At 43.7% G+C, this 61457-nt stretch overlaps 2 protein-coding genes across 2 annotated transcripts; one reads left to right on the plus strand and one right to left on the minus strand.

Annotated features, from left to right (window-relative positions):
• Positions 1 to 9399: 9399 nt before the first annotated feature.
• Positions 9400 to 33667, plus strand: appl2 (adaptor protein, phosphotyrosine interaction, PH domain and leucine zipper containing 2). The gene is given in 22 exon segments (XM_080001843.1): positions 9400 to 9509; positions 11345 to 11443; positions 12620 to 12679; positions 14937 to 15008; positions 16316 to 16403; positions 16914 to 16955; positions 17041 to 17099; positions 18401 to 18547; positions 20616 to 20698; positions 21279 to 21431; positions 22989 to 23177; positions 23648 to 23690; positions 23922 to 23978; positions 25963 to 26057; positions 26851 to 27006; positions 27218 to 27270; positions 28302 to 28485; positions 30258 to 30285; positions 30374 to 30407; positions 30410 to 30543; positions 30639 to 30686; positions 31880 to 33667. Coding segments are annotated over 22 exon segments (2013 nt in total). The 5' UTR covers positions 9400 to 9452; the 3' UTR covers positions 32012 to 33667.
• Positions 33668 to 33815: 148 nt separating this feature from the next.
• Positions 33816 to 60718, minus strand: tubgcp6 (tubulin gamma complex component 6). The gene is made up of 24 exons (XM_080001842.1): positions 60527 to 60718; positions 58439 to 59255; positions 58037 to 58200; positions 57105 to 57318; positions 56091 to 56249; positions 55810 to 55931; positions 55424 to 55487; positions 55223 to 55332; positions 54655 to 54746; positions 53197 to 53336; positions 52291 to 52440; positions 51299 to 51380; positions 50581 to 50669; positions 47541 to 47656; positions 47027 to 47165; positions 44900 to 46910; positions 44578 to 44715; positions 43919 to 44075; positions 42698 to 42839; positions 40397 to 40591; positions 37161 to 37293; positions 36243 to 36456; positions 35543 to 35736; positions 33816 to 34984 (listed from the first exon to the last, which is right to left on the minus strand). Exons 2-24 carry the CDS (start codon positions 59225 to 59227, stop codon positions 34893 to 34895), a joined length of 5706 nt encoding a protein of 1901 aa, XP_079857968.1. The 5' UTR covers positions 59228 to 59255; positions 60527 to 60718; the 3' UTR covers positions 33816 to 34892.
• Positions 60719 to 61457: the final 739 nt, after the last annotated feature.

A 61457-nucleotide genomic window follows, 5' to 3' on the forward strand; every position in this document is an offset into this window, starting at 1 on the left:
TCATTTCAGCACCAGGGACAGCGCCGCGTGGACCGATGCAAACAGCCTAAACCAACATCTCCGACATGCCAAACCAGCAGAAAGATAAAGCTGCTAAATTCAGTCCCACCTTCCCTCAGTAGAGTTGCAGACTCATTGCTCCCTCACTCCGAACACAGGATCCCCCCAGGGCTGCGTCCTCAACCCCCCTACTGTACGCTCTGTACACACATGGTGGCACGGTGGCGCAGTGCATTGCACTGCTGCCTCACAGCAAGAAGATCCTCACATGGGGTTTCCTCCACCTAACGTCAAGTAAGGACCCCCATCAAAAACATGCACACATGATCGTCTGAGCAGTGATGGACACTTGTTACCAGGTCCCCGGGCGGGTCGACGAATGCTGCCCACTGCTACTGGCTGCCCCCGCGGAGGAAGGACAAGCCAATGTGGGTTAAATGCAGAGGCCTCATTTCACCGGCCACCATCCAAAGCATATGCGTGTGTGCATGTGTTGTAGTGTGGTGTGTTGTGTGATAATTAAAGATTCTTCTTCTTCACATGACTGTGTGGCCAGGTCCAGCTCAAGCACCATCATCAAGTTTGCTAACGACACCGATGTGGTGGCCCTGATCAACAAAGACAATGAGAGGCCTAACACGAGGAGGTGACTGACCTGTCACTCTGGTGCCAGGACAACAGCCTCGTCCTGAACGTCAGCAAAACTAAGGAGCTGATTGTGGACTTTAGGCAAGGATTACAACCGATGACACATGCGCTAATGGGACTTTTGTCTACAGGGTGAGCAGTTTCAAGTACCTGGGAGTCCACATCACGGAGGATTTAACATGGACTTTACACACAGTCACTCTGGTGAGGAAGGCGAGGCAGCGTCTTTACCGCCTCAGGCAGCTGAAGAAATTCAGGGTCTTGTGAGGATCCTCAAGTCCTTCTACTCTGGAGCAGTGGAGAGCATCCTGACAGGCAACATCACTGCCTGGTTTGGGAACTGTACTGCTCAGGACAGGCAGGACCTGCAGAGGGTGGTGCAATCAGCTGAACGTAGCACTGGAACTACCCTCCCCTCCCTGCAGGACTTATACACCAGGAGCTGTAGTAGCAGAGCCCGTAGGATCATGAAGGATCCTCATCACCCCAAAAACACACTGTTCCAGCTGCTGCGGTCAGGCAAGCGCCTCCGCAATCACACAGCGAGACTGAGACTGAGTTTCTTCCAGCAAGCCATAAGAACTGTCTATGCTGAACTCACCAAGGCTCACTGAGTGACTCACATAGGCCCCACTGCCTTACTGTACTGTATGTAGCATACAGTACTGCATACTGTAATCACTGTACTGAGTAACTGCATACTGTGGTGTGTTGCTGTTCTGTTCAGTGTTATTATATTGCTGTGCCGTACTGTTGTATACTGTACTGTATATCTCCACACACACTACCTCACTTTGTTCACATGCCACTATAATGCACAGATCTGTATATACATAATAGCCTATCCCATATACATTTGTCTATTCCCTTTATTTCTATTTTGTACCCCCACTCTCCATTACTTTTTTGAGTCATTTTATTTTATTTTATTCTATATTATTCTATTAACTTACTGCATTACGTTTTAGGAATCAGTTAGCTAGTCAAGTAGAAATTAGGTAGCTATTGTGTTCAGTCTCTTCGTGTTCACCCTTCAGCAATGGATGAGAGCAATGGATCTGTCAAGGACTGAGCAGGTCCAAAAGGAAACCGCAAACACGAGTATAATGCAGTCTCTGGAGGAAATTGTTTTAGAGTGTGTGTGTGTGTGTGTGTGTGTGTGTGTGTGTGTGTGTGTGTGTGTGTGTGTGTGTGTGTGTTTTTCAGAACAGTCCTGGGAAGCTGTGATTAGCTTTAGCACGGCTGTGTGCTGCTGTCAGCTCTCGTGGGTCCTGGACTGAACTCTGAGGTTGATGAGATGTTTATCAAGCACACACACACACACACACACACACACACACACACACACACACACACACACACACACACACACACACACACACACACACACACACACACACACACACACACACACACACACACGTGCGCAGATTCTAGGAAATGTTTTGGAAAGGTCTCCCCTGCTCTGCACTCTAATTGGAGGACTGTCCATCCATCCATTCTGTGTCGCCGGGCGGAATAAGTGGAATGACTGATGGACCTGCATCTCTCACATCCTTCCCCAGAGTTAATCTTTTAATAAGAAATATAATCTTTCTTATGAATAGTTGTTTAATTCATATTTATATATTTTTTGCTTAAAGCAGGCAGGAATTCAAACAGGAATTTTGACTATTTTATGCCGGTGTGTGTTCATTGTAGTTTTTCTGTTTTGCACCCAAAGGGGGTTCAGTATCGGTTCAACATCCTTGATTTAAATTTCCCTCTCTCATTAACAATCCAGAACAAAACATGGTTGGTATTTCCTTTTCTTTTATTTATAACTTTTCCAAACACAAGTGAAAGCTGCATTCATGAATTAGTGAGAATCTTTTTTTTTTTTTTTTTTAACTTTAAATCCTGCATTTCCTGAAACTGCCTGTTCGTCAAATCACAATTTATGGATTTAGATTTCGTATCAAATGACATCCACGGGGATAACAATGAGGATAACAGGTAAGGATAAAGCTTTACACTAATTTCTCCTCTAAACGGGTCAGTTTATGCATCTTGGTGTACAGGATGTTGAAGAAAAATAAAAACATTTAAAAAAGCAAACCCTTTAAAGCAGGAATCTTTCATTTTTTTCATTTTCATTTCAAAACACCAATGGAACAAACGTTTAATTGTAGGCAATCACAGAATTTTGAGTTGGACGGACGTTTTTCCACTATTTTTGGCTCTTAAACGAATATGAATACATGGCACAACCTCAGTTTCTAGACTGACATGGCATTAAATATTTAGCATTTCTGCTATTATTTAATTATTGACTAATAGAGTGCCAGGGCCTGCTGCAAGTGCAGATGATAAAAAAAGGGGTTCATAATTGAATCATAGACTGTCAATCAATGCAGGGGCAGTTTTATATGTAAATATGAAATTTGGTAATGAGGTGACCAACAGGTGGAGGCATCTGAAGCCACAATGGGAGCTATCCTGAGAGAAGGTGAACAAACACTGATGGTTTACTTACAGGTCTTTGGAGGCGTCCGCTGGTCCTGAAAACAGGTGGAAAGAAAAGACAAAAATGAATTGAATTTTTCGTCAAAAGGTAAAGAACATTTCATAACGGCATTGGTTGAAATGAGACGTTTAGAGGCTGAGGCTCCTGATGGGAACGACAACAACGACAAACGACAACAAATTTGCGTATTTAATAATATCGATATTGCGATGTGAGACTAGATATCGTCTGGGATTTTTTTGTGTGTGTTGGCCCGGCTGAAGAGACTTTGATAGACCTCTTCTGATTCTCATCAGAGACTCGTGGGCGCACATTTGCTGGCAGGAAAGCACTTGTAAGGCAAGGTCAGTTATCATTCTCCGTCTGACCACAGAATTTCCTTTTCCGAGGATGAGCTCATTTGAGGTACAGTCGTAGGTTATCTAACAGCCTCTGGCCCCTCCCAGCCACGCCAAAAGCTTGATAAAAATGTGCCAAATGCGACCACATTTCTTGTTTTTGTGGAAAAGGACACAAAATGGATGTTAAAAATGTTATCTAGATAAAAAACACCTACAATAATTCAGAATAACCTGAAATGGGCATTTTAAACTCATGTGCATTTTAAGCCTCAGCCTGGGAGAAGGGCTGCACGCACTAAATGGTTGTGTCTGGTGACACGACACAGGGCCCTATTCAGCTGCTCCACAAAAGCTCATTCATATCCCAGGGTTCACATCTGGCCGCACAAGTCTTGGGATGAGCAGTTTGACACAGAACACGTCCAGGCACCGAGGCGAGGGCAATGGTAGGAATAAAAAATAAAATTAAATAAAAATAAAAAAAAAGGGCTCGCCTCGCGGTTCTGACTTTTTAATGAACACGAACCAATGGACCAATCGATAAGGTCAAGATTCTTTGTCGCAAAGATTCTTTGTTTTTTGCCGAGGGCCGAGCGTGGTCCGGGAGCGCAATGGCGCAAACCATTGAGCCAAGCCAGCGATTCACATTTGTCACAATGACAGGTCGCCACGCGTCCCCCCCCACCACCCCGAGCGCGACCTCCAAGGAGACACAGGAAAAGCAAACGTAAGGTCACGGACACGTGAACACGGCTGCCTCCAGCGCCCGTCTGCTCGGATGGCGTGTGTGCGTAATGGCACTTCAAACGCAAAGGACGACGCCACCTTCATGTAAGACGTCTGGTTGGCACTGATAAGCCACATCCCTGGGCAAGTGTGTATAGACACACACACACACACACACACACACACACACACACACACACACACACACACACACACACACACACACACACAGGGGAATGGAAACGGAAATTCAACAGTTCCTTTGCTGTACCTTAATTGAAAATTCGCAGCACCTACTGCAGATCTACTGCCCTGATAGAAGATGAATTCAAATGATGCATAAACACAGCGTGGCGAGCGTGAGCGGCGCGGGACCTTCACATGCGTATTTGCCATTGAAAGGTTGCCCTCGGCGGCCGTGACGGAAAGGAATCCAGTTAAGAGGCGGAGGCCTCTGCATCAGAGACCAAAACCGCAAATTAAATGTCATGGAAACTCTCGCTTTGTGTTTCATTCACAGAAATCCATGGAAACCAACGCTGAAAGCTGCTGGGATGGAGATGCACGCGCACATACAGTACATACGCACAGGCACATGCACACACAGGCACACGCACACGCACATGCACACACGCACACAAACGCTGGCATAGGTTTCATTTGAACATTGTGGGGGAAACATTAAGCAGGGCGTCTAGGGATCATCCACCTGTAAATTTTGACTTCATTTCACACACTTCATTTCCTGCATTCTGGTGAATCTTTATGCAACAATTTGTGCCTTTTCTGTATCAATTTATGGTGGATATGTCTTTATCTATTGAAAGGAAAACACAAAACAGTTTTATATTGGGGGGGGGGGGAAATGCATGTGTTATAAATATTGGGGGGTGTATGCCCTGCTTCCCCCCAAATATAGGCCTATACACACACACATGCATATACACACACATGTACACACACATGTACACACACACACACACACCCGCGCACACACACACACACACACACACACACATACAACTCGAGACACACTACTACGAGTGAGAGCGTCTTAATGGGCGACTCGTCTTTGCGTCGGCGTGATGTTGCTGGGGCTTCAGGTCAGTCAATGCCAGTGTCTCCCAGCAACTCGAAGTCAAAGTGTGAAACCTGCAGCACTATCAAAGCACTCGTGTGTGTGTGTGTGTGTGTGTGTGTGTGTGTGTGTGTGTGTGTGTGTGTGTGTGTGTGTGTGTGTGTGTGTGTGTGTCTTCTATAAACCCACTGACACACATTGTGAACACAGCAAACTACACAGGGGGAGGACAGTGTGCTGTGAATGTGTGTGTGGGGACTATGAAGGACAAAGATCTACACACACAAACACCCTTTCCTACACACATGGGGACATGCGAGCCCCAGGCTAACACTGACACATATCATTGACATGCATAGCACCCTCTCTCCCTGACGCACGCAGAGTGACAACATCAACACCTACACACATACACACACACCTACACACACACACACACGCACGCACGCACGCACACACGCATGCGCACACAGACACACACACACAAACGCACGCATGCACGCAAAAAAACATACCCACAACATCTTCTGCTATTCTATAAAACTCACCCCCTCCTGAGGTGCTGGTGCCTGAGGAATTGCCACAACCCATTCTGCATCAATGCAGCCACCGTCCTAGCAGAGCAGAGATGCTTCAAGAGAAGAAGAAGAGGAAGGAGGAGGAGAGGGAGATGAAGGTGAGCGGGAATCCCCACCCCCGGCAGCACGGCCACCAGACCGGACACTGTCAGTCAGCAGTTGAGCGAACGAAAGCAGGTGGAGAAGGTCACGGTGGGATGGATGGATGGATGGATGAAGGGAGGGATGGAGGGATGGAGGGAGGGAGGGGGGATGGAGGGATGGAGGGATGTCTCGTCCGTCACAGCGGGATCTCCTCCTCTGGACGAGTCTCCATCAGTGCTGTGTCTTTCCCCGCTGCGATGGAGAGCTGAGAGTGGAGTGTAAGCGTGGAGAGCTTGGTATATGTGTGTGTGGATGTGTGTGTGTGTGTGTGTGTGTGTGTGTGTGACAGAGAGAGAGAGAGAGGGATGCTCTGCCCTCACATGATTTCCTCTTTTTCTCCACCCCAACATGGTTGCCCGGGAAACGGGGCGGGGGGGGGGGGGGTGGAATCCAGCCAATAGGGAGCTCTTACTTTTTATGAGAGTGAAAATAAATATATAAATAAATAGAAATGAATTTTAAGCGGCATCAATACCAGCAGCGTTTTTTCTCTTATTTTCTTTTGTAAGTGTGCGACAAAAAAAAAATATATATATACAAAAACAAAAACAACAGTCACCACATCTGCCTCGTTCCAGCACAATATTTGCAGTGAGAAGGGCTGTGAACAAGCGGCCTCTTGATCGGCGCTCTGGGGTCATGCCTTCCATGGATATCAATGGAGTCCTTTGCTCTCGTCTCTCCTCTCGTCTAGTGGAGTCATATGATCCCTGCGCTATAACAGTCACTTACAAAACCGGAATCACACTCGGCTTGAGCAGCGATTGAACGTTGACCTGGAATTGAGATTTTTCAATGAGGTGCACTGAGAAAGCTTCAAAGTAGAAAATGACATCATCTTTTTCCTCCTTTGCCTCCTTTCTGGAGGACGCAGATATCAAATATCACAATGTTGTTGGACAAACACCTCGATATTGATCATTTTGAGGATATTTTGGGGGATGACTATTCTTGCTTTCATGAGATATTGACACACAAGGAATATTTGTGAAATAATCATTATTAATGTGGATATTATGAGCATTGATTAGAACATCAAGAACAGTCGCTGAAGTTCAGAGAACGGTGTTATTTTACTGAAACGCTGCTTAAAGACAACCTTTAACTACGTCACAATATTGTATTAGCCATGATCCGGGACGATATCTATTCTCATTTCACAATATCAATATTATAATAACAAATATGTTACCCAGCCCTAACTTCCTGTCTGAAATGGTAATGAAGGCTTTAACAGGTTTCTCCAAACACTTCAGTCCACATCATCAACATCAAAGATTAGATGCATGATAAGATTTTGTACCATTGTAGGAATGGAAAATCCAATTAATCAGTCTGCATGAAGATGGCACTGTGTGCCTCAACCACAGGAGCAGAGCAAATAAACCATTCAATATGAACCACACTGATTTTAAAGTGGTAATCCGTGACATTATTTGGTTGAACAAAAAAAATCCCATGTTTGATACTTTATCAATCTGACACTTTAAAAGAAACCACCATTCAATGTGTTTGCACGTGCCCCCTCTATATGCGGTATCCATTGTTGGTGGCAGGGTCCACCACGTTCAAGAGGTGAAAGGCAGCCGCACTGAATTTGATCAAGCGACATAGCTAGATGTGGTCGGTAAAATGTCGATAACAAAATAAATAACTGCGGAAGGTGGATGTTTGAAAAAAATAAAATAAAATTCAGTTTCGCAAGGAAACTGGGTTTTTGTCGTGTAATACAGTAAACAGACGATCGCATGGTTATTATCCGCTATTCTGCTCTCTTCTTAAACTGCCAGAATGCTGTTTATGGATCAATTCACTATAGAATTGTCTCTGCAGCATTACCTCACTGCTCGAGATCCACAGGAGCACTATTGTCATCCCCTGTCCTACTCTTTATCGTCTATCCTGCTCTTTATCGTCTATCCTACTCTTTATCGTCTATCCTACTCTTTATTCTCTGTCCTGCTCTTTATCCTCTGTCCTGCTCCTTATTCTCCCCCATCCATCGTTCTGCCTCTATTCTCTGGTGTCGTCATGACTCTGTGACGCTATATTATTGAATCCCATTTGACCAATGTTCCACATTCAATGGATCCACATTGTCTGTCTGCACGGTTGCTTGGGATAAGTGAATTGACTTGAATTATTGTTTATATACTTGGGAATTTGAATGGATTTGGAAGTCATCCATGAGATGTTCCTTATTTTTCAATGTTTGACAGTAAAACAGTAATGTAGACGGGTTTTCTCACTGAGAGGGTCTCCAGTGACAGGTGGAAGGCAGGAGAGGCTGAGCTGTGTGACATTTACTCATTTTCAGATCGGAACATCATGCTGACCGGTACCTTTTGTCATCTGGCCTGGGATCAGCTGAGGAACATCCCTGGGAAGTAATTAGAGTCGTAATGACTCGTTTTAACACAACACAAGGAAATATGGTTCAGCCTTAATTTAGCAAACAATACACAGCAATAACAGCAAAGCAAAGTCGAGAGTATTTCACAAGTACAGCAACAATGAATTGAAAAGCCACATGAAAATGATCATCCATGCCATGAAGGTTCATTTGTTTGTTTGTTTTTATTGGGGTTTTTTTTTGGTCCAAAACTCTTCAAAATATATTTTGACCAAGAGAAAATAAAGAAGAAATTCCTAAAATGTAATTATTTTAAAACCACAGATTTGTGTGTACAAGAGTGGCTCACATATTTTGTTACCGAAACACTGAGTAAGATTTCGTTTAATTTTAAGTTTTATAAAGTTAACAATCAAATCTAAACTGAAGGTAAACTGACTTCATTCAAAGCTGAGGGGGTGTATGTATTTATTATGACCTTAACCGTGATTCCACCTGTGGTCGGAGGGGGGCGCTGCCGTCACTGTAATCAATGCCGACTGCGGCCGATCGATGCCGCTCAACAAGTTCTACTACTCGAGAGTTGTGACTTTATTTTTATTTTTAATGCAAATCTCGACATGTCTGAGACAAAAGGTGAATTATAAAAAAAAAAACCCAATCTGGTACTGCTGAAACCCGTTATTTTTTGTATATGCGCTCAATAATATGCGCCATCGCGTTGATCTATCGGACAAAAACAGCTTCTAATGAAACAACCGCAACGGAACGGCCACTCAAGTCGGGAATCCGTCCCGCGGTTACCGAGATCCCATCACATCGCATTGACAGCAGACGTCCACGTTTTCCCCGAACGGGGGGGGGGGGGGCGAACGGAAGGCGTTCGGCGCGGGGGGCGGGCGCGGTCGCCGACTCGAACGCACCGACTTCCGAGCCCCCGTCGAAGGCGGCGTCACTCGCGCCGGGACGCCGCCCCCCCCCCCCCCGCCGGGTCGGCTTGTCTGGCGCGCAGAGCATTGTGGGAAAGAGAGTCCGCCCGCGGCAGTAAGCTCTCGCTCTCCCCTCCTCTGGTGACAAGATGCCGGCCGTGCACCACAAGCTGCTGTTGGAGGACGCCCTGCAGGACAGCCCCCAGGTAGGCCACCGCGGCGGGGTTCGGGTTTGTTTTGTTTTTCCTAACCGCACGGCCTGGAAGGGCCAAAGGTTTTCGCGGCGTCGGGCTGCTCCGTCCGGCTAACTCCACTAGCCGATGACAGCCCCGGATAGCCCCGTCGTTGTTGTGCGACCGGGACCAGGCTCCTGTAAACGACCCGCGGGTTCTAGTTCTCACCGCGGCTCACAAGGCGTTTTTAATTTATCCCCACGGGGGTTGAGAATGTCCGAGAGACGCGTTTCCCCCATCCGGCCCGAGTGACACGCCTCCAGTTCCCGGGCTGTTGTCCATCTAAACCGGGGTGCATCAGTCCTAACGTGGGCCGTGTAACACACACACACACACACACGCGTCATACCTGCGTGGATCCTGGGTGTATTACATCCGTGAAACCCTGTACCCTGTTCCCGTGACCCAGACATTCATTTCATATCTCCTCTCATCGAGGTAGATTTCACGCGGACCTTACCTGTGAAACCACGGACCTTCGTTCTTTGGCCGTGGGAGGGTTTTTTTTTCTTTCTCCACCCCATTGGTATTACATGATGGTCCAGTGGGAGCGAATTGCATGCACAGTCAACATTGAAATCAACTTTGCAAAACGCACAGTGGAATCTTGCGTTTAGCTTTAGCTCCGTCGCCCGTGTATGCAAATGTAGGGCTCAAAGTCAAAATTGAATAATCTCCTGTTTGCATCTCTTGCACCAGGATACGTCAGTATAGGAATTCAAACGCTAAGAAGAGGTTTGACTTTGCATTTTAGCATGGACACAAATGGGATTACTGGATTTTCGATTTCATTTGAACTGTAAAGTTCAATGCGAGGCTGCATTCTAATTTCGCAAATTACATTACAATTTTGCAATATGCTTCATTAGAGAACAGCGTGGTTGTCCAAAAAGTCTGACGCGTATTGCCTGTATCTATAACAGGGTGTCTGCAGGCCCTTAAAAAGTCCTACAATGTCTTAGATTAACTTTTAAAAATATTAGGCCCAAATCATTAAATAGCTTGTCTTTGTCTTAATTGTCTTTTAAATGATTACATTTAACAATCTGATACCCACAGACGTACAGTATAATATACAGTATAACGTACAGTAATGATTACAGGTGTTGTAGGTGGGTCTCTATGATGGACTACTGCATACATTTATTATAGGTTTATCTTATAAGCCTCCGTTTTTATATTTACTGACCAAATCCATCCATCCAAGCTAAATCCATATTGCAAACATACATTGCATGCTTATCCTTCAAAGCAGATGCACCTCTAATGAAACATGGGCTGAAATAGGTTATTCACGCCACAGAAATGCAAACGCCACGTGAATTGAGTTGAAAGGCATGAACTCAGATTACACGTGTCTCCGCATATCATTTCCTTTCATGTGTCTCTCCGCATTCTGCAGCCAAAGCGGAGTGTAAACAGTCGATAGCTGCTGGGCGTGTGCCTCTCTGGTATCTGCCCCATGTGCCTGCCAAAGCTGTCAGGGAAAATTAAAACACTCTTAGTGGGAGTGCTCTCTATTTCTACTCCTAACGTAGTAGCCCTCTAAAATCAGTTGGTCAAATATAATACCTCTAATCTGTAATAACAGTACTGGCAGCTCTCTGATATCGCGCTGGTCCATTTCTGTACCAATTCCTGCTTTTCAGTTAGTATGACTGATAACTTACCAGAGGCTCGGTTTAATATGAGACTAGCTGAGATACATTTTGAAACTCCTATTGGCCCAAAGCCTGTCCCATACTGTCATCTAGTCTTTCCTTGTTGATCCTCTTAAACTAGGGAGTGTCCTCGTGTTTGTCCCACAGACTCGCTCCCTGCTGAGTGTGTTTGAGGAGGATGCTGCCACGCTCACAGACTACACGAACCAGCTGCTCCAGTCCATGCAGCGGGTGTTCGGGGCCCAGGTACATCTGCCAAGATAGACACACCCGTACAAATATACTGATTAGTGAAAAAATTACTCTTAAGGACTCATCTTCAATGGTTACCTTAAGGGTGGAGCCTTCATGCACATCGAAAAGTGTATCCTGATCTGATATCTGTGTGGTTACGTTAATACGACACAGAGAACTCTAAGGGCACACACAGCATTCCCCACAGTTGCTTCACATTTCTTTAATGCACATCACAAAGTTTCCACCATGAGGTGCATAAGTAGGTAAAGAACAACAAACTTAGGTGATTACTCTATGAAGTACGTAAAATAAAAAGGGAAGTAAAAAAAGGTAAACTCAAACTCCAAGTAGTATTTAGTCATAATATCTCTGAGGTTTTTGTTCTTCTGTTGCAGTGTGTTGTAATGTTATGGAGAGCTGACCTTTTATTTATAGAGAATATATTCAGGATAAAATGCGCCCACAATCATCCCCATCTCAGGGTTTACAGATATAGTCCTTTTAATTCTGTGCGTGCTCCAGCTACCTGTTGCTATTCCTCACACAGCGGGAGTTGCAAATGAATTCCTGCCACTGCAATAGTTATCTGCAGATTACTTTGGCCAAGCACAATGGGGGAGGCTTAATCAGTGATGTCTCATTCTGTTAACAATACATCTTAAAGGGTGTGTTTGCATTTTTTGATGATGGCAATTGAATAAAATAACAAACTTATCCTTAAAGGACACCCACTTCTGGGAGAGATAGTTTTCGGTTTGTCAGAGAAGCCGCTTCCCAGATCCTTACCTTACCTGACCCCACACAACAGTGGGGGAAAAACAATGATGTGTAAGTAGTGTTGTTGGACTCTGACCTGGTGAGCGTCCAAACATAATTATTACAGCTTTCAAAATGTATTGTGTGTGTGTGTGTGTGAACAGTACTCCTCTCTCCATTACTGCCTGAATTACTTGGAAGAGCATTAGCGTAATAACACGGTATCATGATCCAGAGGACTGGCCTTTAATCATCAATTAAAAAATGTTCTTTCTGTATTAAATGACAAACTTTAAAGGCAGACCTAAGGCGGCGGCTGTAGGCTTTTATTAGGTTCTCTTATTATTCATGCATCATCTTGGGTTTTGGAGGTTTTCAAAGCATTTGGCTCCTCCAGCTCCTCACCCTCCTCCCTCTCCCCTCCCCCAGAGTGAGATGGGACTGGCCACCGAGCAGCTCTCCCAGCAGCTCCTAGAATACGAGAAGAAAGTGAGTAGAAAACACTCTGCTAGGAAACAACATTGATTAGATACTGTATACTCTTGATAGGTTCTGTATATGGTTGAGAAATAAATTGAATGTTACTGCGGACGCAAAAAAAAGTTTGCGAGTGTGTGCATCATGTTTTTCATGTATTTTCTGAATTGTAAGCTATTTTGAGCTACTCCAAAAGTAGATAATACTGTTGCTCACAGGATTTTAAAAAGTATTTATATATATTTTTTAATCATATATAGTGTCGAATTGTGAAATGTTGACTTAAAGCAGACCTGCTAACCTGCACGCATTTTGCGTACCAACCACGTAAATCTTGGTCAAGGGGAAAAAAATGATTTATATATATATATATATATATATATTTATTTATTTATTTTTTGTTATTAATTACAGAAAACAGTCAATACAAAACAATACTGTACATTTATTCGGTATTTAAACTACATTACTCGAATTGGACCAGATGCTACGACCTTGTGCTTTTGGTTCTGTAACCCCTCCCTCTCCTCTCACTCACTCACTCAACATCCGCTGACATGCAGCTGTACTTTACTCTCCACCGACGCGTAACGATGCATTACTGAGGTAAAATGTTAGGGGGAGTAATAATCAAGCACAGAAATTAGACTGTAATGTTAACATATAGAGCGTGAGATGCATCGATAGGCCAGTGACTGGAATTGGTCGGTTTTCAGCTGGATCGGCCATGACCGGTGACCGGCCGATCAGTGTCAGATATATCAGATTCTTTGCCGGTCAAAATTACACGCCCGATACTGTGCTAATCTACTCGTAAAGATGTTCCAATGCTGAAACCCGATACCAAAATACTGAACTTTGTTGCGTAGTTGACGCTCAAAAAAAAGAGCGAAAGAGGTAATTTGGAGGTACTTCAAGTTAAATGAAGAAGGTTATATTTAATTATTTATCTATCGCCTGACAATATTCCAAAATTGTGCAGACTACGTGCGTTTCTATGGCTGTCACTACAGCGGAGCATCTGCTCTGGTTGTTCGTGGCGTAGTGCACGAGCTCCACTTGTGATGAAAGGTTTGACTCTTTCTTTCTCCAATCACGGATATATACTCAAAACGATCGGATGACAATGTAAAATATATTTTATTTATTTTGAAGGAATATTTATTATATTAGTAATTATTATTAGTAATATTTGTTTTCGGGAAGAAAAAAAAAAACATTCCGAAAAATGGGGACAGGGAGAGGGGGAACGGGTGGAGAAAGTTCCTTCTCCGGAGGCAGAGAGTGGAGGACAGGTTGAAAACGATCACACTGATTTAATAACATTGGGTTAGTGTTGTTGCGTCCGGGAATGGGGGCTCAGTCCCCGCTCCGTCAGTGGAGGGAACCGAGTCCGTCCGGGAGGGGCGGGGAGAAGGAGAGGTGGAAACCAAAGCGGAAGCGCTGGTCTGAGAGCCAGGAAAAGAAAACAAAAACGAAACCGATTCGGATTGTACGCCCGTTGCCAACAGACTGTTCAAACGATTGCATCTACACTGGACATAAAGTACTACCCCTAACCCATTATCTACTGTATCCCAGACAGTCATCTTACGTGGGAACAGAATCCATTCAGAGAGCCCGTAAGCTAGGCCAATGTGTGAATGACTACCTGCTGCCTACTACTGCACAGGGCTGATGATACAGTCCATAGCGAGATTTGTATTTTGTATTGAGTCCTATGAGTGTTGATTTTCTGTCTATGTTCTTCATACTCGACACATTTTGTGGACTACTGACGTTGCTAAGGTCGATAATATGTCACAAAGACATCTGTGCCTTGAGGTAAAAAGGAAAGATGGATGATTAATTTGAGGAGCAAATACATCATTCCTCTTATCCAGCAGCGGTCCTGTGTCTGCTCGCACTGGAGTGTACCTGAAACCCTGCAGGGAAATGTGTGCATTCTGACTCATAACCCCCCCCCCCCCATGCAGAGATCTGCCCGGTGAAGGAGAAATATAAGAAACAAATCGAAACAAAATTTGGACTTCAATAAATGAAATCAAACAAATACGCAAGATAAATGAACAAAATCCCCTTTATGCTGTTTTACATTTTACTTGTGAGCAGTTTTCATCCAGCTGCTCAGAACAGGGTTTCTTGGCACCTTCAGCCTGGTTCTGCCAGATGAAGAATTTTGTGTTTTTATTTAATTTTTTTACTTCCTCACTCCCTGAGTTAAAATCTGAGTGTTGAACTGATCTTGACATTTTGTTTATCTGTCCAGAATTTTGCCCTGGGAAAAGGTGATGAGGAGGTAATCACCACACTGCAGCATTTTGCCAAAACTGTGGGCGAGGTAAGTGCCCCCTTGCATTTGCATTTTTATTATAATTATTTTTTTTACACATGTAAATCAGAGCATTTGCATGTTTCCGTGCGTGAGGCGGAGTAAGGACGGCGTGGTTTTCTGGAAGTGTCCAAAGGAAAAATAACCAACTTGAATAAGCAGAAGCGACTGTATTCCTCTCAGAACTCGTTGCTCATATTGCAGATAAATGATCATTATAATTATAAAGTTGTTGTTTTTTTATGTGCTATTGTAAGATCCTGAAATTAAGTTATAGTCATACTAGGTCAATCCTGTGGTCATCTTAGATATAACCAGAGATTTTTCACAATATGAGGCTTGGAATATTAGTTTATATAGAGAGTTTATTTTGTCATTGGAAATCCTTGAGTCGGGGCTGATATCACTCTAATAAAATAGGTTGTGATGAACTTCACTTGAATTTTTTTCAAGGTCACCAATATGGAAGAATTCACTTTTTCAGTGCTTGTTCACATACATTAGGGTCTCTGATGGGCCTACTAACATAAACTGTGAACTAAGACAAGACAATACAGTCAGTTTTTTTGTGGGCTGCCTAGGTCAGAAAACATGATTCAACAAGCCATTCAGATTTGCCTCCCCCACCTACGTCAAGTGGGTGCTCATTAGAATGAAACTGCTCCCATCCCACGGCTTGAGAACTACCTTTGCGAAGGTGCTGCATTTTTTTCTTGCAAGCGCCGGACCCGCATTATGTCGAAGCTCATCACTAAGCATGGCCACAAAACTTTTCCTGAAAGAGGAATCAATACCAATTGTCCCAGGGCTCAACACTAACTTTCAAAAGTGGATGCCAGGCTGGCAACCAGGCATCGGCTTTTGGTTGCCAGTTGAAAAAATGGTTGCCATTTTTTGTCATTTTATATTTTGAGTAATAAACATACTATACAGGTATACGTCAGCTTAATAACGAAAATGTGACATAAAAATAATGTTCAAAAGCTTTAATACAGTAATCGAACAAAGTTCTTTGTAGTTAGTGCTTTCTCATACTTCACTGAATTGGAATCTTCAGAGGGGAAGGAAGTCAAGTCAGACAAGAGCTGTAATAACACTTACTCCCTTACGTTTCCAATAGAACATTCTACGATGTGGCCGAAGCACATTTTCTTTGAATTGCCTTCCACTGAAAATAGTCGTGGGCGGTTTGTTTTATCATAGCGTGTTACAGTAATGGAGACATTCAGTGTATCGGGATATGAACACCCAAGGCAGCTCATCGGTGTCCTAAAACAGTCATAATACAACTTGTCTAATATTGTTGCCTGGTGCAGCTGAACAGCCTCCACACGGAGCTCGCCAACCAGATGGCGGACAGCATGGTGTTCCCTTTGATCCAATTCCGTGAAAAAGACCTCACAGGTAGTCACACACACACACACACACACACACACACACACACACACACACACACACACACACACACACACTCACACTCACACTCACACTCTCACACACATTCACACACAGCTCTGTTCTTTCTAATATCATCACTCTAGTTTAGTCTATTTATTATGTTTACTTATTATGTTTCATGCTTTACATTTTTTAAATTGTTTTCAAAATGCTACTCAAATACAATAATTGTCATATTATTTTATATATATTGTTATATATGATTGTGATGTGGTTTGGACTTTTTTTTAATAGAAAATATTATTTTCAATTCAAAGAAACCAACATATAACAAATGTAATGAACGATCACTAAAAAATGATCCAGTTTGTCATTTAACATTTAAAAAAATATAAAACATTACATCTAAAAAAACATGTTATTTGAACATATAAAGTCTGAAGACATCAATGGGGAAAAAAAAAAACGAATCAGTAATTTTTTTTAAATTATTTTTATCAATATTAAATGTTTCAGAGATCAGCACGCTGAGGGAGATATTTGGCATCGCCACCGATGGTACGTACCGATTTGGAGGTTAGAACTGAAGTGAGTTTAGTTTAGTTTTCAGCTGATTCTCACACGACCCTCCTCTCCTCCGCAGAGCACGAGGCCGCCATGGTCAAGTACAGCCGCCTGCCCAAGAAGAAGGAGAACGAGAAGGTGGAGTGACTGAAAAGGTTCTTTCTCTTGTGTGGGACGACGGGACGTTGGGGGATGCAGTAGATCAGTGGTCAGAGCAGTTAGGTCCTGAGCTTGGACCGGACCGGGAGGAGCAGTTCTGTGTTGCTGTGTGTGCTCGGATTTCAGTCTTTCATGATTTCTAGGACGCCGTATAATTATGTCTATTAAGTTTAAAGTTGACTCCTTTTTTTTTTTTTTTTTTTAATATATTTTTCACTTAATTTATTAAAAATGTCAGCCAGTAGAATCGTAAAAAGCCTCGTCTGCCTTTTTCACTGTCTAACACACGGTTGCACCACCTGACTCTTTTTGACTTTTAAGCCACAAAACTCCCAAAATGAATGAACTTTTTTAAAGTGGTTTCAAATTGAGTGTTCTTTATGGAGATTTCTTTCTGTTTTACATGTCTTCCTATCTTGTTTATTTTAATAATAATTGATTCGGACAAAAAAAAAGAGCTTCATGTCATTGACCCATACGCACTTCTGTCATTGGTGTAAATATTATATAACAGTATAATACAACAGTCAAATATTGGTTCTATAGTCAATGTCTGTTCAATATAAATCCCCTTATGCGCCCTAAAAACCTTGCTCTCTCTGCTATGAAAATAGAAGCATTTCAGACAAAAAAAGACGGTAAATAAATACATGGGGGAAAGAAAAAAGGTGCACATCTTTTAAATCGCGCATCTCAGATTGAATTAGGTTTTCATTTGGGGGGGATTAGGAACCTCTGGTCGAGAAAAATACAAGTCTGCTCAACGACTTTTAAACCAATGAACATTTTAATGGGAACTATCCACATGACCAAGGTGCTGGCTCTAGAACTGCAGTTGTCCCTGGGTGGTGTAACTAATGGCTAGTATGGGTTAAATGCAAGATTAATTACCATAATATATAGATGTGATTGGCAAATAATTGAAGTCTCTCTTTCTGAAAGTTTTTATTTTTTATTTTTTTATTATAATCAAATGCTGTACAATATCTTGGTGTCAAGCAATGCACTGACAGACTTTACCGGCATTCTGATAACGTCCCCATAAAGGGTTAAGTCAACTAACACCACTTGAAAGAAGTAGCTGTCTGTCGTCTGGCAGTGCGCTACACCAGGATTTGAAGGTTGTGTGTGTGTGTGTGTGTGTGTGTGTGGGATTGCATTCATGAGAGGAGCATGCTGCTATATTATATTTGCATGTGTGAAGGCGTAGTGGTGTTTGTGCCAGACCTGTGGACGCTCTCTTTGCATATGCTAACTGAACCCGCTCCTTTCTGTGGCAGCTGAAGGCAGACTTGGTGAAGGAGGTGGCATATTCTCGTAGGAAGCAGCACCAGGCCTCCATGCAGTACTACTGCGCCCTCAACGCCCTGCAGTACCGCAAGAGGGTGGCCATGCTGGAGCCCATGTTGGGCTACACACAAGCACAGGTACTGAAGCGCACAGGGGTTGTGAAATGGTTTGGAGGTTAAGTGAAGCGCAACGTGAAGAGCTCAAACCACTTTCAAGTTTATGTTCAAACCGTTTTGTTCTTTGTCGACGTTATCAAAATGTGTCACCCGACCAAATCCATCAAGTGAGTCCGTGAAGACAGTTTCTGTCCATTATAAGGACATGATGGGTCAGAATAACTTTGCTCAATGAATGATTTTCCTTTCTTTGTTCACTTTACGTCACTATCATAACAAAAGCCCAATGATGTATCTATGGAGAAGAGCCATTTCTCGGCACAAAAATTCTGGTCGACTCGGCAAATTGGCCTTCTATTTGTTGCCACATTTCTTAACTTGGCCTAAAATCGGCGCTTGGATGACAACATATACACTACTCACAAAAAGTTAGGGATATTGAACCTGAAATGCACTATAACCTTTACAGGTGAACTCAATTTCACCTTCTTTAAACTTTTGAATGCACATGTCCAACTGTTCAGTGTTTCAGTACTTTTTGCACAACTTGCTGTTCTCTAACAAGGAGCTGAACGGCAAAATTCACAACAGTCGTTTGATCCACGAATCGACCAATACATTTCCTGGTTCAATTAGAATTGGTATTTAAACAGTCCTCTTCATCATGCTGTTCACATTTTGACATCATGAGACCAAGACGACACCTAACAATTGATCAACAGTACCTCGCCATTGTGAGGCTTCAAACAGGATGTTCTCAGAGGGAAGTGGCCACTGAGCTTAGAGTGTCACAGAGTGTCATCAGCAGGCTGCAACAGAGATACAGAGACTGGAGGAGTCACAGAAAGGCATAGAAGTGGACGTTCTTTGGCCACATCCCACACTGATGACCGCTTCATTGTAAACAGTGCCCTGCGGAAGCGGATGATGATGCCACTCAACTCCAGGCACATTTAAGGGAGGTGAGAGGCACCCAAGTGTCACGTAAGACCATTCCAAACCGTTTCCGTCTGCGTGGTAGATGACCTGCAAGGGTACCTTACCACACCACCAGGCACAGGCATCATTGTCTTGCATGGGCCAGGGAGCATTTATGCTGGACGAGGGACCAGTGGGCCTCAGTGCTGTTCTCTGATGAAAGTCAATTCGGGTTGAGCCGAAATGATGGCCGCCAACGATGTTGGAGACGTCAAGGAGAGTGCTATGCATCAGCCACTGTTGTCACCAGACGAGCCTTTGGTGGTGGTGGTGTTACAGTGTGGGCAGGTGTGTCTAGTCAATACAGAACTGCCCTACACTTTGTGAATGGTACAGTGACAAGCCCATACTACCTGAATAACATCATTAATCCAGACATTGTGCCCCTGCATGAACAACACAGGCCTCATTTCATCTTCATGGACGACAATGCTCCAGCTCATCGAGGTCGCACCATTAGGGAACGGCTGCTGGAGACTGGGGCACCTCAAATGGAGTGGCCTGCACTTTCTCCAGACCTGAATCTCATAGAAAACCTATGGGATCAGCTGAGTCGCTGTGTAGAGGCTCATAACTCTGTACCCCAGAACCTCATTGACCTGAGGGCCGCCCTTCAAGAAGAGTGGGGTGCCAGGCCTCAGCAGACAATAAGTCGACTTGTGAACCTGTAATTGTAATTGATGCTCAAGGGCACATGACAAGTTATTGAGACATTGACATTTTTTGTTGTGGTAAACCCACCACTGTTGTTGGCTTTTGTTTCAATAAATTGTTTGAGATGAGGAAATTACCATTGCACGCTTCTACTTAAATGCCCTACTTTCATGATATAATATCATTGTAGCATAAACTTTTTACATTTTCCATAAATTTCACCCGAAAGCCAAATATCCCTAACTTTTTGTGAGTAGTGTAATTATGGAATCTAACAACTTTGCAAAACAATCACGTTCCGCTCAAATAGTTGCGACCGGGTGATTTTGTAACATCTGTGTCAGCTCTAGTCAGATGGTTCGCAGGTAATGCAGAGCTCCAACATTTTTTTTGCCAGTGGCCGTTGAGATGAGCTGTGGTGTCCGACAGACCCTCTCATACTTTGTCCTTTTCTCAGAACGGCTTCTTCAAGAAAGGCATGGAGCTGGTCTCTAAGAAGATGGAAAACTTCCTCTCATCCGTTTCCAACATGACACAGAAGTAAGGAGCTCGTCTGCTTTGATGAGCATGTGACATTGATGAACCTTTAGCCTCTACAGGGAATTTTGTCCTCAAAGTTTCAATATAGTTGGATCCTAATTCAGGGGTGGGCACTAAATGGATGTTATGATACAGTATCATATCTTGATTGGGGAATGTTTCAGTCAATATTTGGTTTATTTTTTAATTTCAAAAAATGATCATTAGATGAGTCATTGTTATTTAAAACCGACTGGCAGAAACATTTCTGAGGAAACAAACTAACAAATCATGATTTACTGTATATCAAATAGTAATTGGTAATAACTAAGTAATAATTAATATAAAATTAAATCCTATCATATAGAAGCTGTTAGTTGCAAATTTACAGAATTAATAATTACTTACATTTAATTTCATCAGAATTCTACCTTATCTACCCACTAAATTTAGATTGTCTAACCTCAACCCTATAATTTTTTTTAAAGCGTATTAAGAATTCAGAAATACAAAATGCCTCCAAATCCGTTTATAATATATATCATCTAATAATAAAGTCCCAACGAAGTCTCCCTTTGGTTATAATTCCCCTCTTCTGCAGCATCCAGGCCCACCTGGACAGCGAGGCTGAGTCCATGCGTCTGTCTCAGAGAGAGCTTCTATCCGTGGACGACTGCGTCTACATGCCAGACAAAGACGAGGACCCTGTGAATCGCACGCTCATCCAGAAGGCTGGCTTCCTCAACATCAGGAAGTAAGAGCAATTACACAGACGGCCACCTTAAATCTTTGTCCGCTTCCTGTTCATACTGTACCTCTTTGAAGTCTTCCATTAAAGTGGTGATCCGTAAGATTGTTTTCTTAAAAAATCCTGTGTTGGATATTCATCCCATGTTCATTTAGCTGGCACTTTATACGGTAAGAAACAGCCATGCAATGTGTCTGCACCATGCATGTGCTCCTCTATAAGCTGTTTCCAATGTGGGTCCGCCCCCCCCCTCCCCCCTCCCCCAAGAATACACTAAATCTGATAAACCAGCGTAGCTAGTTAAGGTCAATAAATGTTGATATTGATGAACATTCACCAAAAAAGAACAGACAACAAATCAGCTGACGGGAGAAGGCAAATTTTGGAGGAAATAATTTGACCATCTTGTAGTGGAGACTAGGCGTTGACAGAAGTGACTGGGACTTGTAATGTAATCCACCCAACACATACTTCTTATGGATTTGCATTTTCATTAAGAAGTTGTCAAATTACTTCAAAAATAGGTTAAATTATGTCAAATTCATCCAGTGGCTTTGTCATGCTATCTCGTTTTGGACAAAAAAATAATAATAATCCCATTGTCATAATTTGTCTTTGGAAATGTAATAAAAAAAAAAAAAAAAAAGTTGTTCAATGCAATTGACGGGCGGTTAAACAAAACAAAAATTCTGCCATGCCTGCTTAAACCACTTGAAATAAGTGTGACGGCGGTGAAGGAACGGCGAGGTGGCTCCGGTGACGTGTTGACAGGCTGCGCTGTCGGCTTATTGCCGCGTGGATGTACGAGCGGAGAGTCTTCCTTGATGTCTGCAAGAGGGAAGAACTGCCGCGTAGCCCGCCATTTGATTTAGTGAAATGTCAGAGCTGTCGCACTCCCTCTCCCTCATATACGTCCAGAGTCTCTGATAAATGTGTGTGACACCACAGAAAAGGTTTTTGTAGGATGCCATTTTGTTTAATGGCACACCCTGCCGCCAGCCCCGAGTGCCTGTCAGGGGACGCTGGCTCCATTGGCCATTTTTACACTTTCATGTTGTTTTCCCACCGCGAGGGTCTGAGTCAACGACAGGAAGCAGACAAGGACTTTTTCATGTTAATTGACGGGAATATATATACGTATATATATATTTGAGAGTACATTTCAGAAAGACGGAACAGGATGAAGGGTTGCAGCGTATTAGATGAGTCATAAACAAGCCTGCTCCTAATGGACATTGGGCTGCATTGGTTGGGTGGACACTTATTGAGATTTTTAGTCTTCTTCTTCTTCTTCTTCTTCAAAGACTAAACATCTGAAAAATCTCTTGGAGTTTAATTATCAGCACACCTGGAGAAAGGTTTTCTATCTTTTTCCATCTATCTTTGTGTCCCTCACTCTTGAACCAGTGCTATTAATAGTGTCATAATGGCTCTAATAGTCTCGAAACAAAAATGTACCTGGTGGGTGGATGGCATCCACCCTAAATTTTAACCTGTGCCAACATCTGCCCGGTGTTCCTTGTTTCAAACTCTCCATCTATTCTGTTCTTCTCCCTGCTCCAGCAAGACAGGCCTGGTGACCACAGCCTGGGACCGGCTGTACTTCTTCACCCAGGGAGGGAACCTCATGTGCCAGCCTCGCGGGGCGGTGGCGGGGGGCATGGTGCTGGACCTGGACAACAGCTCCGTCATGGCCGTGGAGTGTGAGGACCGACGCTACTGCTTTCAGATCACCTCTCCCACAGGGAAAACGTAAGGAAGGTTCCCACTAAATATTCTTTGGTTTGATCGATGTTGAATGGACATGTACAGGTCTAGACCCGGCGTTTCTCTCCCTCAGAGACCCCCTAAATCAAACCTGATTCAATATGAGACCCCCCTATTTAAAAGACTCAATACTTCGGTTGTTTTTGTCTGAAGATTTTTATACTTAAACTAACACTCGTGGATTTTTCAACCAATATTTGACTTTTGGAAATCCATGCCCCAAATTGCTCTCTCTCTCTGCCATGCGAATGGAACCAATTCAGACAAAAAATACGGTCCATCACTAATAAATACAGTAAATTAAATTAGTTATTTTTTTATTTAAATAGACGCGTCTCTGATTGAATCAGGTTGGATTGCAATGCAATGATATGAAATTCCCACTTTTGTTTTTTGGATGTTTATCCTCACATTTTTCATTCTCTTTTTCCCCCCATTTCCCTCTTCAATTGCAGGTCAATGATTCTCCAAGCCGAGAGCAAAAAGGAGTACGAGGAGGTAGGAATCAAAGGAGCAATTACAGCCATGGCACTCTGCCCAACACCGTACACCTGAGATTTCAAAGGAACTCTTTGTCGCACGTGACCAAAGAAGGATCTGTCGAGATGAATCTGTGCAGCCCTTCAGATTCTGAGTTAGCGCACACCTGACTCGCCCGTCACAACGGGAAGCGGCAAAGCGTTTTGAAGCGGCTTGCTGACTTTGCCGTCGCGTCTGTTTCTTCCTCAGTGGATCTGCACGGTGAACAACATCTCCAGACAGATCTACCTGACGGACAACCCAGAGGTAAAACATGTGCAAATGGCCCAAAACGCATGGCTCCTTTTTTTTTTTTTTTTAATAATTTATTTATCAACAGTCCAAACAGACGCGCACTTTGCGGAGGAACACCCTGGGGTTTTAACTAAGATACAACCTCTGGGTAATATGAAAGAATCTATTGTCAAGGAATTTATTACAGAATTGTATTAAAGATGCATTATTATCTGTGCTTATATAATATTTAAATTCCCATACTCTAGAATCCAGCAGGGGTTGATCCCGTTGAACTATTTGGTTATATAAAGTACTGTATATCCAGTGATGAAAGAAGTACTACAAATACGCACACACAAAAGTGAAAGTACCATGTTGACGTTTCTATTTAAGTAATAGTAGATAAGTATTCTTATTTAAGTATAAGTATAAGTATTTCAAGTATAGTCATCTTCAGTCTGAAACTGCATAAAGTACGACTGTAGCTTTTTCTGCAGATGAGTGCTCAGCTTCCTCATGTGTCTTGCTTTTGATCAATATAAATCCTGATTTAAAGAATGTACATGGATATAAATCCATATTTTGAAAACAAAATGTATATGAATCCAGATAAAGTAAATAAAATAACACAACTGTATTAGAAATGTAGTAGAGTAAAAAGTATAAATATTTGCTTTGAAACACAGTGGAGCGAAAGTCGAAAGTCTTTGAAACCGGGTATACTTAATCCCAGTGTGTATGTCAGACCAAAACTTAAAGGATAGGTTCTCTTTTATGAATCCAGTCCTCCAAATTAAAATCTCAGTTCCCATCATTGTATAACTGTACACAGTTCACTTCAACACTTGATTTCAGGGAATGAGGATTTAAAAAAAACGTTAAATCTCCTTTTGAAAACAGGAGGCTGACACTATAGTCACACGTGTCTTATTTGTCTTACGTGTTTTTTTAAATGTTTTGAATTACGGCTAACAGTAATATCACATTTTATTTAAAACTACTCTTGACAAGACAGTGAGTATTTTATAGAAACTGATCGGATTGATGACAAGAATCCAAAATATAATTTCATCACAATACTGAACCTCTGAAATACTACGAAGGAAAATACGACAAAAAACTGGGATTTTGCTGCAATTAACTGACACCAGGATTTCCATGTTTGTAGCCGTGCTGATTCTGATAAGAAAAAGATTATCCACAAGAGATAAGGCAGAATGACTGGGGTGTGTTTGCTGTAACGCCGTGTCTAGTTTCTGGGACAAGGCTGTTATCCGGAGGCAGAGGTGACCTTTGCCACTTCCTCATTTGTATACAAACAAATGAGCTGTTTGTGAACTGCAAAAGAGTTCTCTGCTCTGTGTCGAGTTCAATTAGGTTTAATTGAAATAATTCTTGTCGAGCTGGATGACCAACAAATAGAAAATTATAAATCAGGAAATTGGAACCGTTCTTCTCACATGGATAGATTTAAGTTTTAATTTCTGCCAGAGAATTTCTCTCTCTGTCGTACGAGCTGTGGTTCTGTAATGTGCGACTGAATTGTGTTATTTTGTGGTGGTTTTATGTGTGCAATTTGTTCTCAGGGCCTCTTAAAGAGATTTGAGACAAAACAAAGCTTTCACATCTTAACGTGGCATAGAAAGGTATATTTATTGGCTTTTTTTTCTCGCACATTTCCCTACTAAATTCAGGGTGTATTGTTCCGTACCATTATTCATTTTTTAATGGGGTTGGGAAACCTTTTTCCTGTTTAGAGCTAGATTAATAATTACATATACAGAAGTGGGCCATAGACCACTATGAACTATTAAAGGAAGTAGGCTACTGAATAAGGTAATGTCAAAACTCAACACCCAGTCGCCCGTGTGAGTTGATTCATAACGACATGAATGATTTATAACAAGAAAGCTAGTGTCGAGAACGAAAGTTCTCCCTCTAGTGGTGCATCCCATGACCTGCATGTCAGCGCAGTAGCCTAACATTGTTCACCACGTTTGTTGTCGTGGTTCAGGCTGTGGCCATCCGGCTGAACCAGACGGCCATCCAGGCTGTGACGCCCATCACCAGCTTCGAGAAGAGACAGGAGGGTTCACCCAACCCCGACAGGTCAGACATGGTGCTTTTATGAAGAGTCATTTCATTGAGTGTCCTTTTTCTGTCCCTCATAGTAAAAAGGTTGCATCGATTTCAGTAGTAATATCTTATTTCTTTGAAATGTAATGATTATAATAATATTAACCACCTTTATTTGCATAGCACAGCTTTATATGCAGCTGAAAGTGTTTTTATTAAAGGCATATTGTTAATATAAAAGTAAACAAACAAAATCCATTTAATTGGGGATTTTATTTTTAATAATTTGATATAATAATAATAATAATGATGAAAGCTAACTTATAACAATTGCTTTAAAAAGTACCATCACATATTTATATTATTTTATATATTATTTATTATTTGCATATCATATTTTAGTCCTATAAAAGTGTCACAAAAAAAAGGACTATTGACGATCTGCTGTCGGATGCCATCCACCATTGTAACAGTATTTACAGTACGGCGAGGTACATTATGAAACCTCTGTGTCCTTCTGCCTGTTCAAATCGCTGCATGTTCGTGGTGCTGAGCCATAAATTGATAAAACGCTTGACGCTGAACTGCATGAATGCTTTCTTCAGGCCCTTGAAAATGTTGGCATGTGAAGTATATTCATAATTCTCTAAGTAAAACCAAGGTGTTCCATTTAAATGTAATATCACATTATTACATTTAATATACAAGGGCATGTGGAGCTTTTATTTTATTTATTTCTCCCCCGGATCTTAACCAGTGTTTTCATCGCTGTTGCTCAGATTGAATTGCACTATATTCGTCCCCTCTCTCCCTCTGTTTACCACAGGGCTAAGCCCGGAGGCGTGAACCCCAGCAGGGCCGGATCCCAGAACCCTGGGGCGGCTCCAGAACCGGAGGACCTGATTGCCCCTGGGACGCCCATCCAGTTTGACATCATGCTGCCGGCCTCTGAGTTCCAGGACCAGAACAGGACCGGGGGAAGGTGTGGTGGTGGTGGTGGTGGTGGTGGGGGGGGGGGCCCTCTCTGAAAGGCTTTTCATGAAAGCCTCTCATAATGATTACCATTAAGTAATTTCCTGGAAGAGAGATTCCTCCTAATAGGCTGACATGGGGGGGCTTAATTGGTTCCTTTTTTTTGTTTGTTTTTCCCTTTTTTTTCCCCACCAATTTGTCGTTTGTTTCCTTCTCGACAGGCGTACAAACCCGTTTGGAGAGACCGATGATGAATGCTCCCCTGAAAGCGACGGTAACTATTCCTCCAGTCCCAGTTTTTAAAGCAGCCCGCTATCGCTCTCGCGAGTACAGTTTCATTACAGCTGTCCTCTTTGTCACATAAACACTGCCCTTCATCTGCTTCTTTTTTTTCTTTTGCCCTACAAAATGTGATTTTTGAACTTTATTGCCCCCATGAGGGAAATTGTCTCGGGCGCTGCAGCATCTTTAACGGGGCTCAAAACGCTTCGGCACGCATAGAACATTACACACTGGGAGACGTTAATCTGAAGAGCTGCTGTGTCTGGTGTTTAGAGCTCGAGTGATGGCCTGTCAGTTCCATCTGCACCGCGGGACTGACAGCCGGCTTCCTGCGGATTAGAGATGCAAACTACCTAAGATTTCAAGGACTTGAAAAGAATAATACAAACGGAAAAACAAAGCGTCATACCCTAACCAACAGAGCTGACAGGAAACTGGGTTGTCTCCGTCTTGTCACATTTGTTTGTCGCCTTTTGCTTCCCGCCGTGCTGCCTGCTTCACTTCAATTAGAGCCATCATAACAATCTAGCCCCTAAAAAGAATCCCAAATTGAACCTCCTCCTGTGATTTATAGCCAGACAACAAACCACAAACACATATGCTGCTTTTGCTCTGCAGAAATGAATGTTGCTGGAAAATCAAGCCCTGTATGATGCTAACTATTCCGTCAATCTAGAAACTGCAAATAAAGAATTTTCTATTGGAGCCATGTCAAGTTGTTGCTTAGCTATAATTAAATATTTAAAATGATATTCATAGAAATTTAAATACCATTGCCATATAGGATATGTGTCAAATTGGTGTGATTACAGTCTCTCTCTCTCTCTCTCTCTCTCTCTCTCTCTCTCTCTCTCTCTCTCTCTCTCTCTCTCTCTCTCTCTCTCTCTCTCTCTCTCTCTCTCTCTCTCTCTCTCTCTCCTCTCTCTCCTCTCTCTCTCTCTCTCTCTCTCTCTCTCTCTCTCTCCTCTCTCTCTCTCTCTCATCTCTCTCTCTCTCTCTCTCTCTCTCTCTCTCTCTCTCCAGACTCCCTCCTTCAGCAGGTTTTTGCAGTGCGCTTCCTGGGCTCCATGGCGGTTCGCTGTGGAAACAACCAGGAGGTGATTTACGAGGCGATGCGGCAGGTCCTGGCCGCCCGCGCCATCCACAACATCTTCAGGACGACGGAGTCACACCTCATGGTCACCAGCAGCTGCCTCAGGTTGGACATGTGGTCCTATAGTTTATAGTGACATCGCCTTCGGTAATGCCAATCTGGGGGCCGTTATACGGCCATATTTACCATACTATAATGACATTTCCTACATAACTATGACGCCCGGAAAACCAGGGGTACTTTAACTTTTTGTAGTAGAAGGTCCACTATGAACCGTGCGATGGCTTTAATCAATTAAATGGGAGACATGGCACATGCAAAATCCTTTGAACCTGTGGACAAACCCGATGCGCAATCAAGTGACTGAGAGTTCCATACAGAGCGATACGTGGCCTAAAAGCGACACATCCTCGCTAATGAGACCAACAACAAAGGAAGCTTGAGCTTTTTAAAAAAAATCTTCTCAGCTATAATTACAATGTGAGTTTCCTCTCACTGGCATCAACTGGGCTCACTCCCATGAGGAGGATGCAAGAAGGAAACATTTTCCTCCATTTAATCAACGTCTTGTTTGATTGATCTGCATTTCGGTCTGGATCAGGAGTAGCGTGGTTCTAAGCCCTTCGACCGACACGCATTCCCACAAATGTCTGTGATTTTCAAGGCCATAACACCGTATGGTGACGGTGGGTTATGCTCTTCAGGGTTTCATGGCAAAATACCGCATATAGAACCGGGCAAAATGTTTGATCTTTTGTTCCCTGTTCACGAGATGTTCCGGCGATTCTGAAGCCCCTCGGGCGCCGTCCTTCAGTATCGGCCTTAGTTTTCCTTTGCATCGCAGCCCGAGAGCGAAAATATTCCAGATCAAAGCGCCAATTTAGACGATGGTTTATGACAAACAGTGCCTTTGTTCCCAAGCAAGAAAGCTGCCCATCCAGAGCCCTGGGGGCAAAGTAAAAAAAAAAAAAAAAAAAAAGGTTTTCTTTATATTCTGTTTCTTTGGTTTTTATTCCAGCATTAGTTTTCAGTTTTGTAAGATCTCTTGTGCGAGCCGCTGTCCTTGGTGACACAACCAGGTGGATGAGATGTTATTTGCTTAGAAATCACTCAAAGCACAAGTCATAGAGCAACCATTCCAGGAAAAGATGCACACCGGACCCAACAACATGAGCGAGGAACAGAAACGCTGTTTAGCTGGCTGAACAAGTCCACCTCACGAGAGACAGAGAGAGACAGAGAGAGACAGAGAGAGAGAGAGAGAGAGAGAGAGCTCTCTAGCCCAGGCTTCCTCCTTTGTACAGTTTATCTCTTGGGATAGTTCACAGAGTTTCCGAGCTTCGATGTGTGAGAGCGAGCGATCACAACAGCAGAAGCTTGATTATACAGGGAACAAAAAACAGTAGAGGACCTTATTATGTTTAGGTTTTTTCTCAGCATCGGAACTGGACCACAGAGCAATGAAAGAAGGTGGCCTGGTCTGATGAATCGCATGTTCCTCTACCTCATGTGGATGGCTATGGTTCGGTTCTGATCCGACGGAGCATCCGTGGGATGTGCTGGAACAACAAGCCCGACCCAGGGGGTCCCCACTTCACAACTTCCAGGACTTAAAGGATCTGCTGCTAACGTCTTGGTGCCAGATACCACAGGACACCTTCAGAGTCTTGTGGAGTCCAGGCCTCCACGGGTCACAGCTGTTTTGGCGGCATGGGGAGGGTCCTACACAATATTAGTGGTTATTAGTGGTGGTTTCAACGTTGTGGCTGATTGGTGTATATGCAAATGTAAAATGAGGGTAATAAGGTAATCATTCCTTGACTGCCAGTGATCTCTCAACTTTTAATTGTCTCTCACCGTGTCACATCTTTACCAGGCTGATCGTATCCCCAGACACAAGTCACTCGAATAAATGTAAGTGTGGAAAAAAAAAAAAAAATTCCTAAATCACTTTCTCTCCCCTTTTTTACAGCCGTCATTGCTCACCCCCTGGTTCTCTCAGTTTCAGCTGGCGGAGGTGTGTCAGTTTGCAGCCCACAGGAGAACGGGCGGCTGATGGGTTTCGTGGTGGAGGACAGGGACTGGGGCGGCGGTGGCGGCGACGACGACGGCGAGGAGGGGGAACCGTCCTTCAGCGCCTTCGTCTTTGAGAGCAACACGGAAGGAGAGAAGGTCGGTCCACTTGCCGCTGTCACACTTTGGAGCCGCGATCAAACGTCTCCACAACCAAAGATGGATTTGACTCGTGTTCTGTCCTTCACTTGCAGATATGTTACACGATAAGCTTGGCGAAGGATATTGTAGAAGCAAAGAAGTACCTTTTGGTCACTTAAATTGTATTTTTTTTTTTTCCCCCTCTTTTTTTCTAAATTTCCCATTGAATTTAGATACAAAACATATCTCAAGATTTCCAATTTATGTATAAATTCATGAAGAAAAATCATGACAATCGCTGATATCAAACTGATAAATTATGAAGGTACTTGCAGTGTTGGAAGAAACCTATACCCTCCAAGTACCACATTGGCATTTTGACTTCAGTAAAAGTATTTGCTCTTAAATGTTCTTAAAGGTCACATTTCCCCAAATATAAACCGGTAGTCAAATAAAAAACTGGCCTCTAATAAATTCCGGGCGTGTGGTCTACACAAACAGATAAAAGCCTGCCTCAAATACAGACCGGGAGAAAAACTGATCGGAGCTGTTACCGGTGTTTTTATTGTAGGTGTATTAAATTTACTTCATTTCCTACGGCTGCGTAGCAGATGGCAGATGACTTCTTGGGACAAATACCCCGCTCTGAGTGCTCCACCAGCGTCGCAAGCATTAAGTGGTGCGCTCAAGGCAAACATTGAAAACTGTAAATCCCCCGTCGGCTACCACAAGTGCGACTTTAAGGGTAGCTACCAGCTCTCTCTATTTTCACCGCACATGTGTTTGCATGGCATGGCACCCAGACGGAAGTTTGATTTAAAACCCATACTAAAATACAATCAAATATACTTATTAAACAGAGGGAATTAGATATAAAAGCCTGCCTTTATAAACCCGCTTCCAGCAAGGCCCGGTACCCCCCTGCAGTTCAAGTAAACAAAGGTCCCGGTCACTATTTCAGGAAATGGTACTCGTCTTATCCGGTGTAACAGTCTAATACAGCATAAAGTGCTACTGTACCCTTTTTCTGCAGATTTATTTCCAAAAAATAGTGTAGGTAATATTTTATAAAGGATGCAGAGCTAACGAAGCATTGATGAGAAATCCTAAATCAGTAGTTTGATAGGTCCAGTCCCTGATTTAATAAATAAGTACATAATAATAATGTGAATGTGCTAGAAATTAAGTACAGAGTGTAGATATTTGCTTTGAAATGTAGTGAAGTAGAAGTCCAAAGTCCCTTACATTGAATATACCGGTGTAAGAACAAATACTTAAGTACAGCAGAAAAGTACTTAGTTCCTTTCCCCCACTAAACTGAACCCGAACCAACTGACTGTTGCTTGGTAACCAGGACCCCGAGGCTCTGGCTCAGCTGATGAAGTCCATGCCGTTAACCAACGACGGCAAGTTCCTGCTGCTGGAGCCTGACACGGGGGACACCGCCAACGGGGACGGGCAGGAGGACCTAGAGTCGGAGGCGTAGCTCCACCCGGGGACCACACCACCACCATGATGGACTTTTAACATCTGGTGAGCTGAAGGTGACCACGCCCTTCGGCCCCATGCTACGGTATCACCTGTTGTAGTTAAAAAAAATGTAAGCATGGCACAACTCCATTAACCCTTGGTTACGCCATCTACAGCCGTTCCTTAACCTGCACATGAACATGAAGCTTTGCTGAGTTTAGTGGAATTCGGTTTCGGCTTCTGGGGCCAAAAGAACTTCCAATAGACATTCCATTGTTTGTTTTTGTTTTTGTTTTTTATTTTACATACCACTTGCAAAGGTACTGACGGCTAAGGAACACTAGTAAACATTTATTTTCTCTCTTCCAAATCTCTTATGGCAGCAGTTAACATAACTTGTAGGCTTTAGGTTTTTGGGGGGTTTTTTTGTTTGTTTTTTAACCGTCACTCCCCCGAACTTCGTGTGGCAGCCTACTGTACATATAGAACGCTCCCATTAACTTCTGTTGTTTACTTCTTGAATATTTCCAGAGGAACATGTTGCACTACGAGCCTCTAATGGCAGTTTGGGTACGATAAAAACGCACTAATTAATTGGGGCGGTGATTCGGTCTCGATGACTATGAAGGATAAACGTAAATGTATTCAGGACTCCACCAGCCGGGGATTAACCACAATGCTCTCCAATAATATTTACAGAGTGCGTGTGGAAGCAGCAGTCACATTAAACGGGCATGTTCTATCCATCCCTATCAAATCCCAATTATGAAGGTGCTCAGAGTGTGGCCCGGTTAAAACAGTATTCCTAATTTCGCTTTTTATTTTTTTCCTTTTGTGTATCCCTGCTCTGCCGTATTGATTTAATTACTGCATGATCCTCTGCTTCCTATTGGAACAACTCCTGAGTTCAACTTTTGTCAAGCTGGGATATCCTGGAGTTAAAAAAAAGAATAAAATTAACTGCATTTCCTGAAGCGGAAGTCTATGTACATAATCTAATTCCGTGTCTATATAGTGTTTGATCAGAGTAGAGTGCATAAGCGTCAAAGGCTTTTTCCAGGAATCTGTATGCTAGGAGCGATGCAATGCACTGCATGATTACCATTGTGCCCTGAGTGTTCACTAATTTCTCTGCGCCGGGCGCCGAAGTGTAGCCAATATTGCAGGAAAAAGGCAAAAAAAAAAAATGAAATCCCCTGAATTATTCCAATAAAAGCATGTAAACAGACGACAATAGGGGATTATGTGGTGATTGGAAAGCAATACACTCTTCGCTCATCCATGTGAAGCCTAATACAAACAGAAGTGTTTGGGGGGGAAATACCGCAGGGAGAAGCAGTGATCTGTAAAATTCCCCTTTTCCCACTGAATTTCAATAGGTTTTCATTTCATTACAGTGTGCTCGAGCCAAACCTCGCCCGATTCGCTTTGTGTGAACGAGTCACGTTTTCCTAGCCCGAAAAAACACTAAGATCACCTTGATTGTGAAGTTTTATTGTGTTTGACCGGTGAATTTGCCTATTCCCGCTCCTTTTGTCTACAATCAGCTCTCTGGAACAGAAAAGTGATTATTTCAGTGTGAGACTTGCGAGTGCCCTTGTGTTAATGAGTTTTTAAGTCATGGTGGATCCTTAATGACTCTCCCCACCGCGATTAAAGAAACTAAACTCAACAGTTTCAAATTCTTCTCTTCTCTCTCCACCGCCTATGGTAACTTTTTAATCTTGGTTTGTTTGTTTGAATGCCTTTTATAATGGATCCGTTACTTCATTTACAAGCTCTCCCAAATGAAATGGTGTGTGTGTGTGTGTGTGTGTGTGTGTGTGTGTGTGCGTGTGCGTGTGCGTGCGTGTGCGTGTGCGTGTGCACGTGCACGTGCGTGTGCGTGTGTGCGTGCGCGCACTGCTGGTTGTCGGGGGGGCAGGCCAGTTCAAAGCCAAATTCAACAAACTACTATTGAAAGGGATACGGGAAGGAAATTGGCAAAAACCTTCTCGTCTGAATCTGTGTAAGACTGGCACATCCCTTTAAACCACAATAAACATGGTCATTACTGATGGCATCGAGGCACAACTTATTGTTTAATGTGGCGCAAAACTATTAAAAAACCTTTAGCTAAGCGGGTCAGTGGGTTTCCCCTCGTTTTATTGAAGACAGAAGTAAAGTAAATTTGCATGAACTCATTAACTCCTACCAATGTTTGAGGGACCATTTTTCTGCTTCATAAGCATAATGCACATGGGGGGGGGGGGGGGACGGGGACGTGGATACCTGCAGACAAAATAAAATTCAAGTCATAATGGACGGACTGGATTTTGTTCTGCTCACTCCAGAAACTCTTGTAAATATTGACAGTGTTCATTTAATATACTGCTTTGCACTCATTGTCTGACCTAGTTTTCTACAACAATGTCAACCTGCAATCTTTAATAAACATACATGACTTCTTCCTACTCGTTGAAATTACGCATCTTATTTACAAATATCAAAGCGTTTTAAGCACCAATGAGCAACGATGCTTTTCATGAAATAAAAACAGGGCACTTCTATTTTATTTACATACCTTGACACATCTTTTGGCTTAAACCCTGTGCAGGAGGTCGCTCCCCTCAGTGATGGATTGACTACATTTGACACATCACAAATATTAACGGCATTTTACAGTCAGATGTTTCGCTTAATCCTACCGTTGACTCAAACTGATTACCTAGAATTACTCTGTCATAAAATCCATGCTACAGATGTCACTGAAAAGCCTTTTGCAGTACCGAAGGTTATACACACAAAGCGGTCGGATTTCAATGAGGCGCGCACACACGGTAAGAACGGCCAGAAATGTGGTATTCTATCAGAGCGAGCGAGATCTGGCTACAGCAGGACATACATACAGACATAACTCAGGAATCCTTGTAGTAGTTGTTGAAATTAATGCGGAGAAGGAAATCTTCCAAGTGAGGCTGGTAGCCTCTGTTCACCAACTTGGTCACCACTGGGGGGGGGGGGGGGAACAAAAAATATTTCAGTGATATGCTTTTGTTCACTGTGCAGACAGAAAGCGTTGCTCATCGCGGCAGACAATCAATGACATTAACTTTTAAGTGGAGCCCTCATTTGTCCAGGGCTGCCACACCGATGCTGACAGCAACAGAGAAAAAGCTGAAAACTGAAGCCAGAGCTGTCACAATCATTCCATAATCCACTGATTGCAATTATTTGAGTTCATCGCAATCGTTTTGTAAAATCGTCAGAATCCACAATTATGGCCTCATCCAAATCTCAGGGAATTATTAGCCTCCATTAGAAATGTGCCAATGAGTCATGTTTCCATCGGTTGGGTTGAGATAAATCAACCGTCTACCTGAATGTTTTGTTTGGATGTCACTAAATGTCTCTTCTTCGTAAGGTGTTTGTATTATTACGCTAATATAGGTCTAAACTATGACCGTTAAAAGAAAAAAATGACATGAAATTTGTGACAATTCATCATCGTGACAACCTCGACCCAAGCCTTCGTCGGATCGCTGACGAGTGGGCGTGGCGTCCGTACCTTTGAACAGGAAGTGCGAGTAGTACTTGAAGGTGTTGTAGGACTGTTGCATGGCGATGAAGCTGGGGTGCACCGCCTCGCCATGCTGGCTGTCCCACGGCTGCGCGATCAGCTGGGCGCGGAACTTGAGGATCAGACTGAAGATGCTGTGGATGATGTTCATGACGGGGGCGGCCTTCTCCGTCAGCAGACCCCTGGGAGCGGTGGAAAGACGAGTCGGAGGTTCACAAATGAGCGGTGGTAACTCAGGAGGAATGGCGGCCGTCTGGCAATTAAAAAGAGGTGTCCTTGAGCGAGGCCCTGCGCGTCTAACTGAAATGTTCTCGACCTCGGGGTCACTTTTTAAGCACACAGGGTCACAGGATATTTCTGATATATTGATATTTCATTGATATATTTTTAAGAAAAAAAAAATTGGTTTTAAATCTCATTATACAACTATATAGAACTATATAATCCACTGGGTTGCACAGAATATGAATTAGGTACCATAGGTTTCCCGTCAGTTGGCTTCAGGAAACATTCATGTTCTAAAGTCATGAGACCGCTCTTCTGCAACAAGCATCGTATTACAGTATAAGCTTGTACTATCATAGTACCATGAAAGGGAACAAATAATTTTTATAACAGTCCAAAAATGTCATGATCGTGACAGCCTTGCGTGTTATTGCGCTGTTGCACCTGCAGTACCGGCGCTCACCTGAAGATGGCCCTGTTGAGGTAGTCTGCGTGTGTGCGGTGTATGGCGTCCAGGTCGCTGGCGGCGGCCAGCTTGGCAGTGAACTCGCTCCACGAGACCTGCAGGATCTGGTTGGCGATGTAGCCCTGGATCACCTTCACAAAGTGCTGCATCTCGTGCCTGAAGAGCTGCAGCTGCCGGAACTGCACCGAGCGGCCGGCGCCTTTCACCAGCGCTGAGGGGAAAATTATCAAAAGTTTGGTGGATGATACACAGAGAAGATGTAAACATAGGAAAATAATAGGGTTTACTCCGTTAGGGTGACAGATGTGTTGATTCAAGGAAAATCTAACTGAATTAAACACACAATCTGCAAAATACTTTAGCCCTTACTGCTTAATTATTTGGCAAAGTCTGTAGGCATCAGAGTTCAATTCAACTATATATTTGGTCAAGGGCAGGTTAAGAACTAGATAATTCTAGATTGCAAGGTAAGAGATTTTTTCAACAGAACTATACACTGGTAAATACGAGGATTTTCTCTCCCTACAGATAAGTATAAAGTGAACAGAACAGGTAAGTACTATCAGTAAGTGGTAGGTTATAAGGGGTATAAAACAAAATAAATGGTGACGAATATTGAAGAACTATTGATACAAAATGGATAAATAGTATCCCTTTAGTACACTATTATTTTCCCACAGGTCAAAGGTCAAGACCGTCCGTCCCTGTCTCTCTCCGTGTCTGAATTTCATAAGCCAGGACGGAAGTTCTTCAATCAATATCGCCATTCTGACTCAGTGAAGCGTTCGGTGGAAATCCGCGGCGCGCTAGATTTGGCATGCTCCCAAAATGCTTGTGCCCTGAATATTTTATCGACACTTCAAGAAGCCCGCTCTCTGCGGGAAAGGCGCGGTCCGAGGCGCGGCTCCTTCTCACCGGTTCTCTTGAGGTGAAACCAGACGTCGCGGAGGCTCCACACCATGTGTTTGAGCTGCAGCAGGAAGGAGAACAGACGGTTGTACTTGTTCATGCAGCTGTCGGTGATAATAATGTTCAGCGGCCAGTCCACCTGGGAAACGACAAGAGGAGGGTGGGAGGAGGGAAAGGGGGAGAGAGGTGTGGAGTCGGAGTGTGAAAGGGAGGGTTTGAGAAGAGAGTGAGAAAGCGGGGCGCAGCAGACGAAGTGGTGTCGAGCGGAAAACAAATGTCGGCATATAGTCGGAACGGATGGGAGGAGAAGGTGTAGGGAAAAGAGGTGGTGAGAGAATGCAGGTAAGGGAGTCGTAGGAGAGCAGAGAGGGAACAGTAAAGTGATAGAAACAGAAGGGGTGGCCAGAGGAGAGGGAGAGAGGAGGAGGAAAGGGAAGAGATCCAAGCGAGGACAACAAAAAAGGGAGATCCGGAGTGAAGCCCGTGGAGAGGGAAAAGGTCAGGGTGACAGATTTAGAGGTGTGAAGACGGGGAGAGAGGAGAGAGAGAGTATTATTCTCCCCCCCCGGATTACAAATCCCATCTAACACATTTGAAACACAAATAGAAAAGAAAATCTCCCTTCAGAAAAGTTATTTTGCTGCTCTCCTAACGAGCAGTAAAAAAAAACACCAAACAATCTGTCTCCAATCTGTTGGTTTTCTAAATGTGTTGCTCATTAGAGAGAGAGAGAGAGAGAGAGAGAGAGAGAGGAGAGAGAGAGAGAGAGAAGAGAGAGAGAGAGAGAGAGAGAGAGAGAGAGAGAGAGAGAGAGAGAGAGAGAGAGAGAGAGAGAGAGAGAGAGAGAGAGAGAGAGAGAGAGAGAGAATTATTGCAATAAACCATGGGATGCTGAAATAGGACACTAGTTCAAGTACAACAGCAGATGGCCTAGTACAAGGAAATGCACTATTTCTCCCTATACAGACGTGGACAAATTTGCTGGTACCCTTACAGCTCATTAAAACAATGCTTCATTCCTCCTGAAAAGTGATTAAATTAAAAGCAATTTTCTCATGTATACCTGCATGCCTTTGGTATGTCAGAGTAAAGCAAAGAAACTGTGAAAAGATAAATTATTGCTAAAGAGATCAATTATGTTCTAAAATGGCCTGGACAGATTTGTTGTTACCCCGTAGAAAAGATTATAAATAATTGGATTATGGAGATATTTCAAACTAACTGTTTTCTACAATTAGTTTCACATGTCTTCAATGTTATAATCAGTCATTCAGCCTATTTAAATGAAGAAAACTAGTCACTCTGCTGTTTGGTATCATCTTGTGCACCACACTGAAAATGGTCAGAGACAGCAAAGTAGAGCGTTGTCCAAGATCAGAAAGAAAATTATAGGCAAGCATGTTAAAGGTAAAGGCTATAAGACCATCTCCAAGCAGCTTGATGTTCGTGTGACAACAGTTGCAAATATTAAGAAGTTTAAGGTCCATGGGACTGTAGCCAACCTCCCTGGATGCGGCCGCAAGAGGAAAATCGACCCCAGATTGAACAAAGGGATAGTGCAAATGGTAGAAAAAGAGCCAAGGACAACTTCCAAAGAGGTACAAGCTGAACTCCAAGGTCAAGATACAGCAGTGTCTCATCGCACCATCTGTCGTTTTTTGAGTGACAGTGGGCTCCATGGAAGAAGACCCAGGAGGACTCCACTTTTGAAAGAAAAAAATAAAAAACCCACACTGGAATTTGCTTAAATGCATATTGACAAGCCACAATGCTTCTGGGAGAATGTCCATTAGACAGATGAGTCAAAACTGGAGCTTTTTGGCAAGTCACGTCGGCTTTATGTTCACAGACGAAAAAATTAAGCTTTCAAAGAAAAGAACACCACACTCACTGTGAAACATGGAGGAGGCTCGGTTATGTTTTGGGGCTGCTTTGCTGCGTCTGGCACGGGGTGCCTTGAATCTGTGCAGGGCACAATGAAATCTAAAAACTATCAATGCATTCTGGAGCGAAACATACTGCCCACTGTCAGAAAGCTCTGTCTCAGTCGAAGGTCATCGGTCCTCCAACAGGATAATGACCCAAAATACACAGCTAAAAGCACCCAACAATGGAGAAGAACAAAACATTGGACTATTCTGAAGTGGCCTTCTACGAGCCCTGATCTGAATCGTATCGAACATCTATGGAAAGAGCTGAAACATGCAGTCTGGAGAAGGCGGCCTTTAAACCTGAGACAGCTGGAGCAGTTTGCTCAGCAAGAGTGGGCCAAACTACCTGTTGACAGGTGCAGAAGTCTCATTGAGAGCTACAGAAATCGCTTGATTGCAATGATTGCCTCTAAAGGTTGTGCAACAATATTAGGACAGGGGTCCCATCATTTTTGTCCATGCCATTTTCATTTGTTTAATGTAAAATATTCTGTTGAATCAAAAGCAATGTCTGATTTATATTAAATATGGAATAAACAATGATGGATGCCAATTACTTTTGTGAGTTTCAAGTTAGAGAAAATTGTGGGCTCTATTTTTATCGAGGGGTACCAATAAATTTGTCCAGGCCATTGTAGAATATAATTGATCTCTTTAGCAATAATTTAACTCTTTTCATAGTTTCTTTGCTGTAACTCTATGACATGAGAAAATTGCTTTAATTTCATCACTTTTCGGGAGGAATTGTAGCATTGTTTCAATGAGCTGTAGGGGTACCAACAAATTTGTCAGTGACAATTTGATGTGTGTGTATATGCGTGCGTGTATTTTCTCTTTTTTAATTATATCTGTATTTTTAAGTTGACACTTTTCTGCGTTTATTTTAGTTTGTCATTTTTGTATTTAATATTCTCCACATTTTGCTTTCCAGTTGCTGTGGCAAAAAGCGTTTGTTTCCCATGTTAATAAATCCCTTTGAATAGAAATAGAGTTGAGAGAGAGAGAGAGAGAAAGAGAAAGAGAGAGAGAGAGAAACAATGTGTGGGGCACTGTTCACTAAGCCCCCCGCCCATCAATTTACAGGTTCAGCTGCTTAAACGTGTGACAGGCTCATTTTCGTCACCCACAGCGCTTTGTCAAAACATGACAGCCCGTCACATTCAAGCTGCCACTCGCAGCGAGACGGGCACGCGCGTAGATTCATCATCAAACGTCTTATCACCCGCCGTGGCCAGATGCGGCCTAAAACCCCCCCTGCCAAAAAACACACATTGTCTCCGTGTCCCCGGGTGAGGGGCGGCCCCGCCTTGCCTTGTAACGCAGCTCCAGGCAGCTGAGCGAGTCGGGGGCATGGGGGTGGAAGGTGTCCGGCAGGAAGCGCAGGGTGAAGGTGAAGTTGGGGGCCAGCGCGCTGTCGCCGTGCAGGCTGTACTGCAGCGCCTTGCTGAGGATGGAGTTCAGCACCAGGGGGGTCAGCAGCTCGCCGGGGGTCTGGCCGCTGCCCAGCTGAGCGACAGGGGGGTTGACCAGGTTAAATAAATCTTTAAAAGGGGCTCAGTGCCAGGGGTTAAATAGGGCTTTGCATTGGATAACATCACAGACACAGAACTAATGTCACAACAACTAAAAATTTCACCTTTGTCTTTTTTTAGACACAGATGCTTAGGGCTGGGTGATATTGACAAAATCAAATATTGTGACTTTTTTGGCAAATCACTCAACTTCGATAATTTGATATTTGTGGGAAGACTATTGCATGCTTTCATAAAGTTATACACACTCGAGAAAGATTTGAGAAAATCATTATTAATGTGGATATCATGACCAATCCATTAGAACAGTCTATGAAGTTTGGTAAATTGAAAACATTAACTGCAGTTCGGCCTTAAAAACAACATTTAAAGTATCAATCAATCATGTTGGTTCATGAATCATAAATCATCGGTGCATTTCAAAAAATTTAAAGCAGTTTTTTGACCAGATATTTTTGTGCCTAGGTGCGCCTCCACCGAGCAGCTGTATTTAGTCTGCACTGGGTTGCTGGTTGCACGCTCACTGAGTTAACAAGGTCCTCTCCGAGGTGGAGTATCGACCAGAAACCCAAAATGATACTACATGAGAGAGAGAGAAACTGGAAAACAAAACAAAAGTGTGTGTCCCTTATTTTTAAATGTATTGCATTCATGGGAATATAAGGACACTTGGCCGTTGTATGCTCCAACGCGTCCCTTTTTGTAAGCATCAGCCACCTATCCCACATGTAGCAGCCATCAATCAGAGCGCCAAAAAATAGTCCATGTATAATATGTACTGAGGACAGATATGAGGTGGCGACGAAGAAGGATGTTTGTAGCCACGAGGCTTTTCAAGTTTCTGTCCAACGTGTTTCAGGTTGATGAGTTTAGTCGGCAATGGAACGCTAACTACTCGAGCCTTAAGAGAAGTGCAATAAGTAGAGGACTGTGGCGGACAAAGGGCCGTGGTCAAGCACCGGTCAAGCACCGCCAGCACGGTTCCATTTCCCGCGGCCACCAAGCCGCCTCGAATCGTCGCTGATTGGGCCGATTCGAGGCCGGGGAGTTTTCTTAATGTTTGTCCGTCTTACAGATGGAATCGCAGCCCGAGAGGATCATTATTATCCGCATTATTATAATAATAATCCTCAGAAAGACTCCCTCTCCCTCCCTAAACCCTTACTTGTGGAAGTCTCTGCCCACAGGTAAGGGTTTAGGAGGGAGAGGGGAGTCTTTCTGGCCGTGGTGCGCCAACATGGCGAGAGTTCTATTGTCAATTTCACAATCCGACAAACAGAAAACTCTCTGCCTCAAGTTCGAGGCCACCAAGCTGCCTCGGAAAAGGGAGCCCTGCTGTTGTCCGCAGCCGGTGCTTGATCAAGTGATTAGCTTGAAGCTGAAGGTAAAAAAAATAAATAAAATAATACAAAAAAAGTGAGAATAGAATTTGCACTCGCAATATAATTTCATTGCATCTCAAATATACGGTATATGTACATATACAGTATATATTTTCAATCCAGCCCTGGTGCTTTACGCACATTAAAGAGCAATTTCTTCCCCTGGTTTGAGCCTCACATAAACAAATGCACATGGAGGGGGCAATGGCTTGATTCTGAAAATGAGTGTAGTCGCATAGTTCCCGTACAGTCAATGTCCGGTGGTTGGTGGAGATTGGAGGACCCTACTTTTTTTTTTTTTTTTTTACCCTTTACAATTATTTTTTTTCCCCAAATTCTGACGTAGTTTAGCCACTGAATGCACTTGTCATTATCCTCTGCACGTTTTCCGCTGATTTCAACAAGAAGATGGAGCTAATGCAGATTTGATCACATTTGTGAAGAAACATCAATATAACGATCAGCACCGATGTGTTCCATTACAGAAAAGTCACATTTCAGTTAACAGGTGAAACAATAAACAATAACAATAAAAAAATGAATAAACATGTCGGCATGCCCACTTCCTCTTTAATTATTCATGCTGTTTAGGCTTTTCTAACCAGACTGATTCTCTGTTGTTTTACTCATAGTTTTTTTCCTCCAAGTCTCCCCCCCCCACCCTCCTCAGGGACCATCAAGTTGAACAGTGGCGTCACCTTCTCGAAGAGCAGGTCGCTGAGGGACTGTGCAAACTCCCCGTCCTCCATGAGCAGGAAGTGGCGCAGCGCCTCAAAGTGTCTCTCCACCCCAAGCTCCACAAAGAAGTAGTCCACCACCGCCTTGTTCACCAAGGATACGCTGGGGGGGAGGGGGCACAAGTGGGAGGAAAGAATACCAGGGGCAGCGGGGAGAAAGGGGGAGGTGAGACAGATTTTTGGCACAAGCGTCGGTACTTGAGCATAGCGCTGACTCGCAGTTTCCACACAGGCTGTAAGAATGATAGACATCCGCTCTGTGAGAGAAGAACAGCGGAGGGAATACACCGCCGCTCACCTTTCCCACTCCACGGGCCACATTTCCTTTTACTTCCATGTTAAATTATTCTTCAGGAAATTCTCGTTTGTATCATGTAATGATTAAGGGCAACATAAAAACTCAACAGCAATGAGTCTGCGGGGAATTTCAATGGCGCTGTTGCAGCACACAAAAAAAAAAAAGAAAAGAAAAAAAAAAAAAAGGATGCTTTTACATAAAAGTTAACAATTTGCAATTCAAGCTAGTCAAACTAAACTACTTCTGCTATACGCTCAGAGAAAGACTGAAGCAATTTCTTCTTGCAAATGGACACGGCACAGTGTGCAGCGACATATTATACCTGTAGCTGCAGACTGTCGATGTCTGCCGGCGGGATATTTGATGGGCTACTGATGGCAATTCTAATAAAAAATAGGATCCTATCAGGACTGGAAGGCGACAGGAATTTAAATTATACCTCCCAGCACCCGGAATGCACTCAGACGTCTATGTGGTTCTGACAGAGAGCTTTGCCCCTATTCTATATTCAAGGTATACATTTTTCGGAGGTTTGTGAGAATTCTAATCTGGGGCTCAACATAAGCATTGGTCTGTTTGCCCAACAGTATATTTGCGACCAACACAATTAGCATGCAGCCCCTCAGTACCTTGGTGCTGGACACATAGGGATTACATTGGTATCTGACTTCTCATCTGAATAAATAAACAAAACAAAAAAAGGGAGAACTACATAAAAATGCAGCCCATTGTCAACTCCTGCAATCATTTTGTACTCGCTTTTAAAACCCAGACTTCTCTACAAAACCACTCATGCTACTCTCCTCTGCTCCCTCCCTCTCTCCCTCCCTCCCTCCCTCCCTCCCCGTCGTTCTGCGGTAGATTTCCCTCATTAGGACACTGACTGTGTGATGAGCGGGGCGGTGACAGAGTGTTTCATCAGAACCGGCAGCGAGACCATCTCGCTCAGATGGACGGCGGTGGTGTCCGTTGCCCTGCAGAGGCTCGGGTCCACGGGCCCCCGCGTCACCTGCTTCAGCAGCTGACACTCCGGGGACGAGGCTGGGGCACAGACACATGCACGGACACACAGTGAAGAAGAGGAAGAAGAAGAAGAAGAAGAAGATGACAGGCATTAACTGGAGGAAAGAAAAGAGTTTGGAAAAGTTGAAATATACCAAGGTCTTCGCTCAACTAGCTTCCTCTCTCAATCCGGCAGCGTTTCAGAGGCAGTGCACGTAATGGCCGGCAAGTCGCTTACAGAGGGTCAGATACCTGAAGTCATTTGTCTAACACGTCCCCGCCAAGGACAACCTTTTGTTTCCAGAAACGTTGCCTCGACTGCAAATCTGTTCTCCAGTCACTACGTTAGCATACCCACGTTAATCCGAATAAGGTGAATAACCAGAATTAAGGGGTGTGACAAATTGCAGCCGTTCCTCTCCCCAAATTATGACATAATTTGGGGAATTTGCCGTGAATAATTCTGTGAAAGAGGCTGCATTTAACAATGCATTGAATAAATAGTGTTTTTCAACATCTTGAACATTGAAGAATTACTCACACATGAGGTTGTAGCAGTCCTCATAGTGCTCCACCTGGTACTGAGCGGCCAGGGAGAGTAGATAGGCCTGTTCAGAACTTTCTCCAGGGGACGGACCCAAGGACCCCGGAGCCTCAGCCAACTGCAACCGAGTTGAAACTAGGAGGAGGAATACAGGATAGTATTAAGTGAATTGGACTCAAGTGTAGTTTAAAGTATGAAGGCAAGCATTTGAGGTTTGTATCAAACAAGTTGACTCATGTTAAGTCCAAATTTTTTTTAAAACAGACTTTTCAAGGACCTTCAGGCACCCGAATGCCTTATTGTTCACCACCTTGCTTACCTTGGCTGTCCTCTGGTCGCTGTGGGTCTCCACCGCCGTCCTTCACCACACAACCTAACCCCAGCGCAGAGTCGGACGAGTGGCCGTACGTGCTGCCTGGCAGGGCGGCCCGTGGGGGCTCCGTCTCCGAAACCACGCACCCCACCCTGAGCGCAGAGTCGGACGGGTGGCCGTACGTGCTGCCTGGCAGGGCGGCCCGTGGGGGCTCCGTCTCCGAAACCACGCACCCCACCCTGAGCGCAGAGTCGGACGAGTGGCCGTACGTGCTGCCTGGCAGGGCGGCCCGTGGGGGCTCCGTCTCCGAAACCACGCACCCCACCCTGAGCGCAGAGTCGGACGAGTGGCCGTACGTGCTGCCTGGCAGGGCGGCCCGTGGGGGCTCCGTCTCCGAAACCACGCACCCCACCCTGAGCGCAGAGTCGGACGAGTGGCCGTAAGTGCTGCCAGGAAGCGGCGATGGCAGCAGGGCAGTCCCGGACACGACACACCCGCTGGCGAGAGTTGAATCTGATGAATGACCGTGAGAGCTGCTGGGTAAAGGCGAAGGCCTGGGTTTGACCCCTGAAACCACACAGCCAGAGGCCAAGATCGAGTCTGAGGAGTGACCGTAGGCACTTGCCGGAGACGAGGTCGGTTCCGTTCCGGACACCACGCACCCGACCTGGAGGGTGCAGTCCGACACGTGGACCTGCGTGCTACAGCGGGGCGTCGACCTGGGTATGTCCGTCATGAACTCGCCCACTTTAATGCTTGCATCAGAGGAGTGACCGTGAACACTGCGAGAGGGAAAAGGAGCCGCGTATTCCGAAACGTTCTCCCCGACTCTGATGTGGGCGTCAGATGCGTGGCCGTGGACGTTGACCAAGGGCAGAGGACCGTCCATCTCCGATACAAAATCTCCGATCTTTATATGAGAGTCGGAAGCTTGTCCGTGAACACCGGGTGAAGGCCGGGGGGTGGCGTCCAAAACCAACTCTCCGACTTTTAGGTACGAATCAGAGACGTGGCCGTGAACGTTTGGAGAGGGTAGCGGATCGGCTACTTCAGAGACGTACTCCCCGACTTTAATATGAGTGTCTGCGGGGTGAGCTGGAGTGTTCGTCACAGGGGCTTGGACCTGTTGATCTCCACTAGAAAGGTTTGGCTTTTGTGAGGAGACACAACTGACCTCAACGGGAGAATTAGAAGTTGCTTGGGTCATGACCTTGATGACATTGCTTTGTTCTACAAGCTTGGAGGATTTGACGTCTCCCTGGTTTGCCTCTACCTTCATTTCCACCTTCTCCATCTTCTCCGCAGTGATCGTTTCACTTTCAGCAGTAGATCCAGATGCCTCTTGCCTGCAGTCTGGTTTTTCGGCGCTGCCATCCACAAGCTGCATGGTGACCTGCGAGGGGTGTCCATACACGCTAGGTTTGGGTGAGTCTAAGGGAACGTCTGGGGTGTACTGTCCTAAGGGAAAGCTGGACTTTGAGGCTTGGCCGTAAGGATTTGCTCTTTTTGGTTCTGTCTCCTGGACTTCAGGGACATTCTCTCCCATGGGGATATGAGACAAGGAGGAGTGGGGGTTGGGGCTGGCAACATACGGCTCGACTGGTGCCCCCCAGCGAGGCCTGGCTGGGACCTGGCCAGTGATTCCCTCCAGTGGACTAAAGGGGGCACTGAAGTCATAGTCTACCAGTTGAGGCTTAGTAGGCAGCTCGGGGAGGTCGGACCCGATCTCCTGCAGGGCCTGGTCAATCTGCAGACTGTCAGGGGGCTGGGGTTGCTGAGGGAGAAAGTCGTTTAGATCAATGTTCTCGGAAATAAGGTTAGGGTCTACAGTGGAGGGGGGTAGGGGAGAGGGAGCACCAGGGGGTGCTGCAGCAATATATTCAGTTGTCTGATCCTCCGTTGAGAGTCTTTCACATGGCTCCTGGGTTGGAGATTCCGGTAAGGATATCAGTATCACAGGTGGAGATACTTCGATAGGAGGTCTCTCCTGACCTAAGGGGTATTTCTCCAGAACCACCTACAAATGAGTAAAAAATGCACTAGAAGGCCGCATCGGTGATAGAAGAAATCGTGACATTAATTGAAATCAGCCGTGTTTCAGCTGTGTGCGCGTGATGAACGAAATGTACTCACCTCAAGCCTTTCTTTGTCCTGGGTGAGAAATTGAGCTCTAGCGTCAGCGAGTCTCATTCGCTGCACCCTCCACATGGCGCGCCTCTCTCTGCGGGCCGCCTCCTCCGATAGGCGGCTGTACTGAGCAATCAGCTCCTTCCTACAAACATAATAATGTTTCCTATGTATCTTCAAGCGTCTCAGACTCCGATATCGGGTGTAATGTCTTGCTCAAACACACAATATTGAATAGATGTGGGTTTGTTTGCAATAATGGGAACCCATTCTAAAACCCCACAGTTCGGGGATTGTATCTCGTAGCCCTTGGTGGTGGACGTGGGAACATTTTCTCATCATCGGAAACACTGAGCGACTGGAACTATTTCTTGAGTAAGAATTTCAAAGTATATTATTATTCGATGTATTCTATTACTTTGAGTCATAGATTCAATCACTGCTTTGTTTGAACAAAACTCCAACAAAGCATGAAAACTACCAGCATGCGTGTGCGTATGTGCGCACAATGCAGTCCCACCTTGCTCTCTGCTCCAGCTGTTCTTCCAGGGCCTGTAGTCTCTTCTCTCGGTCTCTCAGCTCCCTGGCGAAGCTGAAATCGTCTTCCTCATCCTTTCTCTTGGCTGCACTTCGCCACTGAGGAGAGAAAAAATGCACACGCTGGTGACAGATGTCAGCCTACGATCGTTAAGGATCATTTTTTTTGTTTAAGTTATTTTTCTATGAAAGGTCAAACATCTGGAAAAATCAATGCATTATGATCCATGTTGTGCTTGGGGGAACCCAGTTTATCTATCAACCTATCTGAAGAAAATGTGATATCAATAGTACTGTAATTACACTAATAGTGGTGGTCGGTGGAATTTACATTTTGCCAACTACAGCTCATTTCAATGCACTACAGTTTGGCCACTCTGACGATGCAAATTTCATAAAAAATAACCAGTGCTACAATATCTTATTTACCAAAGGTGGGTGGATGGCGTCAACCTGCGCCCACCCCCAATGTAGTTTATAACTCGAGGCTATAAACTACATCACCTCAATGTCTCTCACTACGCCAATTCCCCGTACATGCACATTAATACTCGGAATTAACTCTCAATACTGGCAACAGGTTTTTGGCAAAAATTGAATTGAAAAGTTAACATTCACAGCATTGATGTGATCGAGACAGCAGCCCTTGTGGGGTTTTCTCGCAAACTCAAACCGCCGTGCAAGTTTGCCCAGTTTTGGACAAAAATGCTGAGTCAAGGAGCCCTCTTTATTATTCTAGCTTTGATGCAAATTGCTAAGCTGCAGAACACTAGCGCTGTACTTTGACTTATTTTATCAGAAACCAAGAGTCCCCAGTACACTCTTTTAAGGAGAGATTCTTCCATGATTCACTGCCCTCTAAATTCTAAACACTTGTGTGTGGAGCCTGGTCTTACTGGATTCACAGACCTTGTAAAGTCATTTGAATTTCTATACAAGGAGAAACCTGAAATGAATCCAACAAAGTGGTGACATGCCCCTCCCAAAAATGAAAAATTGGGCATGAATCTAATTGTCGAGAGGCCATCCACACTACACATGTTAAACGCCAGTCATGTCGCAATGAAGCCAAAGAAGATGTTTCAAAAGATGTGGACATTTATGTTATTGATTTCTCTTATTTCATTTTACTTAGTTGACTTATGACTTCTCATCTCTTGCACTTGCACTCCCCCTGGTAGTAAATTCCAGTCTAGGAGTTAAAGTATTATCCTATGCAAGTTGCAAAAAAATAAATAATAAATAAATAAATTAAAAGTAGACTGGTACACATTGACAGTTGCCGTGAAGCTTGTGAAGCTACACGCACGCACGCGCACACGCACACACACACACACACACACACACACACACACACACACACACACACACTTTTCTTCCACATTTATCTCCATAGCTATCATAGGAAGAGGCCATGTGCCAAATTACGGTTCCAAGTTTCCTGGACTTAATTCTTTTTTGTTGAAACACGTTGTCGTCTGATGTTTCTATGTTTACATTTTTCAATGTAGATGTTGTTTTTGTTTGTTTCCATGTCGATTTACCTCCCCCGTGGTGATTCTCCTCCTCTTGGAGAAGTAATGACGATTAGTTGTTTATAGACCATAACATATTAAGATCATTTTCCAAAGAGAGGGGTTGGTGGCAGTTCTGTGTAACAAAAAGCTATGCTCTTGTCATCCCACAGGTCATCCACAGGACAGAGTTATTGCAAGCAGTTTTTGATGATTAAATAATGAAAAGAAAGCGGCATTGCAGGCTGAGAAGTTGAACTGCACTTGCAGAACAAGTCTGTCATGGATGCAATGGCATACAAATACTCTGTGTTGTATGGCAAGCATGCTGACAGCACAGGCTAAAAATAATTAATAAAATAATGACAAATAAAAAATAAAGAATAAAAATAAAAATGAAACAATAATAATTATTTGCAAAATACAAAGCATGTAGATGTAGACGCAACAAGGTAATGGCACTTTCTGAATGGCACGAGGGGAGCGGGGGGACGAAACAAGATATGTTGCTATGGTGACCTATAGAGAAATATATTAAACAAAATTATTTTGTGTCGTTATAACATGTAAGAATTTATACAATAACCTGGAGCAATCACGGGACCAACCGCATCATGCGAGACCATCATGTCCAAATCCTCCATCTGCTTCCTTACTTCAACCACCAAACAGGCTCCATGCAATTAATAAATGGAAAAAAAACTACTTTTATATCAATCCACTGTTTTGTTTAAGCCATTAAGTGCGATATTGCAGAGAAGACGGCTTCTCCCTGGTCCTGTACCTGGAGTTTTACCCAGCAGACAGGCGCAGTAGAGTCTACAGATATGGAGCGTAATCGACGAATATCTTAGTTTGTAAAATGTCCGGTGTTGTCAGGAGTTCATTAACCGGTGGGAAAAAAATCCTCACTGTAGCGTCCCTACTCTAGACTAAGACTGTTTTGCCTGAAAATCCCAGGAGATCAGCAGTTATGGAAAAATACTCAAACCAGCCCGTCTGGCACCAACAATCATGCCACGGTCGAGATCACACTGAGACCCCCCCCCCCCCACATTCTGAGGGTTTATATAAACATTAACTAAAGCTGCTAACCTGCATCTGCATGATTTTATGCATTGATTTGATAATTGCATGAGTAAGTTGGTGTACAGGTGTTCTTCATAAATGGCTTAGTGAGTGTATGACTGTTGTCTAATGAAGCACATCAATCCTGGGCATAATATTAACATTTCTTTCCAAATGTGAAGGCTGGTCCAATTTCCACCAACCGCCCACCCACAATGGCTGGTGAAACCAACCAATGTGAAACCACACCCATTTTCAAATGTTTAGGAATGGAGCCATGCCCTCTCCTGACCCCCACTCCTGGTTGATTTTCCAAATGACACAGTGGGTGGAGTGAGGCTAGAACGAAGTGAAATTACTAAGTAAAATAACAGCAGCTCTTCTCTCTCTCTCTCACACACACACACACACACACACACACACACACACACACACACACACCTCTTGTTCCTGCTCTAGGTGCTGCTTCAGCACCTCGAAGCGCTCACGCTTCTTTGCTTCCTCCGCCAGACGTTGTGACACCTGGCAGCCTGCAGGGGGCGAGAGAGAGCTCAGTGGGGTGCTTCACACAGACATCCGCTCACACACAAACACGCGCACACAGACACACATACATATCCCCACACTCAGGCGAGACATTAGGCCAGAGATCTCCTCCCATCCCCGCCGAGTGTCTTTTGAAGTAATAAATGATACGAGGAGTTTGCTAAACTACGTGAGAGATGATTAGATTTCACAGCCTGCAGTGCTGGAAGCCGTTCAAAGCCTTTCCCTGCTGCCATCTCCGCCATGCATCTCCCTCTGTGCATCGCTCACTCACTAGCGAAGCCCTGAAAGTGGACGAGGGAAGAGAGAGAGAGAGAGAGAGAGCGAGAGCAAGAGAGAGAGAGAGAGAGAGAGAGAGAGAGAGAGTGAGAGCGAGAGAGTGAACGAGTGAACGAGTGAGCGAGAGAACAGGGGGAGAGCAAGGGAGAGAGACTCGAAGAGAGAGAGAGAGCCAAGTGCTTTGGGTCATTATCAGATGTTAAAAGGTGTAATTACCCGAGTGGAAGACTGTGTGTGTGTGTGTGTGTGTGTGTGTGTGTGTGTGTGTGTGGATATTGGACACAGCATATTTCTGCATGTGTGTGTTTCTCAAGAATGTGTGTTTGTCATTCACCGCGGATGCTCTCCAGGGTCTTGGCCGCCGACTCTCTGACCTGATTGATCAGCTCCTGGCGAGCCTGCTCGGTGCGCAGTGCCTGACGAGAGACAGACGGAAAACATCATTAACGCCGCCGCGCCTTCCTGCCCTCTGGCTTACCCCTCCGAACGGCCCTCCAATATATAGGCCACGAAACATGATCCGTCGCACTGCATCGGGCCGTAACTGAGCCACCCCCCTACCCCTGACGACAGTGTATCAATTTAACGACGCCCCCTGAGAATCTCTGCACTTGAGGCAGAGGATCACAATCATTAATAAAAGACAGAATCTACCCATCATTCCAGGGGGGAACAAATAACATCTTTTCATCATTGGTCACGTTTAAAGACGGCCACAGCTGCTGAGCTGAACCAGACGCCAGGCATCGCATTTCTCAAGTAGCGCTGGCCGATGGATCGATTTTTATCAATGTCAATCGTCTTCTGGCGATGTCGTATGCTCTTGAAATAAATACGTCTTTGTATTGTGACGGACATTTGTTGTAAATTATCGATGATGAAAAAAATACAGACAAAAATATCAGACTGAAACCACAGTTTCAGTCTGATGAGCACACTTCAGACAAGGACATGGTTCAAGTCTCCCGTCTTCTGATTGATTGTTTTGTTGGTCACCTGAGGTGGTGGGGATATTTTCTTCACCCGAGGACGCAGTTCTTTTTACTGAATGTTCATCCTTGACAGTTTACTGACCACAACAAGTTACGCTGCTTTATTAAATTCACAGTGACTGCCTTTCACTTCTTGCATGTGGCGGATCCCGCCACCAAAAATGGAAACAGCAGAGGAGCACATGCATTACACATATACATTGATTCACTATTTCTGCTAATTATCAGAAAGTATAAATTATGCAATCTTTTAAAAAAAAAAATATATACCAATTATGTGGGATTTTGAATTTAAAAAAAACACCTGTCTTTTTAACATGTTCCTGCTCAGTACCTGCTCTTCTCTGCTGATGGCGCTGCGCTTGGCGATCCTTTCCATGCGCCCTCGGTACACCGCACAGTCCCTCTCGATCTCCTCCACCTCCTGCAGAGAGAAGGTGACTGCGATGCGAGGCGCCGGCAGCTCCGACCAGCCGATGTAGTGCTGCGACAACAGAAAAGATGGAGATACAATAAGACTGCACTGGGCAAATTTGAGGAAATTTCAGCAGATGACAATAGAAATGCAATGAGCAGCGTACGAAGACGTGCAACAAAGGTTAATATCACAGCAATCACTGGTTTTACCACAGCTCCGGGTTAGCTTAAAAAATAAAATAAATCGTAATTATCTAGTGCATGAGTTTTGTTGCCTTTGGCCCTCTACTGCATTACCTGATTCCACCACATTTTGCAATGACTTGCCAAAATGTAATACATTTAACCTTTTATATTAAATAACAAGCATTTTGTTATAACTTATTAAATAATGCAGTGATTATAACATATTTTGGGACTTTCTACGATTGCATTATATAGTAACACACCAAAATCGCCTTCTTCGTTTATATCTAGTGTCATACTTTAGTCCACTTTGATGAGCCCCCGAACTACAAAATAACAACTTCATTATTATTGCATTATTGCATTATTGCACTACAGTCATGATTATATGGTACAATAATATTGATATTTTACTCGTCATTAACATGGAATGTGATCAACAAATTTGGAAGAGAGAAAGAAGAAAAGTGACTCTTTTAAGTATTGTAATTTGAATTTGCAGTGTGAGATTCCATGTGCTGTCAAATCATGGAAAAAAAAGTAAAGATGAAAATAAAATAAACTAACCTCTTCGCCTCGGGGGAGGGCATCCTAAAGGACTGACAGTGTTTACATCTGTGCACTTCGTGAAACAAACCTGCGGGCAGCAGATTTTCAGCAGGTTGATGGTCTTGCCGCAAACGTAGACGTCATTAGCGATGTGTCTCAGGAAGACGGGAACACAGTCTTCCACATCCTTGGTGATCAGAGTGTACCCTTGAACCCAGAAGTGCTTGTCTGCCGGAGGAAAACAGAAATATATTCCACAAGTTTTATTGTGAGAAAATTTTAGACCACAATTGAAAGAAATAAAAGGAAAAAGTAAATAGAACCAAAGGTACTACGGTTGCATACAGCTCCGATCTAAAACTTTTCCTTATTAGTATTACTTGGGTGGCGCCACAAAACTCTGGCCGCTTGAATTAACACTTGGAAATTGTATGCGCTTAGTTCAGTGATCCTGAGCAAGAAAGCACCGGAGGACAAGAACACACAAGTCTTCCAGGGCTCTTTACTAAAAGCCAGCGCTTGCCAAGAAAGCTTGAAAGCTGATTGCTTGCCCGGCCAAAAGACTTGGAGGAGAACAATGACATTTGTATGTCCTCCAAAGGAGCAGAAGCAAGAAGCGTGTAGGTTCACTGCAGGGCTTGATGAGGTGTGGACCGTCAGTAAATTAACCTCTGAGTGAGACAAAGCCTGACTTAGTCTCCGTCCTTGAAGAAAAGGTCACATGAACTACCTATTATAACAACGTACAACAGGTTATAATAACAAGGTGTATGAAATCATATTTATGGAGGACTGCCATTATAAAGGAGACAGGAATACTGCAGAGAGTGTGATTTCTCTGGCTGAGATGGCGTTTTGATGCGTTGCTTTTTGTGATGCCCAAAGTGTCGACTTGTACTCACTGCAACGAATTGTCTGACATAAGCGTGTACATATAGGCCTCTCATTTACTTGATGCGTAATTGCCATACGAATGATTGCAATTCGGTATTTTAGGGCACACAATAAAACATGTAATATTACATCTCTTACTAGAGACACTCGCCTTTCGCTGGGAAACGACTCGCTGTCTGCGCTTTTGCGCATGCACCCGAGCTTATCGGCGTAAAGGAGAACCGATAAAAAATAAAAAATAAAAAATTACTTGTTAAAAAATTAAGTATAATCATGATAAAAACAAAACAGAGTTTGATCACACAGCAGAGAACCAGATCGAAAAGCTCCATTGATTTACTGGCAAAATGACAAACATCTCCTGCATCATTTTTGCTCATTAAATGACTCACCGGAGACAGGTTAAGCTCCTGACAAGCCACTCGTTTTCCATCTGACTATTATCCAATAACTTTGTGGTGTCCGTTACAGAAAAGAGGACAAGTCCGACTTTGCTCGCTTGCTTTAGTCTATGATGAAAGATTTGTTTTCTTCCAGTCAGTTAATCTGTCTGGGAAGATTTTCATTTTAAGGACTCAACAGCTAAAGCCAAATGGTGTGTGTGTGTGTGTGTGTGTGCGTGCGTGCGTGCGTGCGTGCGTGTGTGTCTCGCCTCTGAAGCTGAGGTACTCCTCGTTGACCTGGATCATGAATTCACTGTACACATCTCGGAAAACACCACTATACACCCAGTCGGACACAAACCTGTGTGTAGTAGAAAAAGGCACACACAAAGAAATGGTTTCCCCCTCTCCCCACTTCCAGGGTCATGGATTTTCCAAACAATAAAGAGGACATTATATCATATTACCATATATGCATAAAGAATAGCAATATAATGGAAAGTGGTGTATATAACATATTACCGTTTACAGTCTTCCAATATGTGCTTATCATAATAAAAAGTTACGTGTAAATCTTCATACCGTGATTGTCAATTTTATCGGCTAAATTAATCAAGACGTCAATCAAGATAAGATATAAAAAGATGTAATTCCAATTTCATGTAAATACTCCGCATAGCATGTCATCATCACTCCTGTGGCAGAGCTTCAATGTGTCCATCATGTAGTTACTAGCGTTAAAGTTAGAGTTGAGGTTAGCGAGGAAGGTACCACAGGGTTTTGAAATGTTTTTAAAAACCCTTCTCCCAGGTCAGAACATTCCAATGTGAGACTAACCGCGTGTAGGGCTCACAGCTGCTCTTCAGCAGCGACAGCACCACGGGGTAGTTCTCGTTGCTGCAGTTGCTCTGCGCTTCGTTGTACAGGTAGGAGAGCAGCTTCACGCCCTGAGAAGAGACGCAACACGCCGAGCAAATGACCGATAAATACCCCGCAGACGCATCACAGTTTGAAGCTGGGAGATAAAAGAGGACCTACCGCAGGGAACGTAGCCCGGCCAACACCCGAGGGCCCGTCCACACAGCACAGCTCCGAAAGGTACCTGAGATTAAAAGGGAACACGGACGCTGTACGAACTGGATCGATCTGAATTCAAGCACCACCTAAAAACAGCCAATTAGTGTGGGGAAAGGCTCCAGAGGCAGCCGTTCAACTTCAAAATCACTGTGCCAAATTCTATTAAATTCTGTTCCTGATGGCCAATTTTGCCCCTTTGGGATATTACTGCTTGGACTGTGACTAGTCACATTTTAAATTCTAAGCAAATAAATACATTTTTCCAAAAAAAATGTCTCACAGGCCGGATGTGACCCTTGCTGTAACTATGATCAGTGCACAGTCAAAATGCCGCTTTGCCGTTTCACCTGAGCTGCCGTCCCACTTTGCGGAAGAGGAAGCCGATGGTGAGCAGGCTGAGGGTGGGGGGGGTGCTGAGGACGCAGGCCCTGTAGTAATGCAGGTACTTCCGTAGTCCACCTGTAAAAGCCTTTCGGAGAGAGATAGAGACTTTATCCTCCATTCTGCTTCGCCTTTCATCATCCGCCACGGTGCAAGACCCCGCTGACAGGAACACGGGTCACATCTTAATAAAGCGGAATGTGAGGCGGACAAGACGCTCTCATTACTGCAGGCGGCGCGAGCCCACCTGAAAGACGAGCCCCCTCTTGTTAGTGCTCTGCAGAGAGAAGCGGCTGAGCCTCAGGTAATGGGTGCCATATTGGGCCAGCTCTCCCAGGAGGCGTGACACGCTCTCCGGGGAAGCTCCGGAAATGCACACGCCAGGCCGGACGTCAAACTGCACACACTGGGGAGGAGAACACGCCGTGATCCCACAGAAGTGGGGGAAATAGATATAGGGAGAGAAAGGGAGACAAACAACTGGGATACACTCCACAGGACATTTACAACACGCTCCTTTTGCTCCGGTGCATTATAGAACTTAGAAATAACTAATACATGCAACGCTTCGATTTCGATACAAAGGGAAGTGACTACATTTTATATCAATATATTGGCATTTTATGAGAACTGCGACCAACCTTTCAGTATACCATCTGCCGTGCATTACAAAAATATATAAATATTTTATAAATATAATAAATAAATATTTAAATTAATTTGTGACTTTGGTGTCATTTCATTTGAGAGAAAAGTTGTTGCATGGTGTCCACAGATAGATGGATAAGATAGATATGCGTAAATTTGCAGTTTTTCTCTTTTCTTTGCATGTATTGCGCTAAGTCATTTTCATTTGCCAACTAGAATTGAGTCAACCAGATTTCTACACTGGCGTACACTCATTCTATTCTACTGAATTGATAGAAATTAAAAGTCAAGTAGTTCTCAATTGGGTCCGGGCCCAATCCAGGGGTCCTTCAAGAGGTTCCAGGGTGTCCCAAACTAAATTATTTATAGTTAAATGTCACCATTATTACATTAAGAGACATTAGTACCATTAGTGAATGTACAATAATGACTATTTTGATCATAGTTTCACTGTCTGATGATGAACTAACATAAAGACACTTAATCATTTCTAACAATAACAATTTTCTCAGATTGTAGTCATGGAGACACAATCTCATCAACTGGCCTAATACGTATCAAATAGAGGGTTCTTGATGTGACAAAGGCTGAGAACCACTGTTAAAGGCTGTACCTGGTTAAGAGGGAAAGTAGTGGACGCCACGCCAATCAGCACATTGAGCAGGTCTTTCACGAGCTGGGTCTGGGAGTCCAGGGGCAGGGGCAGGAGGGGAGAGGGGGTGGCGGTGCTCACCACTCGCATCTCCCCCTCCCACAGACGGTAGAGCTGATCAAAGGCCTCCCTACCTCCCTCTGTTAGAAAGGGACACTCCCTTTTCCCTGGAGGACTTGGAGGAATCAGAATCAGAATCAGAAATACTTTAATAATCCCAGGGGGAAATTACTTTTACCAAATCTACATACAACATATTTACATACAACATATTTACATACAACATATAATAATTATTAAGAAACATATTTATATATAAATATATATATAAACATACTTCACAGAGTTAGAGTGAAAAAAACAGAACGAACAAAAGAGAATAAAAGTTAAGAAAGTTAAAAAGCAGACTCAAAAGTAGGAGCAATGTAACAGGCAGCATGCAGCTTTCGCGCACGCGCACTTCATGAGGAGAAAGAGACAGGAATTTTGAGATGTGCTAAATTGAGATTGAGCCCAAATAGAATTATTTTTAACAGCACATTCGAAGGCTCGGTTGCAACCTAAAGTCAAAATAATTTGGTTATACATAATACATTTGATTATTCTTTCACACACCAATACCTCCACAGGGTATCTCCAGGTATCAGAAAACTCAATTTAAGACATTTCAAGACATTTTTAATTGCATTTTAGCAATATTTAAGACTTAAATTGGATTTTATTTTGTATTATAAAGATAACTCCTCTATGTGTCCTCTATGAATTCAATGTTTAATATATTAAGCTAGATGACATTCAATTGATGTTTTAGTCAATTTAATGGCATACTTTTTGATTGGCTTTTTAAATTATGCGACGATTTCCTGTGGTAGTTCATCTGGCAAATCACTTACCAGCCCACAGATTCCCAGCAGCGACGTCTTCCAGGCTCAAATGTGCGGAGAGCCTCCCAGATATCGAGCTCTGGGCTGGGACTGGGGTCTGACTGGGAGTCGGGAGTCAGGTTGGAGGCTGACTGGAATCCCTCATCTTCTGATTGGTCCAAGCAGGAGGGGACCTGCACAAAAAACAAAAAACAAACAAACAAAAAAAAAAAATCAAAAAATCAAAAATATGCATCAGCAAGAACATACAAATCCTGACCTTTACATGTGAATTCTATGTGAGCTTACACAGTAAAAATGGAGTTGTTCTGACTTGTCTACATGTAAAAGAATGACATTTGAATTAAACAACTGGCATTGGCTTCGCATTTGCTTAGCTTAGCTGTGTGTTAGTAAGCAGGAGCATCTTACCCTGATGGACATTCCGGTGATATCCGCATTACTAGGAACAGGTGGAAGGTTCAGTTTAATATCTAGGTTAGAGGTGCGGGTATGTTGTAATGCGCCAAAGAGCGACAGCCTGGTCTCCTTCTCAAACCGCTCCTCTACGTCCAGCCTCGTCCTCAAAGCCAGCAGCCCTGTGCCTGGCGAGGCATCCATGAGCCCCAGAGTCCCACACAGGCCTCCTAGTGACCCCCACTCCTCGCCACACACAAGGCTCCAAGCCCGGGCCTCTAGCCTCTGCAATTCCTTACTCTGGTAGCCTTCAAGCGGGGGCCGTCGCAGCACAGCTCTCTCTCGCCTCATGTAGTCTCTGCTAAATGAGGTTGGCGGTGGAGCTGCCGAGCCGGCTAGCTGCACCAGGAACTCCAGAATGGCGTCTACCTCCTTTAGGCCAGACACAAAACCCTCAGGCAGCCTCCCCAGCTGCTCCTCCAGCTTCTCCGCTTCTTCCTGACATCCAGCCACCCGCAAGTCGAACGAGATCATCAGCATTTTGTTTCTCGGCGGGGTTGCGGCTGTGGCGTTCGGCCCTGCCGCAGAGACTTTACACGCGTTGTCTTGGAATAGATTGGACAAGAGAGCACCGTAGGCACGTTTTTTGAGAGCTCTCCGGACCCCATCTCTGGAGACCCCACCGAGGGCTCGGCGTTTCCATGACACCCCGGAGAGGTTGCAGTCACACAGGGCGCCGAGCAGCTCAGTGATGCTGTTGCTGTTGACGGAGGCTGTAGGTGCTCTGTAAGGACTTGTGTACATGATGGCAGCCAAATCTGTGTTCAGTCACCTTGTGGGAGAATACAAATGGTGTTAGAAGGTTAAATAGGGGATTGTGTATGACTTAACAAATCAACCCAAGATTAAGATTTACCGGTTTTCCCACTTTGGTTTATATACGCCCGTTTGAGTTTGGGCTCATATCGCTTGCAACAAATTTCGGTTTCACTTCTGTCTTCTTTCATTATTTTTTCTTTGTCTATACAGTGGTACCTCGACTTACGACTGCATCTACTTACAACTTAACCAAGATACGAGTAGTGATAGTTGCGAAAATTTGTATCGACTTGTGACCGACTGCTCCAAGATACGACTGTGGAAATTTGCAGTTGGCACGTCGGTGGCCAGTCAGCAGTCAGTCAGCAGTCAGTCAGTGGGCAACCTACATCTTGTGTGCACGTAGTTCGTGGCTTATCCATATTTTTTCCATATTTACAGTGTTTGTGCTGTGTATTTTGTTTATTTTCACCCTTCATGATGAGTCCTAAGAAGAAGGATGATGGGAAAACGAAAAGGGCAATGATTCCCGTTGAAACTAAGAAGGAAATCATAGAAAAAATATGAGCGTGGTGTATATGGGAAAAATTGCTTCGACATACGACTGCTTTAACATACGACCGTTCTAATAGAACGAATTACATTCGTAAGTCGAGGTACCACTGTATTGTGTTCTGGTAAATATTATTCATATAATATCACATATAATTTTAATTGATTGAAATTTATAATCCCAAAAATATATATCCATTATAATTTTTAATTATTCAGATTCCGGGGTGTGTATAGATTTCACACAAGTCTGAGGTATACTCACATCAGTCAGCTTTATTTTATTCAAGTGAATTGATAGAAATTATAGACCAGCGGTTCTCAACCAGTGGTTCTCTGGGTTCCCACAGGTGTCTTTCAAGGGGTTCCAAGGTGTCACCAGCAAAATGATTAACAGTCAACTAGCTTCCCTATCAGAGAACATGCAACAATGAATGTCTTCGTCATATTTTCACTGTTATCTCCCCAACTATAGTAGTGACACTAAATCATATCAAACGTTAAAGATCCTCGGCAAGGCATGAGAATCGCTAGTGCATCTGTGCTCATATATGCTAGAAAACCTGTCGATATCAATGTAAACAACCTTGAGGTGATATCAGCGGGCTAACAACGACATGACTGAACCAAGAGCCATGGGCACTGTGTGGAGGCAAATAAAAGAACAAGGGCTGTAATAACAAAGTGAAATATTGGTCCGAAATTAAATAACAATTCCCAAATCTGTCTCACCGGATCCGTCGGGTGTCACTTCTCGTGCATGCTAATGTTAGCATCGAGGGCTAGTGAGCTTCAGTTAATTATGGCTGAACAATAAACACTTGGCTGCCAGTAAATGCGCTGGCGAAAGCACGAAATACTGTTTATTCCAGATATTAAAGTGTAATAAATACATATAACTACACGCGTTCATACATTGTAATATAGCTGCTTGCTAGTGTTCCCATCTATTTGGGGTTTGACCAAATAGGAATTTGCCTCCTCTCTTATGATTGGACGAAATAACGATCCCCGCAAGGTTATTGGCTATGGCTTACACGCGCGGCTCCCAATTCCGCTGAGGTGATTGGCATCATCAGCTGTCAATCAGCTCATTTCCATGACAACTTTCCGGTTGGCGCGGCTCACTCGTGAACGCGCTTAGATGTCCACATGGAAACGGGCGCCGCTAACCTCGTGTACGCGCTTTAAAAAAAAACAGTTTTTATTATTTCTTAAATCGTTGATTTGATATATAGCAAAATGTGTGTGTCTGTGTGTATGAAATTATTTGTTCGTATTTTGTCTACTTATTTTTATAACTTTTTATAAGTTTTAATATTCTATAACTTATTTTTATTTTGTCTCCGACTTATTTTTGTCTGCTACTTATTTTATTCTGTATTAACCAAACAGAATAAAAAAATAAATTAAATTGCTATATATACACACACACACACACACACACACAACTCACAAAAAGTTAGGGATATTTGGCTTTTGGGTGAAATTTATGGAAAATGTAAAAAGTTCATGCTACAGTGATATATCATGAAAGTAGGGCATTTAAGTAGAACCATGCAATGGTGATTTCCTCATCCCAAACAATTTATTGAAACAAAAGCCAACAACAGTGGTGGGTTTACCACAGCAAAAAATGTCAATGTGTCAATAACTTGTCATG

Source organism: Zeus faber, assembly GCF_960531495.2.
Source record: "Zeus faber genome assembly, chromosome: 6".
Taxonomy (NCBI): domain Eukaryota; kingdom Metazoa; phylum Chordata; class Actinopteri; order Zeiformes; family Zeidae; genus Zeus; species Zeus faber.

What these genes read in the sequence shown, in the direction of transcription:
- tubgcp6 (XM_080001842.1), bottom strand. Translation starts at nt 59,227, where the DNA reads ATGTACACAAGTCCTTACAGAGCACCTACAGCCTCCGTCAACAGCAAC. An exon ending in AGCTGTGAGCCCTACACGCG is followed by an intron (nt 54,747 to 55,222) that starts GTTAGTCTCACA and finishes TACTACACACAG; the next exon opens with GTTTGTGTCCGACTGGGTGT. An exon ending in ACCGCCCCGCTCATCACACA is followed by an intron (nt 42,840 to 43,918) that starts GTCAGTGTCCTA and finishes CCTCCCCCCCAG; the next exon opens with CGTATCCTTGGTGAACAAGG.